The sequence below is a fragment of the Erpetoichthys calabaricus genome, chromosome 18, assembly GCF_900747795.2.
Source record: "Erpetoichthys calabaricus chromosome 18, fErpCal1.3, whole genome shotgun sequence".
NCBI lineage: Eukaryota > Metazoa > Chordata > Cladistia > Polypteriformes > Polypteridae > Erpetoichthys > Erpetoichthys calabaricus.
Window position 1 is genome coordinate 70,527,919 of NC_041411.2, and position 60,948 is coordinate 70,588,866.

The 60,948-nt window shown below is 39.9% G+C and overlaps 1 protein-coding gene across 2 annotated transcripts; it reads left to right on the plus strand.

Moving 5' to 3' along the window:
* Positions 1–15,389: 15,389 nt before the first annotated feature.
* On the plus strand, positions 15,390–57,469 carry nicn1 (nicolin 1). Of its 2 annotated transcripts, XM_028824432.2 has the most exons (7): positions 15,390–15,597; positions 26,598–26,739; positions 31,651–31,830; positions 39,799–39,912; positions 47,603–47,674; positions 54,731–54,835; positions 57,058–57,469. In XM_028824432.2, the coding sequence occupies exons 1-7, from the start codon at positions 15,581–15,583 to the stop codon at positions 57,097–57,099; spliced, it is 672 nt and encodes a 223-aa protein (XP_028680265.2). In that variant the 5' UTR covers positions 15,390–15,580; the 3' UTR covers positions 57,100–57,469. The 2 variants fall into 2 exon arrangements, with proteins under 2 accessions (XP_028680265.2, XP_051777493.1); XM_051921533.1 differs by lacking the exon at positions 39,799–39,912.
* Positions 57,470–60,948: the final 3,479 nt, after the last annotated feature.

Below are 60,948 nucleotides of genomic sequence, written 5' to 3' on the forward strand. Positions count from 1 at the left end.
GGGCGGAGCCACTGGGGACGACTATTCTATATATATTTAGATTGAAGAGTTTAGATTGAAGGTTTATTCTATACCCCAGAATAACAGTGAAAACAGGATTTTAGAAATTATTGCACATCTATTAAAAATAAAAAAACAGAAATATCACAATGGCACCAGTATTCAGAATCTTCACTCAAGTGTATCCCATTCTATAGATCATCGTTGAAATGTTTCTGCACCTTCATAAAACAACCATGATTCTTCCTAGAGTTGACCACCAACCAAACAAAGCAATCATGGAAGAATCAAGATAGGTGACCAAAAACCCGATAGTCACTGTTGAGGAGTTCCATGTGTGGAGAAAGAAGAAACTTCCAGAAGTTTGTGTATAATTCTATATAAATTCACTTTAGAAATGCTTATTCTTATTAATTTATCCACTTTAATAAAAGAAAAATTGTGAGTGGTCTTCCCTAGACTTTCTCGTATACTCAGATATGGGGATATATATTTGAGGAGTAAACTGCAAGACAATGATTATATTTTTTTTATTATGTACATTAAAGAACCATCAACAACAAATCAAATCAAATTAATAATATATTGAACAATTATTATGAAAGTAAAGTTGAATAAATTGGACTCTGCAGCTGCATAAATAAAAAAGAACCACTTTCAGTTAGCGGAAAAAGTCCAAAAGTCGATAGAAATCTACGTTTTGTACCTAATACTTGTATGCAAAATTTGGTTGACCAAAGTGAAAACGTACCCAGGTTATCGTGTGGTTCTATTCAATAAGGGCGCGCACAAAAAGGCGAGCTTCAAAAGGGCAACCTCAATTGGGCGTGGTGAATAAAGGCGCGCGTAAATAAAGGTGAGCTTCAAAAGGGCAACCTCTATTGGGCGCAGCGAATAAAGGCAAACGCAACAAAATTATTACAGAAAATTTATTAGATAAAGGCAATGATTGAATGTATAAAGGCGAAAGCAAGAATATTAAAACATTCGCCCAATAGAGGTTGCCCTTTTGAAGCTCGCCTTTATTTACGCGCGCCTTTATTCGCCGCGCCCAATTGAGGTCGCCCTTTCGAAGCTCACCTTTTTGTGCGCGCCCTTATTGAAGGATACCTATTGTGTTTACACACACACACACACGCAGACACACAGGCATAATTCCAAAAATGGTATTTTCAGACTCCGGGAGGTAAAAAACATCGAGATTCAGCAAAATCTCAAAATCTAATTTTTGGACGATTGCAATACTTTTCCAACGAGAAAGTAAATCGGACTCAGGGAGGTCTAAAACCTTGAGATTCATCAAAATCTCGAGGTTGAATTTTTGGACAATTACGATACTTTCCCTATACTTCGTAAACAAGAAAGAAATAAGTGTCTGTCTGTGTGTCCATCCCGTTGCTTTGTCTCTGTCATTCAAAACCTGCTTTGCATTTGTCATTCCAACAGATGGCATATCACAAATATTAACACTGCGTTTATGAATCTCATACCAAATGGCATATTATAGAGACATGTGCCCTTTATGGTGCACTGTGAGTGTTAATGCTAAGGTCTCTGTTGATTACTTATATTTCAGTCCATCTTAGATGGGTAGTATATCTAATATTGATTTAATTCAGCCAATAACAGCCTTTATTATTTTCCATTTTAACTAGGTGTGCTAGTGTACCATCCATTGATTCGTGCTTTGAATAGGAAAGTGTTTCCTTGAATGTTTGTGAATTGGAAAAAATAGGTTACAAATGGAGAGATGGATTTAACAGAAGGCTCAAAAATGAAGAATATATTTAATCTGTCCAACAGTACACTCACATTTTTAGCAAAAATAATCTTAATAGGCTGTTTTCTATGGACACATTTTAGAACAATCTACTGTGAGATCTGCAGTTTTATCTGTTCAGAAAGTGAAGGCACATACTGTAGCTGCAGCCTCTTTGGTCGAATAAAGAAGACAACTGCTGAGTTTTAAACCCCAGTCAGTTATGAGTTCAAGATTGCCAGGTGTGAATGCTTCTACTGTATCTTGTGCTAAATATAATAGTAAAGATGGCTCAATGCGTCATCACTAATAAGACAGTTATCAGCCTTGTATTAATTATATGTAATCTTCTCCTCTTGAGAAGCCCAATTTGGCAGCCTAGGGCTTTTTTTTTTTAAGAAACCTACAGCTTGAAAGGTCCCCTACTGCGAAAAAAAGGAAATTTCAAGTCTAAAATAAATGTCTCATTTCATCTGTGTTTAATGTCTTTGCAAGATTATATTGCACAATATGACAATGGTGTTTGCACCAGGATGTGTAAACAGAGTCAGGTGGATTCTGTTATGGACGATTACCACATAGAGCTAATTTAAGCCTTTAGAATGTTAAAAGATGGTGCTGCTCCTGGTATGACAGTATTTATAGAGTGTATTGTAGCTACTGCCAACCTCACAGTCGTTTGATTTAATATATAGAAGGAAGGTGCAGCCATTTGATGGGACAGAAAGCTCATCATACACACTATGTAGCCAAAAGTATGTGGTTACCCCTCCAAATGACTGAATTCAGGTGTTTTAGCTGTACCCTTGGCTAACAGGCACGTAAAATCAAGCACATACCCATCCGATCCTCATTGACAGTGACTGGCAGTAGAATGAGCCATACGGAGGAGCTCAATGACCAAACGTGCAAACTGTCGCATAAGAAACTGGACAAACTAGAGGAGCCCATTCAGTCCATGAGGCCCATTTGTTTGGCTGATAGCTAAGCTGTCCCCATATCTCATCCAGATTCTTCTTTAAGGTGGTCAGGGTATCTGCTTCAACTCCTTGACTCGGTAGTTTGTTCCAGAGTCCCACAACTCTTTGCGTTAAGAAGAGCTTCCTGGCTTCATTCTTAAACGCACTTCCCCTTAATTTCCACTGATGTCCTTGAGTTTGTGATTCACCCTTAAGGTGAAAGAATGTCGCTGGATCTACTTTATCAATGACATTGAGGATTTTAAATACTTGGATTAGGTCCCCACATAGACTAGGATGTCATAGGATGCCATCTTTGCCATAAGTCAGTATGTGAAATTTCTGCCCTGGTCAACTGAAAGTGCAGTTATTGTGAAGAGGAAGTGTTGAGGAGCAACAACAACTCAACCATGAAGTGGTAGGCCACGAAAACTCACAAAGTGAGACCCCAGAGGGCTCAAGTGCATAGTGTGTACAAGAAATGACCCATTTTGTGTTGCATTGCTCACAACAAACTGCTTCTGGAAGGAACATCAGTATAAGAACTGTGGGTCAGGAGCTTCAGGAAATGGGCCTCCATAGCCAAGCAGCAGCATACAAGTTTGAGATTATTATGTGCAATGCCAAGCGTTGGCTGGAGTGGTATGAGGCATACCACCATCGGACTCAGGAGCATTCTGGAGCAGTGGAAAGGTATTCCCTGGAGTGAAGAATCACGCTTCATTATCTGGTAGTATGATGGGTAAATCTGGTTTTGGTGGATGCCAGGAGAAATGCTGCTACCGTCTTCTTCTTTAGTGTCTACTGTATAAAGTTTTTCAGGAATAGGGATGGCGGTCTGAGGGTGTTTTTCAGGGTTTGGATTGGGCTTTTTAGCTCCAGTGATGTGTCCTGTTAATGATACACCATAAAAGACATTTTTAGAAAACTGTGTGCTTCCAACTTTGTGACCACAGTTTGGAGAATGCCTTTTTCTGTCCCAGTATGACTGTACCCCTGTGTACAAAGCAAGGCTCATAAAGACATGGAGGACATGGTGGTCTTCAAAGAGCCCTGATCTCAACCCTACCAAACACCTTTAGGATGAACTGGAATACACAATGTCAGTACCTGACCTCACAAAGAATCTTTTGGATGGATGGGCATAAATTCCCACAGACTATCACAATAAGACACAGTAAACATCAAAGGTTTGGGGCAGCCACCCATATAATATCCCTGGCTGCAAAATGGATATTTTTTCCCATGAGTTGTGCATGGTACAATGTCCAAAACAGAACTGCCTTAGAATGAGTAAAATGGCAGTTTTAAAGGTCGTGACAGGAAATTTCATTATCTGGACCGGAATTGGAAGTGATGTCGCCGGGTCCTGAAGTGACATCATCCAGAGCCCTGGAACCGGAAGGGGCATCTTCAGGGAACAGAAGTGACATCATTGAGGGTGCTGGTACTGGAAGTGACGTTATTAATGATGCCGGTGATGGAAATTATGTCATCAAAAGCGCTGGCACCTAGTGGGATTTCCCGAGGATAGTCTGCAGAGGACAGAGAGAGAGAGTTAGTGCAGCTCGCCACCCCCTGGTCTGGCGTGGTATTACTATTATTTAAGCCCTTTAGCTGCCTCCCATGCGCACGTGTGTGACAAGGCACATTCCAAAATCTTGTGGAAAGAAGCGTGGAAGCTTATATTGATGCAAAGGAGGGTAACAACTCCATATTAATGCTCAACGTTACGGAACAGGTTGCCCAACAAGCTCATATTCGTGCGATGATCAGGTGTGCACAAACTTTTGCCCATGTAGTGTATTTGAGAGCCTGGCCCTGTAAATGTGTTATGATGGAAACAGATGCTATGCAGTGGTCCTTAGCCTAAATCTTACAGTAGCTGCTCAGCTCAGTCCATGGCGGGCGGTAGTGAGTGAAGGTTTACATTCCAAACATTTCTTGGTAACTGGACTATATTTTTATTAAATACACCATTATTGACAGTTTTTGTGTTAATCCAGAAATGCACAGCAGCACTAGTTAAATTCCTCCCTAAAGTAAATAAGTACTGGTGGAACCGACTGTGGAGGTGATCCCAGTCCATCGCAGCCTCCACTCACACACACCCACATGGGCACAACATTTAGAATCTTCAATGAACCAAACCTTCTTTCAGATGTGGAAGGGAACTGGGAATACCCAGAGAAAAAACCCACACAGTCGTAGGGGGAGGCAAACGGGGTTGCTGGAGGAAGTTCATAGGAACAGGGGGAGAACATGAAAGCTCCTCACAGACAGAATCCACCTGGGAAGAGAAGCAGGATCTGATGGGGCTTAGTCAGCATTGCAACTAATAGTATAACCCATATATATTTTTTTACCATCCTACGTCTAAAGATCAAATATGTTTGAATTCAGAGTATGCCAGAATCAGATATTTTTCTATTTTTGAAACCATCACTTTTATGAAAGCATTTCCTCATTAGCATATTTCATAAATTTTGTCAAATTTCAAGTAAAAATGACAAAGTTACAGCATGTTAAATTACTTTAATACCAGTAGCTCTGGCCATTATTGCTATATAAATGTGACAATTATTCATGTTTACTAAACTGTAAAGTCATATGTTTTATATCAGTCATAAAAGCTGTCCACACCACAATAATTTCAATTTTAACAAGTCTATTAAAATCCCTTCCTCCTGCATAAACATCAGCACTGAAATAAATGATGGAGAGCCCACATTTAAATTATTCAGTGTTCTAACAACTATCAAACCATCTTAATCTTGTGTCACAGGAGCTGGAGGGTATCAAAGCAGCACTGAGGCAAGGCAGGAGCCAAACCTGAATGGGGTGCCAGTGTAAAGCTGGGCACAATCATGCACACTGCCACACTCGCGTATAGAGTCAGAAATAAACTAAACCTGCGCATATTTGTGTAGTGCCTGGGGAAATGAACTGACTGGGATTTGAGGCAGAAGTGGGACCCCCTTGCGCTACCATGGTGCACCATTCAAATTTTGTGTTTTTTATTTGCTTTTTGAATGACGATTAACTTTTATTATTATTTTTAATATAGATCTGTCATGAATAACAATGCCAAGGTGTTATGTTACAGCCACGGTTAATTCCTTGGCTCATGTTTAGTTTAAGTTCCATGATTATTTTTATTGTTTTTGAATGATTATTTTTTCATGTGTTTTTGGTTAATATGTAAATATTATTCATAGTGTTAGGTTTATTTATTATTTATGTATTGTGTACTTTCTTATGTTCCTTGTGTTTTGTGGGTGGTGAGTCCACTCTGACGTCACTGCGGCTGGGATCACCCTCCGTGTTTCGGGTGGAACAGTATTTTGGATTGCAGTTTTTCTAAGCACATCTCTTGATTTTTTTTTTGGTTATAGTGGACTTTGCTGCTTTGTCTTTGCATTCAGAGTATTGGAAAATGATTTGGATTTGTTAGGTTACCCTCTTCAGGCAAACCTTTCTGTCTCATTTTTGTTTATATAAATAAATTCCTTATTTATAACAATAAATTGCTTGTTTTTTTAAAAATTTGCCCTCTCCTTTGAAAGGGCATTTTCATGCATACTGAACTTTTAAAATAGCAGCCAGAAGTGTTTGGAATCAGGCTGCCTGGGGTGAGGTGTATTTCCAGGTAGGCCAGTGAAGATGCTTATCTAGTCTGTGGGTCTTTTTTGAGTCCTTTCACTCTTTTATTGCCATGTCTGTATCACATTTTTACAACAGGATGAACTCATTAAAAAAAAATAATAATTTGAAGAAAATACTTCAATAAGGAATAAACACCAGGAGTACAAAATAAACAGATACTAGCAGACCTTGCTGCCTGACTGGGTCTTATACAAAGGAGGTCATGACCGCACACCTCAGTGCCACACTCCCTCCATTCACCTCCCATGCCCTGGACTTCAGTCGTTGACCTCTTTTCTTTCTCCATTGGTAAGTAAGCTCAAGCCTCAAGTCACCTCTCTGAACCTAAAGGGCTGCTAGAGGAAGCTGTCCTCCTAGTGCTCCAGCTGTTCTGGCAACCATGAACCCCCCCTTTATTCTTTTTTTATTCAAAACAACCTGTCCACCATAGCCTAGAAAAGGATCCTTTACTGTTACCTAACAAGCTAGTGGATATTTTCAGTGATCCCCATTGCTCTTCCCTCACCTCTGTACCCCTAGAGCAAGGGTGTCAAACTCAGCTGCAGGGTCTCGTTCCAGACTTTTTGTTAATTACTAGCCAATTATTACTGAAAATGAAACACACTTATTTACCTTAATTTTAAATGATTTGCTTTTTATAACCCAGAACTCTTAATTGTTATATCGTTAATCTGTAATCAAATAAAACTGTTTGGGATAGGTTATAAACTTTTTAAGCTGATGGAGGAAAAAAAACATCCACTGGTGGTCTTTTTTGATAAAACCAGTCACAATTTCAATCCCTGGTCAGATTGCGAGGGTTAGTCGTGCCAAGAAGTTGAAATGATTCTACTCCGCTAACAGTGACATCATTTAGGACTAGGGGAGCAGGAGGTGAGGATTGCCTCCTAAAATCCACAATAATTTTTACTGTATTTATTGGAATTCAAGTTAGATAGCTGAGGCTGCACCAAATGGACAGCTGATCCACCTCCCTCCGATATGACACCTTGTTCCAGTCTGAATTCTGGCCAATCAAGGTGGTGTCAGGAAACTTCAGAAGTTTAAACAGATTGGTCATTGGAGGTGAAGTCATTGATGTACAGAGAAGAAAGGGAGAAATAACAGAACACCACCCCGAGGGGTCCCCATGGTCAGGGTCAGGAGCCCTGACTGATAGTTGCCCATCTTCACTGTCTGACGTCTGTTATTTTGTAGCACTGCTACATACATTTCTTTTCTGGATTATCGGAGTGGTGGCTGGGGCGGAGTGGTGGCTCTGAGGCTAGGGATCTGCACTGGTAATCAGAAGGTTGCCAGTTCAAATCCCGTAAATGCCAGAAGTGACTCTACTTCTTGAGCAATGCCCTTAACCTGCAATTACTCCATCCTAGGTATGACGTTAACCTGCATCCAGAGAAAAATCTGGGAGCTGGTGGCAGAATTGGCACTCCAGCCACCATAAAAAATCTCACACTGTTCCATTCCATCTGAACTGGTGTAGTGCTGCACTCAGGTCCTAATCTGGGATCTTGAGGTGGTTTGTCATGTGGTGGGTGCAGCAATGTACTGTATCAGCACCTGCTCCTAACCTCTCTCTATCTTATCTTTTGTCACTCTATTGCATTAATATCAATATGCACCCTGTCCTTCGTCTGAGTACATATAGAATATAGTGTAAGACGTAAGATGGGCGGATTGGATATATGTCAATAGGGAGGACCTTTGTGAGGTATCTACTGCAGCGATTTCCGGGAGGGTGCCATGGAAATGATCACAGATGTACTGTTAAAAAAGAATGTGAAAAGGCAGGAAGAGAAGAGGAAAAAACAGAGCCTGAGCTTTATGGTGGAGGGGACAAATGTGAGCTATTCAAAGCCAGGAAAGAGACTGTCTCACGTGGAGTACTGAAGTACTACACAGTTTGGAGGTGGCCACCTTGAAGAGATCCCGGTACACCGAATGAAGTGGACAGGACAGTTAAGATGATCGAGATTGAGTGACAACAACAACAACAACATTTATTTATATAGCACATTTTCATACAAAAAGTAGCTCAAAGTGCTTTACATAATGAAGAGAAGAAAAATAAAAGACAAAATAAGAAATTAAAATAAGACAACATTAATTAACATAGAAAGGAGTAAGGTCCGATGGCCAGGGTGGACAGAAAAAACAAAAAAAAACTCCAGAAGGCTGGAGAAAAAAATAAAATCTGTAGGGGTTCCAGGCCACGAGACCGCCCAGTCCCCTCTGGGCATTCTACCTAACATAAATGAAATAGTCCTCTTGGTAGTTTGGGTTTTTAACGGAGTCACTTGATGCTGATGGTCATACAGACTTCTGGCTTTTAATCCATCCATCATTGTTGGAACATCATGGTGCTTTGGGTAGATGGTGGTGGCGCACGCCACCACCAACAGGACACCGGAAAAGGAAACAGAAGAGAGAGTAGGGGTTAGTACAGATTTTGAATGAATAGTTATTATAATGAATTAGATATACAGAGTATCAGGATTAAATTACAGTGAAGTTATGAGAAGGCCATGTTAAAATAATGTGTTTTCAGCAGTTTTTTAAAGTGCTCCACTGTATTAGCCTGGCGAATTCCTACTGGCAGGCTATTCCAGATTTTAGGTGCATAACAGCAGAAGGCCGCCTCACCACTTCTTTTAAGTTTTGCTCTTGGAATTCTAAGGAGACACTCACTTGAGGATCTGAGGTTACGATTTGGAATATAAGGTGTCAGTCATTCCGATATATAAGACGGGGCGAGATTATTTAAAGCTTTATAAACCATAAGCAGAATTTTAAAGTCAATTCTGAATGATATAGGTAACCAGTGTAGTGACATCAAAACTGGAGAAATGTGTTCGGATTTTCTTTTCCTGGTAAGGATTCTAGCAGCTGCATTCTGCACTAGTTGCAAACGATTAATGTCTTTTTTGGGTATTCCTGAGAGGAGTGCGTTACAGTAATCTAGCCGACTGAAAACAAATGCATGAACTAATTTCTCTGCATCTTTCGATGAAATAAGAGGTCTAACTTTTGCTATGTTTCTTAGGTGAAAAAATGCTGTCCTAGTGATCTGATTAATATGCGATTTAAAATTCAGATTACAATCAACGGTTACCCCTAAGCTTTTTACCTCCGATTTGACTTTTAATCCTAATGCATCCAGTTTATTTCTAATAGCCTCATTGTATCCATTATTGCCAATCACTAAGATTTCGGTTTTTTCTTTATTTAATTTGAGAAAGTTACTATTCATCCATTCTGAGATACAAGTTAGACATTGTGTTAGCAAATCAAAAGATTTGGGGTCATCAGGTGCTATTGATAAATACAGCTGTGTGTCATCAGCATAGCTGTGGTAGCTCACGTTGTGCCCTGAGATAATCTGACCTAATGGAAGCATGTAGATTGAGAAGAGCAGCGGACCCAGGATAGAGCCTTGTGGAACACCATATAGAATATCATGTGTCTTTGAGTTATAATTACCACAACTAACAAAGAATTTTCTCCCTGCCAAGTAGGATTCAAACCAATTTAAGACACTGCCAGAGAGGCCCACCTATTGACTAAGGCGATTCTTAAGAATATTATGATCAATGGTGTCAAATGCGGCACTCAGATCTAAGAGGATGAGAACAGATAAATGGCCTCTGTCTGCATTTACCCGCAAGTCATTTACTACTTTAACGAGTGCAGTTTCTGTGCTGTGATTTGTTCTAAAACCTGACTGAAATTTATCAAGAATAGCATGTTTATTGAGGTACTCATTTAACTGTATAAAGACTGCCTTCTCTAGAGCAAGTAATAATCTTTTATTCTGGGATAGCAAGTCTGAAGACTTGGAAATACTGGGGGATATTTCATTTTACAAAGAGACAATACTGAGTGGACATCGTGGGATATTTTGGGTTCGTGATTTTTCATGTTATTTGTATACTGTCTTCTTCGCCTTCTTTCGGCTGCTCCTGTTAGGGATTGCCACAGTGGATCATCTTCTTCCATATCTTTCTGTCCTCTGCATCTTGTTCTGTTACACCCATCACCTGCATGTCCACTCTCACCACATCCATAAACATTCTCTTAGGCCTTCCTCTTTTTCTCACGCCTGGCAGCTCTATCCTTATCATCCTTCTCCCAATATACTCAGCATCTCACCTCTGCACATGTCCAAACCAACGCAATCTCGCCTCACTGACTTTGTCTCCCAACCGTCCAACCTGAGCTGACCCTCTAATGTCCTCATTTCTAATCCTATCCATCCTCGTCACACCCAATGCAAATCTTAGCATCTTTAACTTTGCCACCTCCAGCTCTGTCTCCTGTGCCACTGTCTCCAACCCATATAACATAGCTGGTCTCACTACCGTCCTGTAGACCTTTCCTTTCACTCTTGCGGATACCCGTCTGTCACAAATTACTCCTGACACTCTCCTCCACCCATTCCACCCTGCCTGCACTCTCTTCTTCATCTTCTCTTCCACAATCCCCATTACTCTGTACTGTTGGTCCCAAGTATTTAAACTCATCCACCTTCGCCAGCTTTACTCCTTGCATCCTCACCATTCCACTGACCTCTCTCTTATTTACACACATGTATTCTGTCTTGGTGGTCCTACTGACCTTCATTCCTCTCCTCTCTAGAGCATATCTCCACCTCTCCAGGGTCTCCTGAACCTGCTCCCTGCTATCGCTACAGATCACATGTTATTTGTATACTGTATGTGTTAGAAAAGGGGGTGGGCGGTTTCCAGAATCGGAACATGTTTGCTCAGTTTGTGTGAATGATTTATTACATTTTGATTCTCTGCACATTTTGATTCTCTGCGGTTAATGACCACTACAACTTAGAAAGTGAGAGATCCAGAGATATGTGGTATCCTCTATATTCATATGGAGAAGTTTGCTGTGGAGAAGCTCTGGTATGATTGTATTTAATGCAGAACTGAAATCCACAAATAAGATCCTAACATAGCTGGAGGGTCTAAATGCTGCAAGATGTAGTGGAGAGCCATGTTCACTGCATCCTCACCTAACCTGATCTTATAAAAGAACTCATGCATTTGGGTTATGTTTCTTATTATTACTAAGTCGTTTTTGATATACTGCCACTAATACCTCTATAACTATAATTTTCACATAACATTTAATTAAATATACCAACATTGAGACACAATGGTTAGTGATAGTGACAGATACCATTGATATTATAATATCTGTTGTTGCGTTAATTGCTACTGTCATTCTCTTCTGAATATAATGCACTTTTCTTAGCTGGTTTACCTTCTACTTGTTATACATTTTCAATACATGCCAAATTCTAATGATTATCTCCCTTTTTCCTGACTGCCCATACAATACGTTAGCACCCAGTACAAGTGCAAACTATTTTCTTAAACTCTATTGTTCAGTTAATGTAGGACCATCTTAATGCCATCATAGGCCTTTCCCCAGGTAAAGTAGTGCACTTGGTCTCCTGTTTTGATAGCAAAACAGAAACATACGAGGGGGTACCCAAAAATTGAAAAAACAAACTGTTTTAATAATTTTTACTTACTGAAACTTTAGTCTCCTTCAAAGTACACTCCATGTGAATGAATGTACTTGTCCCAATGGTGGTGGAAACATTTTTGGAATTGCTGAAGAGGAACATTGTCCAATGCCAGCAGCGATTTTTCTTTTGACTTCCTCCGCGGTACAAAAACGCTTTCCTTTAAGCTCTTCCCTTTCTATGTAGGAACAAGAAAAAGTTGCATGGAGCAAAGATCAGGCGAGTAGGGAAGGTGGCAAGAACTCCAAGACACACAAGTCCGACGACGATCTTCGTAAATTGCATTGCGAACTTTTTCAAGATTTTGATCATTCCTAATTGTGGAAGGTCGGTCAGATCATGGTTGGTCTTCAAGGGACTTTTCCCCTCGTTTGAAATGTGAAAACCTCTCGTAGACCTGTGTTTTTTTAAAGGTTCCACTTTTAAAGCAGTTTCAAGCAGCTGTTTTTGCTAAGAGAAAACAAAATTTAATGCAGACTCGCTGTTCTTTATGATCACCCATCACAAAAATCACAGAACACGTTTAATAAGCACCAAGAAAAAACGAAATTGAATGCCGTACGAACAATACAGTACTTGACAGACTTCCACAGTTTGCTACAGCTTGCGGTGAAATTTGCAACTAAGTTGAGATTGCATGCCAGGCACAGATCCCGGTTATTTTTGGGTCCCCTCTCGAACATAGGCATCAGAAACATTGTGGGCCCCTATGTTTCTGGGGCCTCCAGCCAGTGCCCATTGTACCCTGGGTTAATGCAGAGCCAATTAATGTTAATGTTATATAATTATAATTATATAACTATATAATTATATAATTATAATATTATTATAATATTAATTATAATTATTATTAATTAATTAATTATAATTATAATTGTTATAATTTAATGTTAATGTTAGAGCCATTGGTGTCAGATAGGATGGGGTATGCTGCCGCACGCTTGTTACTCTCTATAAAACTTTGTATAATTTTTCATTGTTTCTTCAGCTTTTTTCTAAGACTATAACAATCTACTTTTCCATCCTGGATTTGAATTTTACTTCACACTGTGATTCAACTAAGATCAATAACTTATGGAGCTGCAATTGAAGCTCCACTACTGAGTCAAGTCTCTCTATCCTCGCCACTTCCCAGAGCTGGTCAATCCATCAGGTGTCACTTTTCCATGTATCTTACATTATTATTGCACATATGTTGCTGGATCAAAAACTCCAAGAGCATCAATTTGTATTTCCTCCGGAGACCCTCTGGATCACTGTCAAAGTCCACTGGTGCTTGACCTTTTTTTTCTGCCCTATTTACCTGGTGCTCTGTATCTTTGTCACTTTTGCTATTTCCTGAATAAGTTAAATGCTGTTAAATGCTTCATTATTAGCAAGCAGTCAGACCGGAATAATCTTAATACACTTTGAATACTGCAGTATGCTAACGTTTTGTAACAGAGGCTTATGGGTCACCAGGCTGTGCTTCAGAGCTCATCAGCCCTTTTAATTCTGAAGTACGCCATCCTGCTAAGGGTTTGTCATCACAACAGGAATGTACCAATTCTGGTCTACACTGATGGTTCTTAGTGCAACAATCTTTCTTCATTTAACATTGCTGCGTGGCTTATTAATCATAAAGCAATAGGCTAATTTGATTAAATGCAATCCTAATGTGTCACACAAAATTGAAATAAGAACTTGAGGAGTTTGCATCTGTAGATGAGGCTGAACTGAACATCAAACAGCCAATGTCCATCCAGAGGTTGACTCTCAAACCGATAACAAAATCCGGTCTTGTAAGTTCTACATTTATATTGCTGCATGTAAACGTACACAAATTATGTTATTTATTCACGGCTGTTGTACTGGATGGCACATATGGGCTGGCATCCCAGCCAATGTTGAGCTGGGACCCTTAACCGACTGGGAGGCCACTGTAATGGAAAGAATGGGGGGATGTCTAGTGAATATTTTCTTCCCCAATACACTAGATGGTAGTATCCGTGGGCTTTGGTACCCATTCGGATACCCAGAGGGCATGGTGGGAATTGGAGTCCCAGAGTACATTTCTGTTGTGTTCTGTGGAAGCTGCCGGGGGGTACTGCAGGGGTTTACAATCCTGAATTCCAGCATATCATGTCCTGTGCTTCCAGCGGATCGTGTCCTAGCACCGGAAGTACTCCCAGGTCTGAGATAAAAGGAGCCATTCCACCTTGCCTCAAGGAGTCAGTCAGGAGGTAGAAGGAAGCAATCATCAGGAGAATGGAAGGAGGAAGAGAATATTTAATACTACTTTTGTGCTTTGGCTGGGTCTTATTTGGTTATAAGTGACGGTTATAAATAAATGCCTTTTATTTGTATTGTTTTAGGTTACAGTGTGTCTGTGGTTTGGGGCTAAGAGAGCCTCCTTTTGGTCACAGTGTATTAAGTCAGTCAGTCAGTCATTTTCCTACCCACTATATCATAACACAACATAACATTGCTGGAGCCAATCCCATCTATTTGAAAAAGAGTTTTTCATATATATATGAATTATTTGTTGTTTAATGTGGGTAGTGCAGCGATACCACTGCTGCTTCTCAGTAAGAAGACCAGGGTTTGTGTGTTGGGTTCTCCATGCACGGAGCTTGCATGTCCTCTCCGTGTCTGTTTGAGTTTCCTCCCACTCACCAAAAATATGCATGTTAGGTGAACTGGTGAAGCTAAATTGGCCCTGATATATGTGTTGGATTTGTTCCTTCCTTACACCCTATGCTAACCGAGATACGCTGCAGCCAACACCACTGGGACCCTGTTCTGTATTAAAAAGGATAGAAAATGACACAATATGGTGTTTAATGTTTGATATTAGGTTTGTATCAAGTTATTATCTTTATTTAATTTCTATTGCACTCCTTTGAATATCTATAAAGCACTTTGAGCATGGGAAAAGCACTATATAAATAAAATGTATTATTATTATTATTATTATTATCCTGGTGCCACTAAAGTCCTACACCTTCGATTTAAATCACAGCCTATACACTACTGTGTCAGTCTCAGGTAATGTGGCACAAAGTACACCTCCTTTTATATATATATATATATATATATATATATATATATATATATATATGCGCTGGAGAAAGCGGATTTAAAAAATGTACTGATGGATGGAACTGCAATGCAGTTTTCCCAGTGTGCTCTGCCACAGCCTACACTAAAGATGAGCTCCAGAATTTCAAGCGCTCATCTACTTCACACCTTTCGCGCGAACTGCTTACCGCAGTTGGGAAATTCAGGTTTTAGGAATTCGCACCCTACTGGGACAGCTTTTATCACTGTGCTTCCGAAAAGACGTTCTAACTGAAAAATATACGGAGCGGACTGGGACAGCCTAAGTCAACACAGCGCATGTGTAACTTCGACTCTTCTAGCGGTCGGCCTTTAGTTACGTCAGGCATTGTGACCACGCCCTGAATGCGGTAACGGCGTATAGGCAACGCTTTTGGTTACTATAGAGACAAGCAGGAAGTGCTAGGCAGAAAAGGGTCGATGATATTTGTAGTACGGCAAACCTTATTTCAGAGGTTTTGACAGCTTGTGTTTAAGTCGGGGGTTCGGAGATCGTGCCAGTATGCATTGTTGAGAGTAACAGTTGCACCATCGTCTCAAAGTACGGACTTTCATATGGACCTCATACCCGGGTAAGTTTTTTTGCAGAATGATCGCTTAGAAATGTGTGTATGTGTGCGTGCGCGTGAGCGTATATATATGTATGTACATATATATATATATATATATATATATATATATATATATATACACATATAGTGTGTGTGCGAGTTTAGCTCGGGGAATATAAATAATTAAAGCTGCATCAATACTAATAATAAATTGCACGAATGACATTAGTAAAATTAGCAGAGCAAAAGCAGGTCCTGTCAGATTGATTTTTTTAGCATTGCCGTTTTATCTGCCTTCATTCTCCGTGTAGATTTTGCAGGTTCTCCTCATGTTTACGTGTGTTTCATCTGCTATTGCAAAGACGTCTACGGGAAATTGTTTGGGCGACTATGTATTAGTCCGCAATGATGAGTGAATGTAGGATTTTGAATGAGTGGACTAACGTCTGGTCCAGGGTTATACTAAAAATAACACAGATAATAACCCATAAAAATTGTTTTAATTGTGAAATACTTATTTGTATTTTCATTCATGAACAAAATAAAGACATATAATTAGAACGTTTCCATCTCCTCACATTTAAGTATAAAATTGAAAAGAAATGGAGTTACAGTTTAACAAATTACACAATTTGTTCATGTATGCAATATTGTTCTAAACTAATTTAACATGAAAACATTTAGTCAGTCTCAAATTTTTAAACATATATTGTATGTAAAGAAAGCAAGAACACATATTCATCCATCCATCCAGTTTCCAACCCGCTGAATCCTAACACAGGGTCACGGGGGTCTGCTGGAGCCAATCCCAGCCAACACAGGGCACAAGGCAAGAACCAATCCTGGGCAGGGTGCCAACCCACTGCAGGACACACACAAACACACCCACACAGGGCCAATTTAGAATCGCCAATCCACCTAACCTGCATGTCTTTGGACTGTGGGAGGAAACCGGAGCGCCCGGAGGAAACCCACGCAGACACGGGGAGAACATGCAAACTCCACGCAGGGAGGACCCGGGAAGCGAACCCAGGTCCCCAGATCTCCCAACTGCGAGGCAGCAGCGCTACCCACTGCGCCACTGTGCCGCCCCACATATTCATTGACATTTTATATATATATATATAAACGAACCACACGCCGTGGCGCAACGTTAGGGGCATCGCCTCTGACGCTGACGTCCGAGGTTCGATTCCCGAGAGGGAGTGCAGTGGAGTGTGTACACCTGATGAGCCCAGAATGAGGGCGAAACACGTGTCGTGTACTCTTTGCATTTATTTGACAGTAAAACTATTTTCAAACCATATATATATATATATATATATATATATATATATATATATATATATATATAAAATATAAACTTCTTTACTTTTTTCACTTAGAATTTTTTTTTTATCCAAAGCTTTGTTTGGTGGCCTGTCGTTTGTACACTTTTTGTGATGTGTTCCTTTGAATCATCCAGCAGTTGTCCACCATTATACCAGACATGCCAACACCCTTGCTTACTTCTTTCCATTTTCCTTGATATCCTGATGGAATATTTCACCCCAAGGTTTTCAAAGAAAAATCCCAAATACAAATCTGAAAAGTGAAATAATTAATTAAACTTAATACACTTTTTATATATTTTTTAATAATTTGGATATTTATTGTTACTTACACATTTAGAAATTACTTCTTTGAATGATACCCAAGCCTCTTATTCAAGGTCGTGCAATGCACCATTAAATTCCGCACCAGAAATCAGTTTTCTTATATCAGGTCCAGAAGACTGTCCTCTTTCAATTTAACCTCAGACAAACCTGTAATTGTTCTGTGCAAATATATAAAACAGGCTCCATCTTTTGGTATGGCTTTGACAAACTGCTTCATTAAACCAAGCTTAATATGAAGTGGTGGTAAGCAGCGCTTTATCAGATTCCACCAAGCTGGGTCTGATGAAGTTTTTGGCACCAAGCTGTAGCTTTTCTCTAGCTGGCCATTCATTCTGAACCCAATGGAAATCCTTGAGTCTGGTGATCCACTCACAGAGAAAACATGGGGATTGTATATGACATGATTACTGACCGCGCAAGATACGTTCAGGCCCCCACATGTGAACCAATGCTGCGTTTTTGTAGTTCGTTTTCTCATTGTTTTGCTTTAAACATAGATTTTAATATTAGTAAATATTAAATTCAAACAAATTATCATTAATAATATATATTAACACAAAAACAATAAAATTGTGTAAAATTGACAGCTAAAATTGTTTTTTGTGAAATAGATAGATAGATAGATAGATAATGTTACATGTGGAGAAAAATAGTTTTAATTTTTCATCAGCACACAGAAATTTATAAAAATCACTTGAAGAACTGCATGAAATAATCAAAACCATTTTTTTCAGTGTATATATTTTATTTATGTACCACCGTTTCTATACTCAAAGTGCTTTACAAGAATTCAAAGGAATATATTTTGATTAAAAGCAAAGATGACATTGGTAACACAGGATGCAAAATAATATCACGTATTAAATACCAAATCTCTCTCTCGCTCTCTCTCTCTCTCATTCTCATATATATATATATATATATATATATATATAATATAGAGAGAGAGAGAGAGAGATACTTATATATACATATATAAAGTCCAAGGCCTTCTCTGTATGTGTGTCTGCTTTTCACGAGAGAACTACTTAATAAATTTAGATCGGGTTTTTTTGTATAATTTGCTTGAACATTCTGGTTGATTTTGCAACTTCTCTCATTGAGCTAAGTATCATAGTTTGCTTACGGCACCAATTTATTCATGCTAATCTGAGAGAGAGGCTGCGGGCCAAGGGGAGGGGGAGGTGGGACCTCAGGAGTTGGGAGCCGGGCGGAGGCCCTCCTCACTCATGTGCCAGCCTCCGTTCGAGTCGCTCTGCCTGTCACCACGTGTTGGAGCTTAGCTAGTGATTCCTGTTTGTTCAGCAGACATTATCATCTACAGATTGTTAAGGAGTAACGTTTGACATTTTTGAGAGTGAGATCAGAGCTACGTGTGTTTTAGAGGGTAGCTGCTCATTGGCAAAGATATCACAGCCATGTGCTTTTCTCTCCACGCGTGGTACGCTCGCCCGTCAGAGCTGAATACGATTAGATACGGTGCCGACGCTTGACGTCGGAGTGTACCTACCTTCCACTTGGCCAGAGATACCTTGCCAACTTTTTACATTTTTGGCAAAGAGATCACAGCTACATTCTCGCTCCTGATAGCAAAACCAACAATACTGTATATCAAGAGGCCCTCAGATACAAAAGCTATCAATTTAAATTCTTCTCAATACAAATTCTTACATTTTTAAAAAATTTTTGTATTGATTTTTAAAGTTTGTCCTGTTTCACTACTACACGGGCAGAACCGCAGGGTACAGCTAGTAACAGATAAATATAAGAATGTTAAAGTTCTGGACAGGAATAAGAAACAATAAACAAGAAAAATAGAAGAAAACTGAACAGGTAACACAATTTGTGTATGTTTACATGTGGGAATATTCAGCACATTCGTAAAGTATCCAGCCCCAGCATGGGTCCCCCATTTTCACATTCTGCCATGTTGCGGCCCTGCGCCAAAATCAACCAAATTCAGTCTTTTCACCGAAGCGGCACTCAACACTCCGGAATGACAAAGTAAAAACAGGATTGCAGAAACGTTTGCAAATTTATTAAGCCTAAAACAACCTAAAATACTCCATTGACACAAGTAGAGCCTTTACTCTGACACTTTGACAGGCCTGTTGCTGGTTAAATGGGTGATTTGTTTATTCAGTTGGATAAATCTGATTTCAGTCGGACATCAAGCAGTGTAGGCAAATGTATTCTGATTACACTGAATCTGAATGCTTAAAAACAATGACATTTCTACCTGGCGCTTTAGAGGGCATCAATTACAGAAATATCATAGCCTCAAATGGGAAACGTCTCATCTGTGACTTGGAAGACTGCAGTGTCTGCAAATGTGATTTTTATTGCTTATAGCTGGAGCTTAATTTCTTTTTTCTATTCTCTCTTGTTCCTTTTAACTGCATTCATGCTTTGTAATCTCAGCCACATTTTTGTGTATGCATAATGGCCCTCTAAAGTGTGTTTTCATAGGTTTTTTAATAAGAAAACAGAGAATAATCAGGCATATCACAATAGAAAGCTCATTATATGCTTTCTATTGGGTCCACTTTAAATAGTCTTAATTCACTGCAAAATATGCTGAAAAAAATTGTCCTCAATAAAGACAAGGATTGAAAGGTATGCTGCAGCGGACATGGAACTGCACCTACCAAGAAATAACACAGGTCATAGGCTTTTTCCTTTTAAGAACTGGACACCCCCACCCCAGTTGTCAGCCTTTAGTTGCTGACCCCACACTCCATCAAAATTTAAAACAGACCCATTAGCCATAACACCTCCACCAGTGCTTTCTGTTTTCTGGCCAAATCTCATTCGCCCTGGCATCTTTGTCAGTTGTGGACACTAGGTGGCAGTGTTTCCTCTTGAACCCAACAGACGGACGCTCATTACACAGGTTTAAAGCACCAAGAAGTGTTTTTAATTATTTTCTTCTTGTATCGTGCCCCTAAGCATCACAGCCACCACTAATACAAGTAAATGAAGGAGTGGCTGCTGCTTCACCACCTGAAGCCATAGATCCACCATGCCCTTCACCCTCTGCAGTTCGCATACCAGGAGAAGGTGGGAGCGGAGGATGCTATCATCTATATGCAACACCGACCCCTCTCCCACTTGGACAGAGGCAGTGGTGCTGTAAGAATTATGTTTCTGGACTTCTCTAGCGCCTTCAACACAATCCAACCTCTGCTCCTTAGGGTCATGCTGACAAAGATGGGAGTAGATTCATACCTGGTGCCATGGATCGTGGACTATCTTAAAGATAGACCTCAGTATGTGCGTCTCGGAAACTGCAGATCTGACATTGTGGTCAGCAGCACAGGAGCGCCGCAAGGGACTGTACTTTCTCCGGTCCTGTTCAGCCTATATACATTGGACTTCCAATATAACTCGGAGTCCTGCCACGTGCAAAAGTTTGCTGACGACACTGCTATCGTGGGCTGCATCAGGAGTGGGCAGGAGGAGTAGTACAGGAACCTAATCAAGGACTTTGTCAAATGGTGCGACTCAAACCACCTACAACTGAACACCAGTTAAACCAAGGAGCTGGTGGTGGATTTTAGGAGGACCAGGCCTCTCATGGACCCCGTGATTATCAGAGGTGACTGTGTGCAGAGTGTACAGACCTATAAATACCTGGGAGTGCAGCTGGATGATAAATTAGACTGGACTGCCAATACTGATGCTCTGCGTAAGAAAGGACAGAGCCGACTATACTTCCTTAGAAGGCTGGCGTCCTTCAACACCTGCAATAAGATGCTGCAGATGTTCTACCAGACAGTTGTGGCGAGCGCCCTCTTCTACGCGGTAGTGTGCTGGGGAGGCAGCATAAAGAAGAGGGATGCCTCACGCCTGGACAAACCGGTGAGGAAGGCAGGCTCTATGGTAGGCATGGAGCTGGACAGTTTGACATCTGTGGCGGAGCGACGGGCACTGAGCAGACTCCTGTCAATCATGGAGAATCCACTGCATCCACTGAACAGGATCATCTCCAGACAGAGGAGCAGCTTCAGCCACAGACTGCTGTCACCGTCCTGCTCCACTGACAGACTGAGGAGATCGTTCCTCCCTCACACTATGCGACTCTTCAAATTCAATTAAACGTTAACATTATTCAAAGTTATTGTCTGTTTTTACCTGCATTGTTATCACTCTTTAATTTAATATTGTTTTTATCAGTATGCTGCTGCTGGAGTATGTGAATTTCCCCTTGGGATTAATAAAGTATCTATCTATCTATCTATCTATCTATCTATCTATCTATCTATCTATCTATCTATCTATCTATCTATCTATCTATCTATCTATCTATCTATCTATCTATCTATCTATCTATCTATCTATCTATCTATCTATCTATCTATCTATCTATCTATCTATACACAATAATAATCACAGTTCTCTTCTCCTCCACACCTCCCAGCAAGCTTCAGCAGTCCTTTATATAGTTCTTGACCAGGAAGTGCTTCTGTTCTTCTTCCAACGTGATTTGCCAGCACTTCCGGGTCAGACAGAGAATTCAAGTTTATCGTCGGCCTGGAAGTGCTTCTGGATTTCCGTTTTCATGACTTGACAGTACTTCTGGGCTACAAGGGAAGCACGACTCCCCCGGTCCTTCCATAGCACCCCCTGGCGGCACCCAGGGCACCCAACAGGGCTTAGATAGCAAACTGCAAGTCCCAGGATGCTCTGTGGGAATCTGGGGAGCTGCCATTTAGTGTCTTGGGAGAGGCAGTGCCCAAAAGTAGCTGCCTTCCCCATCCTTCCATTCTCTGGGTGTCCCAGCCGGATTGAGCTGCTCTGGGGGTTTATGATGCTGTTAAGATGGCCCTGACAGTTGAATCACACTTGTTGAGGTCAGCCTGGACAGTGTCCTGCTAACCCTTCCCGAGTTGTTAAATGGTTTACGGAACCGCTTTGAGGTGGTCTGAAAGTCGTTCTCCGTGGTGTCACTAAACAGATGTTTGACATGCCAGTATTTCTCAGTCAAATCCATTTTCACAGCTTCCTTTACCACTGGTGGGCTGTAGCTTTCATGACAGGTGCCAACAACTTTCTAGTCACAGATTCTTGTACAGAATTTGTTGTAAACATACTGTAGATCCAGCCTGCCTTGTGTTAAATGTAATCGCTCTTAGTGATAGTCAAATGGTGTAGGGAATATTTTCTTGGCACACATTAGACCTCGTAATACCCAATGTCATCTGAAAACCAAAGTGGAATTGTTCCTGACCCTGTGCCTTTGTGCATGGTGACAGTCTATCCTTCTTCAAATGCATACTTCCAGCAGGGTAGTATACCATATCACAAAAGCACACATCATCTCAAGCTGGTACCACAAACATGACAGTGACTTCAGTTTGCGCCTAATGGCCTTCATAGTCCCCAGATCTTAGTCCAACATAGCACCTTTGGGATGAGATTGAGCAATACGTGAACTACTTGACAGAAAACCTGAGGAATGCTTCTAGAACCTTAATAAATCTATCTCAATCTCAAAGAATTCTCCTGCCTAGTACTAGATGGGTGTATCCAATAATGTAGCCATAGAATGTCCCTATGTGTATATATAGACATGAAAGACTAAGTGTATGGCAGAGGCGAAACCAACATATAGCGCATAATCGGCAGTTCTAAACAGTAGCTGCATGTAAATGATGAAAATGTATGCATTTTGTAAACATTCAGGTGCATTAGTTAACTTAGTTGAAAGGTATAGTACAGGGCTATTCAAAATGAAAGCGCAGATTTCAAAAATGTGTTTCAAACTAACTGTATAAGACAGAAGAAGCACATTCCACACATCAATGGATAGAGGAAAGTTCAAAGTTTGGTCCTATGGTGCTTGAGGTTGCATGTACTCAACATGAGCTGAATTCAAAGCTTCCTCAATTCGATGTTGATAATCTTGAAGATTAGCGGGCATAGGTGGAACAAACACTCTTTCTTTAATGGACCCCCATAGATAAAAATCGCAAGCTGGTAAGGTCTGGAGACCTGGAAGGCCATAGACGATGAGCAAGATCTTGTTGTCCACCTCTTCTAATCCATCGTCCTGGAATGGTGTTGTTCAGGTAATGCCGGACCTCCAAGTGGAAATGAGGCGGAGCACCATCTTGCATGGAAATGAAGTCGGTGGCATTCACTGGTACTTTTAGGGGGGCTTTTAAACTTTGAACTTTCCTCTTTCCAGTGATTTGTGGAATGTGTTTCTGTCTTATACAGTTTGTTTGAAATACATTTTTGAAATCTGCTCTTTCATTTTGAATAGCCCTTTAGTTAAAAGAGTTATCACTTTTTTGTTTATTAAATTTGTTTTGTACCATTAACTTATATTCATATAATATACAGTATGTAGTTGTATGAATTAGTAGACTACATAAAATATACTCCTTTTAACAGCACTTTGCAATATCAGGTGATTAAAATGGAACCCACATATGTTTGTGGTGGCTCAATAGCTTTCATAGACAGTAGAGAGCAATTCAAGTGATGTAAAAATGTCATCGATAGATATGTCACTGTAAGATGTGGAGGGTCTGTGACTAACTGCTGTTCACATTTCTTAAACTTAGCACTCTTTTAAAAGACGTACCCAATGTAGACTTAAAGTCTCAAAGTAAAATTGTCGACTGTTTCAGACCAGGATAGACAGCAGTTCTGGAGCTTTGCTGAAAAATTTTACTGTAAGAGAAATATTACATTTTCGTATTATTTATTTATTTATTAATTTTAATAAAAAGGGATCCCAAAAGATAAAAAAAATCCAATAACTACCCCATCAAATATTTGATGCAGTAAATACTTGGCGGAGTGGTGGCCCTGAGGCTAAGGGTCTGTGCTGGTATCCAGAAGGTTGCTGGTTCGAATTCCCGTCACTGCCAAAAGAGATCCTACTGTGCTGGGCCCTTGAGCAAGACCCTTAACCTGTAATTGCTCCAGGGGCGCTGTACAATGGCTGATCCTGCGCTCTGACCCCAAGGGGTATGCGAAAACTAACAAATTCCTAATACGAGAAATTGTATAAGGCGAAATAAAGAACAAAATAAATAAATACAACCCCCTCCTTCCCAACTATAGTAACAATACTCCGTTACACCCATTAAATGCCAAAATATCAGCAATAAAGTAAAATTACCAAAAGAAAGAAAAGTATAAATGTGAAATGATCTATACTAGCAAAACATAACAAGCAATTTTATTCCATTCAAGAAGAAAAGCAACTGCACTAAGCTGCCCATGTAGCTATTAATATTAGTAAAAACTGAATTGTTTATTAAAATTGTCCAAAAAAAACTATGAAATCAGAAAATAAACTGATTTATTGTATAATAGGAATTTCAAAGATGACAGTAATCTTTAAGATACACAGAACCAGAGCAGCTCTTCAGGCACAGATAAACCGTAAACCCAGTGCAGTCTTTCTGATGTGTTTTACTTCTAAGCTACTCTATCAGTAAGGTGGAGTTTTGCTCTGTCCTTGCTATTTGTGGCATAGTCAGCCTCTTTGTGCGCCATACACTCTGTACACCCAGGTGCAGTCCATGTTGCATGCCCCACAGCTGCTATCTTCTCCCTGAATATCAACCGCAGTTCCCTTTCTAATCCCATTCTATTTTTATGTCAATTATGGGAGTTTCCTATATAATTAACTAGCCGTGCACCGCGGCTCCGCCCGCGTAGTAGTGAAGCAGGACAGCGAGGAGGGCCCTGCCCGGCTCCCTACTCCTGACGTCATGCTTCCCCCTCCCCTCGGCCCACAGCCTCTGTCTCGGATTAGCGCGAATATATCACTCCTGCAAGCAAACTATTATACTTCGCGTGATGAGAGAAGTCACAGAATCAACCGGAATGTTCAAGAAAATTATAGGGGAAAAAAAAGCCGCTCTAAATCCGTGAAGTAGTTCTCTCGTTCGCTAGCTAAGAAACAACCCGAGGCTGGTGCGTGAGTGTAGAGGGCCCAGCACCCTCCCCTTGGCCCGCTGCATGCCTCTCGGATTAGTGCGACTATATCGCTCCTGCAAGTGAACTATGATACTTTGCATGATGAGAGAAGTTTCAAAATCAACTGCAATGTTCAAGCAAATTATAGAAAAAAAAAAAAAAACCCGATCTAAATCCGTTATGTAGTTCTCTCGTTTGCTTGCTAAGCGGAGATAAGGAACGCCCTGAGGCTGATGTGTGAGTGAGAAGGGCCTCGTCCCCCTCCCCTTGGCCCGCTGTGTGTCTGTCAAATTTTCGCAAATAAATTGGTACCACAAGTGAACTATGATACTTAGCACAATGAGAGAAGTTGCAGAAATCAACCGGAATGTTCAAGCAAATTATAGAAAAAAACCTGATCTAAATCCGTTATGTAGGTCTCTCGTGAAAAGTGGACAGACAGATAGACAGACGTTTAATTTTATATATGTAGAGATTAGTTCAAACACCTTACACTGCAATTTGATAACAACCCTTCTTACCAATAATAATGTTCAGATAATGAAGCTGCAAGGTTGTTTTAAGTGTAGTGTAAATACTGAGTACGTATTTGTTCACTTCATGTTTACAAAGCAATCCTTACATAATTAATTTTCTCTTCTATTCAGTTCCAGTTAAGGCTTACATTTAAGCAGCAGGAGACGTGAGCTGGCGTATGAGTGGCTTGCACATGTGTGCGAGTGCCTTCCCTGGAGTTTTAACTGGGGATCCAAATGGCCATCAGACTAGTAAAAAAGGAAAATATACAAAATATTAAAGTGGAAGTAGCCTCTCTCAAAGTAAATTTGAAACAGTAAACTAATCCAAAATCGAAGTTGCACAAAATGTTATTCTGTTTTAAGATGTACACAAGTTTGCAAATTCACTGATACTTTCAGAACTTTGTACAGCTTGTTTTATTCAAGACATCTCAATGAAAACTGAACTGTCCTGTTTAATTAAATTAAATTAAATTTTGCCTTGGAAAAATGAAGTGAGCCGAGTTTCAACAAAATCAGTCCACTGGGTGTCAAGTTGTTTCATGCGGACGGACTGACAAGGCTGTCGCAGTAGGTGCTTTTCGCATTATATGTGAATGCATCTAACAAAAAAGAAACAAATATCGTTTTTATTCTCATCTTTCAAATGGAGTCTACTGTTGTTTACTGTGGGGAAAAGGGTCAGAAATCATGTTTAGTTCCGTTCGCCGTTAGCTTTGAAAAATGTAAACAGATTGAGAAGATGAGTAATGACCTTTTAAGGTAAGCCTTCTCTTCTTCTGAAAGAATAAGACTTGGCCAGCAGCAACAATACCGCTTACACCTTGAACACATGTAAGGTTTTTTAAGTTTAAATGTATCCAAATGTAATTTGTTTTTCTTTTCTGTTGATATTATTTTTCAGATCTTCAAGCATGTGTGATAACATGGTAGCTTGTTCAATTAAGGCTCCAGTAAGTTTACAGATTGGCAATATGTTTACAGATGCAGCAAACCCGGGGGTCTTGGTAATTGATGCTGTCTCCCCAGAATGCACATCATTTAATGTAAGTCATTTAATTTTCTTTATGGGTTGCTAGTAAAGCAAGTTCATTCATTGATCCATAGTACAGATTCAGAGAGAACAGAGTAAATTAGTCATAAGTATGCAACTGGCATTAGTTTTTCTGCAGAACCAGGTTAAAAAGGTCAGGGTGTAATTTATAATCATTATGTTAAGGTATATACAGTGCCTATGACTTTGACATTAAATAATCTTTTTCTGTTGATCACTGTTAATTACTTTTATTACTATTCGGTTTGTTAATTATTTTCTCTCTTCTCGACTTTTTAACTCTTATGCCTCACACTGAGTCGACTGCACCTTCAATTTCTTTGTTCCTTTGTAAAAGTGACAATGACAATAAATATCTATCTATCTATCTATCTATCTATCTATCTATCTATCTATCTATCTATCTATCTATCTATCTATCTATCTATCTATCTATCTATCTATCTATCTATCTATCTATCTATCTATCTATCTATCTATCTAGGAGAATGGGAGTAGGAGTCACTTGGGAAAGGTGCTATATAAATGAAATGTATTATTATTGTTATTTAGTGGTAAGATAGGCCCACAAAAGCTAACCCTATGATTTACATGTGTATGTTCTCTCAATTATTCCTGGCTGTACTACCCTAAATTCTCTTATACATGATTTTGGTCAACCTGTGGACTTGTCTTGATATTGATCTAAGCATAATGTTCTTAATCATCAAACATCATAAACATTTAGCCTTGGGTATTTAAACTGATCTGCAATGATAAAAGGGAAGGTGTGAATACTTTTTATAGGCACTGGAGACCCTTTATTGGCCCATTGTGTTCTGTATGTTTGTGTTAGTGAAGTCCAGATGATTTTATGTAATAATAATAATAATAATAATACATTTTATTTATATAGCGCCTTTCCCATGCTCAAGGCACTTACAGAATAAATAAAGAACGGCAGAATATACAGTATATAGCATTGTACAAACCAGATAAATAAACAAAGAAGATTAAGACAGTAAATTCTGAAAAAAAAAAAAAAAAAAAAAAAAAAAAACAGACAACATAATTAATGGTAATGTAAAGTCGTTACTTCCTGGGCTGTGGCATCCTGATACTGTATATATACTCTGTGAGGTTTGCCACCCTAGTTAGGAGTGGTTCTTAACTTGTGCCCGATTCTACCAGAGGCATGTAGAGAAAATCGAGTAATATGTGTGGATCCTTTCTTACATCCTAGTAAGCTACCAGACATCTGAAACGTCATGTCTAGTTGATAGGATTGATGAAACAGAACAATGGCAGCACTTGGATGGAGACAGATTCTGAGCACAGGGAAAGTACCCAGCAATATTAAGTAAGTAGCAGCTCCACAAAAGGTCCAAGTCACTAGTGTATGGTGAAGATAAACTAATCAGACCTTGTATTATCATGGAAAATGCTTTCTTTTTTCACACTGACCGTAAACTTTAGGTTCTTTGTTATGTGGGAGCATATACTCCAAACTGTACTGTTACATAACAATTTCACTTGGAGAAACCACATTCAGTAGAAGTCAAACTATACATTGTAATCTAAATGTGATATCATAAACAGAAACACAGGCAGAATGAAGTACTACATGAAATATACAACCTAGACTCTCATAGCTTCAGTCATTTTAAGATGGTCTTTCACTCCCAGTGGCCAATTCTTCATTACAGAGCCTCTCTAGTGGAACACAGCAGCTTATGTTATTTTCAGATATAATGAAGAAAAACATTTTTTTACCTGCCTGTGTGTCTGATTTTTATATCTTCTATTAGGCCTGCCCATCCAGAGAGGGCTGGGCTATGTCTCCTTGTTAATCCTTTAAAAACCCTCAGTAAATAATTATAATACCGAATTTGCCAGACATAAAATTAATTCTTAAACTTTAACCCAATCAAATAAGAAAGCTAAACAATGACAAACCTGTAAAACTAAAAGTCAAGCAATCCCAGTAATCTCAATGTAGTATTTTAGTCTGTACAACAGAGTCCATGTAATTCCTCCTGCGTGTGCCTCCAACATCAGAATGGCACATTTCAGTCAAAAGTTATGAAAGTTCCAAAATTTTCATCTACATATTAGCCTAGAAGAGTTTGATCTAGTAATATTTCATCTTCATCTTAAAATTCTTCCATTTTTTTGTCCTTTGTTATCTTTTGCTATCCAAAAAAACAAAATGGCTATTTAATAAATTACATTTTCTCAATATGTATAAAACAGTGGACTCAGAAAGTAATGAGCCCACTTCACTTTCTGCACACTTTATTTTGTTGGATGTTTAAATTTGTTTTTCCCATCAGACTAATGATAAAGTAAAAACATGTTTTTACAAAGGTTTTCAAGTCTCTTAAAAAATCCCAAACTGAAATCTCTCATTCATATAAGAATTTAAACCCTTAACTCAGTACTTTGTAGAAGCTCCTTTGGCAGCAGTTACAGCTTTGAGTCGTCTTAGCTAAGTCTCTACAAGCTATGGACATCTGGATTTGAGGCAGTTTATCAAATTCTTGTTGTCAACCATGTTCGATTGGATGGGAAATGTTTGCAAACTGCCATCTCCAGGCCTCTCCACAGATGTTCTATGGGACTTACATCTGGGTTTTGGTTGGACTACTCAAGGGCAGTAAGAGGCTTGTCCCAGAGTAACTACAGAATGGTCTTGGCTGTATGTTTTGGGTCATTATTGTGGTGAAAGGAGAACTGCACAAAGAGTTAGATTCTCTAATCTGATGAGACGAAAATGTTTTTTTATCTTGGTTTCAGAATCCAAGAAGGCCGCCATATATCTTTTAGTGAAGACTGGGTACTGTCTATCCACTTTACCATAAACGCCTGATTGGTGGAGTGCTGCTGAGATGGTCATCTTTCAGACTAGTTCTCCCATCTCAGCAGAGGATTTCTGAAGCTCTGTTACTATTGGACTCTTAGTCACTTTTCTTTCTTGCCCAGTTACTGTAGAAAGAGTCTTGGTGATTCCAAACTTCTTCCATTTCACAATTATTACAGTCACTGTACTCTTTGGAACCCCCTAAGCTTTAAAAATTATTTTATCCCTTTATTTTGATCTACTCCTCACCACATTTTGCTTGCAGATGACTAATGGGAGTTCCATGTACTCCAAAGCTTGTTTTTTTTGACCTGACACGCAGTGTGAATTAGAAGATTAGAACACTCTAGATGAGAACAGGCCATGCAGCCCAACAAAGCTTGCCAGTCCTATCCACTTATTTCTTCCAACTAAACATCAAGTCGAGTTTTGAAAGTCCCTAACGTCTTACTGTCTACCACACTACTTGGTAGCTTATTCCAAGTATCTATCGTTCTTTGTGTAAAGAAAAACTTCCTAATGTTTGTGCGAAATTTACCCTTAACAAGTTTCCAACTGTGTCCCTGTGTTTCTGATGAACTCATTTTAAAATAACAGTCTCGATCCACTGGACTAATTCCCTTCATAATTTTAAATACTTCACAATCATGTTACCTCTTAATCTTTTAAAACTGTAAAGGCTCAGCTCTTTTAATCTTTCCTCATAACTCATCCCCTGTAGCCCTGAATCAGCCTAGTCGCTCTTCTCTGGACCTTTTCTATTGCTGTGATGCATGTTAAGCTTACTGACCTATAGTTGCTTGGATCATCCCTGTCACCCTTTTTATATAATGGCATGATATTTGCCATTTTCTAGTCCTTCAGAATCTCTCTAGTGCACAATGACTTCTGAAAAATATTTGTCAAGGGTTTATATATGTACTCACTTGCCTCCTTAAGAATTTGAGGATAAATATTAATAATTGAGGAACCTTCTACACACGGGTGTGTAGGTAGTGTGGTGTACTGGTTAAGGTTTTGGATTTCAAACCCTGAGGTTGTGGATTCAAATCCCGCTACTGACATCATGTGACCATTAGCAAGTCACCTGACATGCCTGTGCTCCTATTAGAAAACCAAACAGAATTGTAACCAATTGTATCATTAATGCTGTTGAATAAAGTCATCAGCCAAATAAGTAAATGTAAATGTGTGTGCCTTTCTAAACGATGTTCAATCATTTCAGTTTGTCAGGGGTGGACTTCAGTCAAGGTTTGGACTCGTGTCAAGGATAATGAAAGCAAACAGGAGGCACCTGAGCACAACTTGGAGTGCCATAGCCAAGACCCCAATTACTATAAATGAAACGTTTCCTATTCTGATTTTTAATACTTTTTCAAGCCTTTCTGCAAATATGGTTTTACTTTGTCATAATGGGATATTGAGTATCGATTGATGGGTAAAAATGGCGAATTTCCATCCATCCATCCATTTTCCAGCCCGCTGAATCCGAACACAGGGTCACGGGGGTCTGCTGGAGCCAATCCCAGCCAACACAGGGCACAAGGCAGGAAACAATCCCGGGCAGGGTGCCAACCCACCGCAGGACACACACACACACACCCACACACCAAGCACACAATTTAGAATCGCCAATCCACCTAACCTGCATGTCTTTGGACTGTGGGAGGAAACCGGAGCGCCCGGAGGAAACCCACGCAGACACGGGGAGAACATGCAAACTCCACGCAGGGAGGACCCGGGAATCGAACCCAGGTCCCCAGATCTCCCAACTGCGAGGCAGCAGCGCTACCCACTGTGCCACCGTGCTGCCCAATGGCGAATTTATCAATTTAAAATTAAAACTACAACACAATGAAGTGTGCAGAAAGTGAATGTGTTGGAATCCCCTTTTTGGATCTTTCTGTTTCCACACTATGGATCCACTTTCCAGATTCACTATATGTTGATACCAATACCTTAAGTGACCTCAAATAGAAACGCTATAAACCATTCATTATTAGAATCGTGTACTTAGATTATTTGTTAGTTTTGTAATATTAAGTGCTTCTTTCTTTCTTACAGTTGCAAGAAATATCATTCAAGAACAATTACACAGCTTTTCTAATGGTACGACTTCATAAACAAGATCCCAACTCTCCAGGCAATGTAAAGTGGGTGACTTGTCTGCGCAATTACCAGTTAATGCCCTGTCCTCATACTGAAGAAGGGGCTCAGGATTATTTCTCAATCAGTAGACAACAGGTTGGTCATGTTGTAATTGGAGGAACTAAAAAGAAAAAAATGTAAAGTGTCTTATAAGATGTACTAGATTGTTCTTAATTTATTCCTAAACAAAACTGAGGTAATATTCCAAAAATGAGACAATGAATTGTGTGGTGCACTGACAAAAGTCAAAGGAAAGTCAAGTATACCTGGACATAGGGGTCTGAATACCGCTGAAAGCATCAGGCTTCCATTTTTGAGTTTAAGACACCTGTGACAAATAATACAGGTTAGTATTATTTATAATCCATTGACATTTAAAAACATTTCCAGGGTCTGAAATACTAAGCAAAGGGAAAATGGGAATTATTTGTCCTCTTCCATGAGAACCCTGAATATAATGAGGACTGATTGAGGTCGTTTATGTTAGGTAGAATGCTTAGAGGGGGCTGGGTGGTCTCGTGGCCTCAGAACCCCTGCAGATTTTTTTTTTTTTTCTCCAGCCGTCTGGAGTTTTTTTTGCTTTTACTGTCCTCCCTGGCCATCTGACCTTACTTTTATTCTATGTTAATTAGTGTTCCCTAATTTTAATTCTTATTTATTTTCTCTTTTTTCTCTTTCTTCATCATGTAAAGCACTTTGAGCTACATTGTTTGTATGAAAATGTGCTATAGAGCTAAATGTTGTTGTTGTTGACACCCCACAGACTTGTACAGTGGGGGAAATAAGTATTTGATCCCCTGCTGAATTTGTAAGTTTGTTCACTTACAAAGAAATTAACAACCTCTAATTTTAATGGAGAGAGACAGAATATCAACCAAAAATCCAGAAAAAACACATTACATACAAGTTATAAATTGATTTGCATGTCATTGAGAGAAATAAGGATTTGATCCCCAACAACCCAGCCAGAATTCTGGCTCCCATAGATTGACAATCAATCAGTCAATTACAGATACTCCTGATCTCAACTTGTGATGTGTATAAAGCACACCTGTCCACAGAATCAATTTCTTCCATTCCAGCTTCTCCACCACTATGGACAACACCAAAGAGCTTTCAAAGGACGTCAAGGACAAGACCTGCACAAGGCTGGAATGGGCTACAAGATCATCAGCAAGAAACTTGGTGAGAAGGTAACAACTGTTGGTGCAATTATTCAGAAATGGAAGAAATATAAAATGACCATCAATACTCGTGATGTGTATAAAGCACACCTGTCCACAGAATCAATTTCTTCCATTCCAGCTTCTCCAGCACTATGGGTAACACCAAAGAGCTTTCAAAGGACGTCAGCGACAAGACCTGCACAAGGCTGGAATGGGCTACAAGATCATCAGCAAGAAGCTTGGTGAGAAGGTAACAACTGTTGGTGCAATTATTCAGAAATGGAAGAAATATAAAATGACCATCAATCGCCCTCGGTCTGGAGCGCCATGCAAGATCTTGCCTCATGGGGTGGTGAGGATGATCATGAGAAAGGTGAGGGATCAGCCCAAAACTACATGGGAGGAGCTTGTTAAGGATCTGAAGGCAGTTGGGACCACAGTCACCAAGACCAACATTGATAACACACTACACTGTAATGGATTGAAATTTTGTAGCACCCGCAAGGTCCCTCTGCTTAAGAAGGCACATGTACAGTACAGGCCCATCTTAAGTTTGCCTGTGAGCGTCCAGGCCTGTACATGTGCAAATAATCACGCTAACAGTTATCACCTTCTCACCAAGCTTCTTACTGAAGGTCTTGTAGCCCATTTCAGCCTTGTCCCTTATGTCTTCTGACAGCTCTTTGGTGTTGCCCATGATGGTGGAGAAGTTGGAATGGAAGAAATGGATTCTGTAGACAGGTGTGCTTTATACCCATAATGAATTGATATCAGGAGTATCTGTAATTGATTGATTGATTGATTGTAATCTGTGTGCCACATGGGCACAAGGCCAATTTGTGAGAGCCAGAATTCTGGCTGGATTGTAGGGGATCAAATCCTTATTTCACTCAGTGACATGCAAATCAATTTATAACTTGTATGTAATGTGTTTTTTCTGTATTTTTGGTTGATATTCTGTCTCTCTCCATTAAAATGAAACTACCATAACAATTAGAGACCGTTCATTTCTTTGTAAGTGAGCAAACATACAAATTCAGCAGGGGATCAAATACCTATTTCCCCCCATTATATGTTAGTTTTAAGCGAGCACTCTGAAGTAGCCCCAGGCGTGTAGGGACTGTCAGGGTATGTGTTTGAGTGTGCTATGCAGTAAAAGTGGGCTCCGTCCACATTTGGGTCTTACCTTGCACTTGATTCTGCTTGAATAGGCTGTAGCTTCCTGCAGTCCCAATATGAAGTAAGTCGGTTGAGAAATGAGTGCGTGGTACGCAGAGAAAGGAGAAGAAAGCCAGCTACAAGGCAGCAGAATTCTTGGACTGACAAAATGATTTAGTTAAGAAAAGCATTACGTTACTGTGGGTAATTTAAAAACCTGTCTCCCTGTGAGATTTAAGCAAATTATCATAACTGTCAAGTTTTCAGTCCTCCTGATCCGTTAGGAATAATAATGATTGCATATCCACATTGTGATGCATGTTTGACACTGCTATTTCCAGATTTTTATTAGAAGCTTAAACCTATACTGTGATCGAGGAGAAATTTGTATTAGCCTTGTTAACTGCTAGAGATCTTCAAAATGGCAGAACAAACAAAGCAAAGAGTTACAGAAGCATTAGCTAAACTTATCCATCCATCCATTTTCCAACCCGCTGAATCCGAACACAGGGTCACGGGGGTCTGCTGGAGCCAATCCCAGCCAACACAGGGCACAAGGCAGGAACCAATCCTGGGCAGGGTGCCAACCCACCGCAGGACACACACAAACACACCCACACACTAAGGCCAATTTAGAATCGCCAATCCACCTAACCTGCATGTCTTTGGACTGTGGGAGGAAACCGGAGCACCTGGAGGAAACCCACGCAGACACGGGGAGAACATGCAAACTCCAGGCAGCGAGGGCCCGGGAAGCGAACCCGGGTCCCCAGGTCTCCCAACTGCGAGGCAGCAGCGCTACCCACTGCGCCACCGTGCCATCCTAGCTGACCTTATATTCTATGGAAAATATTTTTTGTATCCAATTGACTACCCACTTTTTCCAGCTACCTTAAGTTAATATGCATTTCATGAAAGTGCTTGATTCAGTTCACTTACGCTACTATGGCTGCATTTGCAGAATCACAGGTTAACTTCTTTAAACACCATTAATGGAGACATTTCACGTGTATATTTATTAATATTTGAAACAAAACAACAGGAAGTTCTAAAATCTTTTCAGCCACAATACAAATTGATGAAAAGCCTAAATATGGAAGTCATTAATATAACTGAAAGGTTGAAAATACAGTTGTCGCCAAAAGTTTTGAGAATGACACAAATATTAATTTTAACAAAGTTTGCTGCCTCAGTGTTTAGGATGGCAATTTGCATCTACTCCAGAATGTTCTGAAGAGTGATCAGATGAATTGTAATTCATTGCAATCCCTCTTTGCCATGAAAATGAACTTAATCCCAAAAAAAACATTTGCACTGCATTTCAGCCCTGCTACAAAAGGATCTGCTGATGTCATTTCAGTGATCCTCTCATTAACAGGTGAGACTGTTGACGAGGACAAGGCTGGAGAGCACTCTGTCATGCTGATCGAGCTCGAATAGAGAGGATCAATTGTTGTGAAGAAGGATTCAGGCGCCCAACAAAGTTCAGCAAGCGCCAGGACCGTCTCCTACAGTTGATTCGGGATCGGGGACACCACCAGTGCAGAACTTGCTTAAGAATAGCAGCAGGCAGGTGTAAGTGCATCTGTATGCATGGTGATTTTTGGAGGATGGCCTGGTGGGTATCAAGAAGGGCAGCAAAGAAGCCAAAAAAAATATCAGGGACAGACTGATATTCTGCAAAAGGTCCAGGGACTGGACTGCTGGGAGAAAGTAATTTTCTCAGATGAATCCCCTTTCCGTTTATTTGGGGCCTCCGGAAAAAAGAAAAGGTGAGTGCTACCATCATCAGTCCTGTGTCATACCAACAGTAAAGCATCCTGAGACCATTCATGTCACATGGTGTGGCTTCTCAGCCAAGGCAGTGGGCTCACTCACAATTTGGCCTAAGAACGTAAACATGAATAAAGAGTGGGACCAAAACATCCTCCGAGAGCAACTTCTCCCAACCATCCAAGAACTGACCCACAATGCCTTTTCCAGCATGATGGAGCACCATGACATAAGGCAAAAGTGATAACTAATTGGCTCGAAGAACAAAACATCAAAATTTTGGGGTCCATGGTCAGGAAACTCTCCAGACCTTAATCCCATTGAGAACTTGTGGTCAGTCCTCAAGAGGCAGGTTGACAAACTCCAAGCATTGATTATGCATGAATGGGCTGCCATCAGTCAGGAATTGGCCCAGAAGTTGATTGATAGACAGCCTGCCAGGGCAAATTGCAGAGGTCTTGAAAAATAAAGAAGGGCCAACACTGCAAATATTGACTCTGCGCATAAACGTAATTTAATTGTCAATGAAAGCCTTTGAAACTTCTGAAATGCTTGTAATTCTACTTCAGTATACTATAGAAATATCTGACAAAAAGATCTAAAACACTGAAGCAGCAAACTTTGTGAAAACCAACACTTGGGTCATTCTCAACACTTTTGGCCACGACTGGACATGGAAAAGGCAGGTTAAACAATTCAAATGATAGATATGTGAGTGAACTTATAATTAAATGTTATAACTATAGTAGAACACATTCTATAAAAAGTATTTGTAACACATTTTTTTGATAATTTATAAAGTAAAACTAATCCATCATATATTTTATCTTGGCATTGTTTTATATTGTTTATCTTGGCAGCACAGTAGTGTAGTGGGTAGTGCTACCACCTCACAGAACCAGCGTTATGGGTTTGAATCTCATGCCTTCATGTGGAATTCATATGTCTGTGTTTGGTTTTCCTTTCTTATCCCATAGTGGTTTGGTTAGGTAAAAGGTGTGTGTCCTGTGATGGAATGGTGCTCCACTTGGGTAGATTTCTGCCTTGTGCCCAATGCTTCTAGGATAGGTGTTGAAGGCATTAGCACCTGTGACTTTGAACTGGATAGGTGAGTTTTATAGTGGACAAATGAATAGCTGAATGTGTTTTCAATAAGTGTGTGGACCAAGCTTTTAAGTAGTGAGCAGACCAGCATCGAGATATTTCAAATGTCTGTCAGGTTACTATGAGCTAAGCAGGAATGACAGTTGAAAGCAACAATTTTGTGAGGCAGTAGGATGGCTTCGAATGAAACGTAATATCATACAGCAGTTGAGAGATGATGTGATCATTATATCCGGTCCATGTTCAGAGTCTTGAATTAGCATTTTGAGATTGTATTCAGTCAATCATGAAGACTACTGAAAATGGAGCTGTAGCAATTCAGTTGAGAAGTGGTGAAGGCAGAACTTTCACATCAGTAGATGAGAGGAAGGGGTGGACTGAAGTAATTTTGTGAAGCTTTAGAAAGATGTCCTAAATGTTGCAGAGGGGTGTTTTTTTTAATTCAGATGGCTAAAATTGACAACTTCAAGGAGCAATTCTATTTTATTAGTATGTAAAATTGTAGTAAGATAAATGCAAACAGCCATTGTGATGTGTGAGTCATTGTCCTGCACCCCAAAACACGAGACTGAGTCTCACAGTACTTTAGCAAAACCAGCTTCATTCAGCTTGAAACAGGAACAGCATGGTTATTTATTGTAGTGGGACCTACCACTCTCCTATACACAGCAGTTTGGCAGGGTCATGGCCAGGTTAGTGGCCAAGTAATATTGTTCCCTGCATTTATAATGTTCTTTGCATCACCCATTGATGACAGCCACTTATAGCGAGACTGCAATTGACTTGGATTTGCTTTGGCAGCGAGCTGCTGCAGCGCTGTGAGCCTGCGGTTGTCCCAGCAATGGATAAACAGTCTTCCACATACGTGGTGATCGGGGCACTCTTCTGTGTGTTGTCCCATTGTGGGGAATCATTTATAAATATTTAGCTAGACAGTGAGCTTGACTTTATCTCATATGCAACCAAGAAAGATCTTTATATAGCAGTGGAATATGAGAGTTCATGTTGTAGTCCCATGGCAGCATATGCTGTAGCTACTGAAGGGCAGAGAACCGAGCTCTGATTCTTAAGATAGACAGATACTTTATTAATCCCAAGGGGAAATTCACATACTCCAGCAGCAGCATACTGATAAAAAAAAATATTAAAAAACAATGTTAAATTAAAGAGTGATAAAAATGCAGGTATAACAGACAATAACTTTGTATAATGTTAACGTTTACCCCCTCCAGGAACGATCTCCTCAGTCTGTCAGTGGAGCAGGACGGTGACAGCAGTCTGTCGCTGAAGCTGCTCCTCTGTCTGGAGATGATCCTGTTCAGTGGATGCTGTGGATTCTCCATGATTGACAGGAGCCTGCTCAGCTCCCATCGCTCTGCCACAGATGTCAAACTGTCCAGCTCCGTGCCTACAATAGAGCCTGCCTTCCTCACCAGTTTGTCCAGGCGTGAGGCGTCCCTCATCTTTATGCTGCCTCCCCAGCACACCACCGCGTAGAAGAGGGAGCTCACCACAAACGTCTGATAGAACATCTGCAGCATCTTATTGCAGAAATTGAAAGACGCCAGCCTCCTAAGGAAGTATAGTCAGCTCTGTCCTTTCTTACACAGAGTATCAGTATTGGCAGTCCAGTCCAGTTTATCATCCAGCTGCACTCCCAGGTATTTATAGGTCTGCACCCTCTGCACACAGTCACCTCTGATGATCACGGGGTCCATGAGGGGCCTGGGCCTCCTAAAATCCACCACCAGCTCTTTGGTTTTCCTGGTGTTTAGTTGTAGGTGGTTTGAGTCGCACCATTTAACAAAGTCCTTGATTAGGTTCCAATACTCCTCCTCCTGCCCACTCCTGATGCAGCCCACAATAGCTGATAAGGAACAGCGCAGGAGAGAGAGGCCATAAACAGATCAATTCATTATAAAACACACCAGGCTGTACACATCCAGAGACGTAGGAGCACATCTAACGATATTTTTTAAGGAACTGCATTAGAGTGTTATGGTCAATGATACTGAAGAAAGAAGGTAGAGCATAGAGGGAGAGCCAGTGTGAGTAGTAAAGAAAAGGTTATTCACAATGCAACAAGTGCCATCTGAATGCAGCGCTAAGACTGAAATCCTGACTGAAAAGACTGAAGTAATTGCAACGCAAACATGGACTTAATCAGTTTTAACGCGAAAAGATGCCGACGAAAGAAGAGAAGAAATGGGCCGCTAGGGTGGAAAAAAGAAGACCTGCTCAGGAAGCAGCAAGCACATCAACCTCTGAGCAAATGAATGCTAAACGTACAGAGAAAGAGGATGAAAACTAGGAATGCTCAAGTCAAGTGTATTCACTGCACATTATCATGCAGTGCGCCGTTACTGGTTTATAATAATAAGCTGAAATAGTTGTCTTGATCATCTATCTATCTATCTATCTATCTATCTATCTATCTATCTATCTATCTATCTATCTATCTATCTATCTATCTATCTATCTATCTATCTATCTATCTATCTATCTATCTATACCCATCCATCCATCCATCCATTATTGAATCCATTTAAGCTACAAGATAGAGGATACAGGACAGGAGTCATCCCTGGACTGGTTGCCAGTCCATCACGTGTCACTCATATGGGGCTAAGTTAGCACTGGCAGTCAACATAACATGCACATCTTGGTGTTGTGGGAGAAAAACTAGAAAAAGTTAGATACGGGGAGAGCATGGAAACTCCACTCAGTAACATGTAGGCCATAATGTAGTTACTGCATGTTGTGCCAATTACCATTTTTATTATTTTCACAGTAAATTACATTTTCAATAGCTGTAACACCATAAATTGACACACTCTTATATTGTTTATTTTTTATGTTATAGATGCTCATCGAGCCTGATAATATCACTGCAGTACGCCTGATTCTGCGACAGCCTTCTTCAGTCTGGTTAAATTTTGGCCTGGAAGATATAAGGATTTCAGAAACTGGCAAAGAAGTAAGCAGTTTATAAACATTCATTTTAATTCATAATGCTATATCTTAATGATCTGAAGTAAAAGGTTTTCTGATGGGTGTTGTTAATTAGCATTTTATTCCAACTGAGTGGCAAGAGTGCATTAATGTGTTTTGAGAGGAGGAGGAGATGATCATCCAGCAAAACTGCTTCATAGGATCACGTTCAAATTACGTTTTCATGTCGTTGATTTTGGAAGCAAATTATAATTTTAATAAATATTTTTTCATTGGTTGTGTTGGTCGACACCATAACATAAATGGAACTTCTAATTTTGAATTGAAAAGCTGAGGTAAAATTCCACAAAACTTCGGAGCCTAGGAAGATGAAAATTTTGTTAATTTTTTAAGATATGCTATATTATATATAAGATAGTATAGTTATGTTGTAATATTTATTTAACTTGACATAGCACATCATTTTTTATTACATATCTATGTGACAGATAGGGGGTGCTCTCGCTCCCTTAAACCCTCGGATCAAATGCCAGATACCAGGTAAAAGTCCAAATATTGACTTTATTATAATAAATACGTGCACAAAGCTCCCTCCTCTCCACAATACTCATATAAATACACAATACTAATCAATAATCAACACTCTCCCAGATGCATTGCCACCCATTCACCCAGCTCAGCTCAATGTCTGGGATCTCCCACAGTCCTTTTATAGTCCTTGACCCGGAAGTGTTTCGCTCTTTCTGTCCATGTGACTAGGAACACTTCCTGGTCAGATAAAAACTCTTCTTCTTCATCCCGGAAGTACGTCATTCCTCCTGTCGCTGTGACTAAGACGTACTTCCCGGTTATAGGACACGTAAGAGTCTCTGGGCCTCCCTGCAGCGTCCTCTGTTGGCCTCCAAGGTATCCAGCAGGGCTGTAAAGGAAAACTCCACTGTCCATGATTCCCTGCTGGTATTCGGGGCACCTCCATGCTGAGGGAGAGCTCCACCTGGCGGCCTGGGGGTATTGACCGGGATGAACGGCCAGCCATATATCACATCTATAAGAATTAAGTGACTTATTCATGCTAATTTGTTAAACTATATTTGTAGTGCCTGGAACAGTATAGTATGTGCGGCAATTTGAAAATATACACATAATTTAGATTTTAGATTTTAAATAAATATTTACAGTATGCAATGAACCCATTTGTTTAATGTAATGTAAACCCACTGTAGGTGTGTTCCATTGGAAAGGTGATATAGACAGAGTTTGATACAGCGCATTTCCACACCCACCACACGACGGACCACCTCAGGATCCCAATCAAATCCCAAATGCAGCCGTGCAATGGGTGACACTTCAGCACCCCACTAGTTTGAATGGAATGGAACAGAACAGGGTGAGGGTTTTTACAGTTGCTAGAGTGCCAATCCTGCCACCAAACTCTAAATTATCCCTTGCAAGTTGGAGGACCTCTCTAATCAGATCTCTAATTAGTTATGGGAGCACATTCTCTGCTTTATTTATATATTTTTATCATTATTATTTTTCTCCTCATGACATTCTTTCTTAGGCATTTTTTTCTCATTTAGGGAGATGATATTTTGCTTCTTCTCCCAAATCAAGTTCATTTAAGCACAGAATGGGTTGACGTTACCTTCTTAAGGTCACATCTTTAATCACGTACTGTATATGGACCTTAATTACGGAAGGGTCCACTCCACACTTAGACAGCTAACAGTCCAGTCTTGTGTTGTTTTCCCTTTTCGGTAACAACAACAGTAACATTTATTTCTACAGCACATGTTCATACAACAATACTGCTCAAAGTTCTTTACAAGATAACAAAGGGAAAGTTACAAGAAAAGAAAACAATTAAGATTAGGCAATGATATTAAAGAATAAGTAACAATAAAACAAGGTAAAGCCAGATGGCCGGGACGACTGAAAAAAAAAAAAAAAAATCAAAACAAAACTCCCAATTAGGTTGAAGAAAAAAAAAAAAAAAACAAAATCTGCAGGTGTTCCAAGGTCAAAAGACCACCCAGCCCCCATTGGGCATTCTACCTAACATATAAAATTTGCAACTCAGTCCTCTTTGTTTTCATTCTTCATATGGTGAAGTTGGTCTCATGGGCAGCTGAGACCCCCACCTTCATTCCATCATTTCAGGGGGCTTCCTGGTGCCTTGATCAGGTGGTGGTGGCTTAGATTGCCACCAAGAAGAACCGGAAAATCCAGCAGAGAATAGTAGAGATTAGTACAGATATATGTGAATCTGTCTTTAGGACCCATTTGCTTATAATGGCAATGGTTGGATAATGGAGTATATTTTAATCAAATTAAATAATCTACATTTTAGAAATATTTATAAGTTTATAGTAGTATAAATGAAATAAAAGTATGATTATTTAATATAGCTAGCTGTGTCTTTTTAAGTGTATTGTAAATGCGATAGAATGTTTTTTACACTTTTGTGGCTAGTGTTAGTATTAGGGTTACTGTGTGTGTATTTATGTGTGTGTGTGTGTGTGGGGCCTGGAATAAACTGACACTTTGTGCTGAGGTTGGACCCACCTTGCTCCTGTGCCTCCTAAATCTGTTCTGCGACCTTCAACTTTAAGTTCAAATTTGTTCCCCTAAACTACAATGAAATTCTTACTCGCAGTCCCACAGGATAGTCAAGTGACGACAGTACCAACAATAGACTGAAAAGAAGACAATGACTACAACATCATATATTGAGTACAAAATATATGCATAGACTCCCCCTCCCTTTGTGAAGATTCTTGGAAACCCTTTCATAAGAAAAAATTATTTAATGTGAATACATACAGTTAGGTCCATAAATATTTGGACAGAGATAGCTTTTTTCTATTTTTGGCTTTAATTCAGTGGGGTGAACAAAACGATTGCATAAAAATGTGAGGCAACTAAAGCATTTTTTAAACACAATCCCTTCATTTCAGGGGCTCAAAAGTAATTGGACAATTGACTCAAAGGCTATTTCATGGGCAGGTGTGGTCAAGTCCGTCATTATGTCATTATCAATTAAGCAGATAAAAGGCCTGGAGTTGATTTGAGGAGTGGTGCTTGCATGTGGAAGATTTTGCTGTGAACAGACAACATGCCGTCAAAGGAGCTCTCCATGCAGGTGAAAGAAGCCATCCTTAAGCTGCGAAAACAGAAAAAACCCATTGGAGAAATTGCTACAATATTACGAGTGGCAAAATCTACAGTTTGGTACATCCTGAGAAAGAAAGAAAGCACTGGTGAACTCGGCAACGCAAAAAGACCTGGACGTCCACGGAAGACAACAGTGGTGGATGATCGCAGAATCATTTCCATGGTGAAGACAAACCCCTTCACAACAGCCAACCAAGTAAACAACACTCTCCAGGGGGTACGCGTATCGATATCCAAGTCTACCATAAAGAGAAGACTGCATGAAAGTAAATACAGAGGGTGCACTGCAAGGTGCAAGCCACTCATAAACCTCAAGAATAGAAAGGCTAGATTGGACTTTGCTAAAGAACATCTAAAAAAGCCAGTTCAGTTCTGGAAAAACATTCTTTGGACGGATGAAACCAAGATCAACCTCTACCAGAATGATGGCAAGAAAAAAGTATGGAGAAGGTGTGGAACAGCTCATTATCCAAAGCAGACCACATCATTTGTAAAACACGGTGGAGGGATGCAGTGTGATGGCTTGGGCGTGCATGGCTGCTAGTGGCATTGGGACACTAGTGTTTATTGATGATGTGACACAGGACAGAAGCAGCCGAATGAATTCTGAGGTGTTCAGAGACATCCTGTCTGCTCAAATCCAGCTAAATACAGCAGTCAAATTGATTGGGCGGCGTTTCATGATACAGATGGACAATGACCCAAAACATACAGCCAAAGCAACCCAGGAGTTTTTATTAAAGCAAAGAAGTGGAAAATTCTTGAATGGCCAAGTCAGTCACCTGATCTTAACCCAATTGAGCAGGCATTTCAGTTGTTGAAGACTAAACTTCAGACAGAAAGGCCCACAAACAAACCGCAACTGAAAGCCGCTGCAGTAAAGGCCTGGCAGAGCATTAAAAAGGAGGAAACCCAACATCTGGTGATGTCCAGGAGTTCAAGACTTCAGGCTGTCATTGCCAGCAAAGGGTTTTCAACCAAGTATTAGAAATGATTATTTTATTTACAGTTATTTAATTTGTCCAATTACTTTTGAGCCCCTGAAATAAAGGGATTGTGTTAAAAAGATGCTTTAGTTGCCTCACATTTTTATGCAATCGTTTTGTTCACCCCACTGAATTAAAGCTGAAACTCTGCACTTCAACTGCATCAGAGTTGTTTCATTTAAAATGCATTGTGGTAATGTACAGAACCAAAATTAGAAAAAAAGTTGTCTCTGTCCAAATATTTATGGATCTAACTGTAATTTTCCATTCATTACAAAACAAATAAAAATAAAATAGGTGTTACTTGGGCCCCATTTTTGCTCAGCTATCACCAAAATATATGCACTTTGAATGAGTCAGTTTATCAATAAAATTGGACCTCCAATCCAGAGGTGGGTAGAGTAGCCAAAAATTGTTCTCAAGTAAGAGTAGCGTTACTTCAAAATAATATTACTCAAGTAGAAGTAAAAAGTAGTCATCCAAAAAATGAGTCAAGTAAGAGTAAAAAAGTATTTGGTGAAAAGACAACTCAAGTACCGAGTAACTGTTTGATTATAATAAATGATTTATTTTTTAGAAATGTTGTAATAAGACAGACAAAAATATAAAATAATGTGCAAATTCTGCTATTTCCAAATAATAAAATAAAAATTGAGTAAAAATAAATAACATTACAAAATAAAGATGCACAAATAACACAAATTTCCAAATCTCAGTTTTTCACAACAAAGCTTTTGAAGCCAATACCTACAGTTGGTAACATGTATGTTTAAACAGTGCAAACTACTTACAGTGACAAGATACACTGACAGTATAATACTGCATATTCACTTACCCTCCAAATAGCACAGCTGATAGAAAATAACATTAAATAACATTAGAACAAGGCAGCTTGTGCATGTACAAGAAGTCTCACTTTACCTTGACTTTCTGTGTCTGTGCATGTTTGGTTAAAACCTGCTTGTTCTTCGCTCAGTGTAGTGATGGTTAAGCTTCAGCAGGAGTTGGCCCTCAGGGTTCCTGCAGTGAAGCTGTGACTGTTTAGCAGTGAACAGGAGCCCTGAATGATTAAAAAGTCTCTCACAGACTACAGATGCAGGAAGTTTGTGTGTGGTCATGTGACTGCATGGCTATGTCTGATTGGTGAAACGGAGTCATGTGATTATTGTTGCTACGTTTGATTGGTGAAACGGAGTCATGTGATTATTGTTGCTACGTTTGATTGGTGAAATGGAGTCATGTGATTATTGTTGTTACGTCTCATTGGTGAAACAGCCATGCAGTAGATCCACTGGCGGCTTCTCTCTGGCAAAAATATAGCGTATCTAATGTGTAAATGGAAAAAAGTAACGAGTCGATTGTTGCCCAATGTAGCGGAGTAAGAGTAGCTTTTCTTCTTCACAGATGTACTCAAGTAAAAGTAAAAAGTATGGTGCAGTAAAACTAGTCTTAGAAGTACAAGTACAAAAAGTTACTCAAGTAAATGTAACGGAGTAAATGTAACTCGTTACTATCCACCTCTTCTCTAAGCAAACCCTAAGAAGATTTTTTCACTTCCTTAAATTAAAACTCTTTAAAAAGCTGCTTACATATGCTTTGTTACATTCAACAGAATGGCTTTTCCATGTTTTCTGTGGTTTTCCAGCAATGTCATGATTATTTTTGGATCTGTGGTTCCCAAGATAGCATAAACAGGCATGTGAAAAACACAAATGATGTGGTAACCGAACTATAGCACATGAACGCAACCTCATCTGTAAGAAAGACGGAGACTGTGATTGCGTGTAATCAACATCCAGCCCGACTCCGTGGTGCACTTGGGACGACAGCAGAGATTATCAAGCATTAGTGCTAGTGACACACATTTGATAATTATATTAGACATAGTTGTCATGTGTACAGTTGACAGTGAAATTCTTCGTTCAGGGGCAACTGGGCGACAGACAACTCGGCGAAAAGACAACTCGGCGACATCCTTTACCACTTAGGTAATAGTTAGGTTCAAAGAGATTTTTTAATGATATTTAAATGACAATGTAGGGCGCCGGAAAATCCACTGAATCGCCTGCTTTATGAGAGTCCCAATATGTTGAGAGTAAAGATATTCGTTAGGCTGTACTCATAGGTCACCTTTTGTATTCTAAATAACGTTATCATACAATTACAATCAATACAATTCATATAAAGGATTAGCAATTTTGGTTGCAGAACTTAATGTAAGATAGAGTTTGTTCCATCTGCAGAGTAAAGTTCGTTCATCAATTATATAAATTTATTTTCAACATTTTAAATTACATTGTCATTTAAATATAAGTAAAAAATCTCTTTGAACCTATTACATAATTGGTAAAGGATGTCGCCGAGTTGTATTTCGCCAAGTTATTTCTTCGCCGAGATGTCTTTTGCCGACTTGTCTTTTCACTAGGTTGTCTTTCTCTGAGTTGCCTTTTCGCCGAATTGTCTGTCGCCCAATTGCCACCAAACCGAAATTCTTACTTGCATGTCTGACCAGCATTGCCACTCTCTGGCACCATAATAAACAAGAATGTATTAAAAGGCTGTGGTGAGTTGGCACCCTGCCCTGGATTGGTTCCTGCCTTGTGCCCTGTGTTGGCTGGGATTGGATCCAGCAGACCCCCCGTGACCCTGTGTTCGGATTCAGCGGGTTGGAAGATGGTTGGTTGTATTAAAAGGTCTTCCATAATACAGTTTGGTTCTATTAAGCAGATTAGATTAGATTATTTATTTATAAAAGCACATTTAAAACAACAGAGGTTGCGCCAAAGTGCTGTACAAAGAAGCATTAACATAAACACAATACAAACAATCATGCAAAAGCATATTAATAAAACAACCAATTATAACATCCACCACAATCCCATTATACACAGTGAAAGGTGGAAGAAAACAAGTAGGTCTTAAGCCGACTTTTAAAAACCTCGATAGAGGATGGAGACCTGATGTGAAAATGCAAGTCATTCCAAAGCTGTGGAGCAACCACTGAGAACGCTCTGTCTCCCCTCGACTTCATCCGAGATCTTGGCACTACAAGGAGCAGTCGCCCAGATGACCTCAGTGCTCTTGGTGGCACATAGGGGTGAAGGAGATCACAGATATATTTTGGAGAGAGACCATACAAGGCTTTAAAAACAAGATTTTAAAATCAATGTGGCACCTCACCGGTAGCCAGTGGAGAGAACTTAAAATGAGGGAGATGTGATCCCTTTTTCTCGACCCAATCAAAAATCTAGCTGCAGCGTTCTGAACCAGCTGGAAGGCGCGACAGAGCAGCATGTGTAGTATGTTGTGGTCCTTGAAAAAGGATCTTTTTTATCCCGTAATATTACGAGACCCCTTTAATACCCTCTGCAGTGCTTTGTAGACCTGAGCTACGCAGGAAATGTACCAGGATGTAAAGTAACTAGTGAATACTATCCACAACTGTGCAAATATTGAAGTAAAAATAACTGAAGCTGTTCAGAAAATAGATGAATGAATGGATGGTTTTTAAATACTTGGTAATTCTTAATGTTTTTTTTTTTTTTTTTTTCCCAGGATTCAGAAAAGACTCTTCCATCATGGCTTTCCAGTTTGACTCCTGTAGGGCAGGCTCCAAAATGTCAAAATGTAAGCAGTAAGAAGTTTGGTACTTTTATGATGTGTGGTAATTTGCCCAAGGATCTTCTTTTTTGATTCTGCTTTAATACAGTTTCACCATGATCCACTCTTATAAATCATACTTATATTCTGCATACTTTCAACTTGTTCCATATCTTCCTGTCCTTTACATCTTGCTCTGTTACCCCCATCACCTGCATGTCCTCTCTCACCACATCCATAAGCCTTCTCTTAGGCCTTCCTGTTTTTCTCTTGCCAGGCAGCTATGTCCTTAACATCCTTCTCCCAATATACCCAGCATCTCTCCTCTGCACATGTCCAGACCATCGTAATCTCACCTCTCTGACTTTGTCTCCCAACCGTCCAACCTGAGCTGACCCCTAATGTACTCATTTCTAATCCTGTCCATCCTCGTCACACCCAATGCAAATCTTAACATCTTTAACTCTGCCACCTCCAGCTCTGTCTCCTGTGCCACCGTCTCCAACCCATATAACATAGCTGGTCTCACTACCGTCCTGCAGACCTTCCCTTTCACTCTTGCTGATATCCATTAACATACACTGCCTGGCCAAAAAAAAAGTCGCCACCTGGATTTAACTAAGCAAATAGGTACGAGCCTCCTATTGGATAATTACTGCATGGGCGATTATCTTTCAGCTGGCAACAAGTTATTTAACCCCAACTGGTGCAATGAGTTGCTTCTCATTTCTTAAACAACCATGTCGAAAGACACATCTCGTGGTCGTGGAAAAGATGTCAGTCTGTTTGAGAAGGGTCAAATCATTGGCATGCATCAAGCAGAGAAAACATCTAAGGAGATTGCAGAAACTACTAAAATTGGGTTAAGAACTGTCCAACGCATTATTAAAAACTGGAAGGATAGTGGGGACCCATCGTCTTCGAGGAAGAAATGTGGCCGGAAAAAAATCCTGAACTTAAACGTTTGGTGAAATCAAATCGAAGAAAAACAACAGTAGAACTCAGGTCTCTATGTTTAATAGTGAAAGTAAGAACATTTCCACACGCACAATGCGACGGGAACTCAAGGGATTGGGACTGAACAGCTGTGTAGCCGTAAGAAAACCACTAATCAGTGAGGCAAACCGGAAAAAAGGCTTCAATTTGCTAGGGAGCATAACGATTGGACTCTGGAGCAATGGAAGAAGGTCATGTGGTCTGATGAGTCCAGATTTACCCTGTTCCAGAGTGATGGGCGCATCAGGGTAAGAAGAGAGGCAGATGGAGTGATGCACCCATCATGCCTAGTGCCTACTGTACAAGCCTGTGGGGGCAGTGCTATGATCTGGGGTTGCTGCAGTTGGTCAGGTCTAGGTTCAGCAACAGTATGTGCTCCAAGAATGAGGTCAGCTGACTACCTGAATATACTGAATGACCAGGTTATTCCATCAATGGATTTTTTTCTTCCCTGATGGCACGGGCATATTCCAAGATGACAATGCCAGGATTCATCGGGCTCAAATTGTGAAAGAGTGGTTCAGGGAGCATGAGACATCATTTTCACACATGGATTGGCCACCACAGAGTCCAGACCTTAACCCCATTGAGAATCTTTGGGATGTGCAGGAGAAGGCTTTGCGCAGCGGTCAGACTCTACCATCATCAATGCAAGATCTTAGTGAAAAATTAATGCAGCACTGGATGGATCTAAATCTTGTGACATTGCAGACGCTTATCGAAACAATGCCACAGCGAATGTGTGCCGTAATCAAAGCTAAAGGCGGTCCAACGAAATATTAAGAGTGTGTGACCTTTTTTTTTGGTGGCGACTTTTTTTTTTGGCCAGGCAGTGTATATTAACACTCACTCACACCGAGCCAATACTGTATGAAGTCATCAAATAACATAACATACACATCTGTGGGATTTGGGAGAAAAACTTGTGAAGACGAGGAAAAAATGATCAAGCTCCACACACTCACAGTCCTTAGTGCTGGGATTTGAACCCGGTCTTCATGAGGTTTGAGGCAGCAGCAGCACTCACAATTGCACCATCATGTTATTTTCCTTGTTCTCTATGTGTGAAATGTTATTCTTTTTAAGACGTTGTTTTGTTTCAGTTCTTTAATTATAAAGTTAGTGTGCATTTTAGTGAGTACAAACCCTATCCTTTTTTCCATAAATACCGCTTTGGGAAATAACACTTCCAAGTGTTGGTTGCTTTTCAAAAAAAGCATTACGATAGTTGCAGGCTGTTTAAAACCAATTTAAATTACACATGAAAGACATGATGGTGTTTCTTAATTAAAAACCCTTCTGTGTAAACTTATATCTCCATACTTTCATGTTTCCTTCTATTTTTCCATTAAATCAAACTGTATTATGATATGTAGGAAGTCAACATTCTTTCTGAAAAGTATCAAGCTATGCAGAACAAATCACAACTGCCTCTGGTGTTTGTACTGCTGTGCGCTCAGTAAATCCCATCTGCATTGCTTGCTTAGGACAACATTTGGAAGGCCAGTAGTCGATTAAAAGTATTCACGGATGTAGAGGAGGGGAGGTTGAGATTATTCACTGATGACGCGTTGCTTCACCCACCACATGACAGACCACGTGGATTGGGACCCGAGTACAACGGGTGACACCACAGCACCACACTAGATCTTACGGAATGGAACAGTGTGAGGTTTTTTACAGAGGCTGAAGTGCCAACCCTGCCACCAACCCCTAAGTTTTCCCTGTAAGATAGAGGACCTGCTTGCAAAATTTATTTATAAAGCACAATTTTAAAACACCATAAGTGTAAACCAATGTGCTGTACAATAAAATAAAAAAATATCAATAATAAATCAGTAAACAAAGGACAAAAGTTTCATAAATACTAAAACAAATAAGTTAAAGGAACCAATTAGAAGAAAAACAATTTCCAGAAAAACAATGGATATGAAAAAAATAATAAATTATTAATAAAATTGATACCAGAGTTACTCATATACAGTTATAAGCAATCAAAAACAAGCGTGTTTTAAGTCTTGATTTAAACATTTGAGTTGATGAAGCTAACCTATTTTCAATTGGCAGAGCATTCCATAACTTTGGTGCTAGAACTACAAAGGCACGATCACCCCGTCTTCATCTTAGACTTTGGCACGACCAACAATTGCTGTTGAGAGGAACATAAAGAGCGGACTGGTGTATACGGGACCAGCAACTCGGCCAGATAGAATGGGGCAGCACCATTTAGCGACTTATTAACCAAAAGTAAAATTTTAAAATGAATCCTAAATTCAACTGGGAGCCAATGAAGCGAGGCCAGAATTGGAGTAATGGACACAACTTTCTGAGACCCAGTAATAAAACGAGCAGCAGCATTCTGAACCATCTGTAGCCAAGAAAGATGAAATTTACAGATTCCAGAATAAAGTGAATTTCAATAATCGAGGCGTGATATAATAAAAGCATGGCCTACCTTCTCCAAATCAGAGTGCCCCAGAAACGATTTGACTCTAGCAAGCAGTCTAAACTGAAAAAAGCAGCTCTTGACAATGGACGAAATCTGTTGGGACCCGAGTACAACGGGTGACACCACAGCACCACACTAGATCTTACGGAATGGAACAGTGTGAGGTTTTTTACAGTGGCTGGAGTGCCAATCCTGACACCAACCCCCAAGTTTTTCCTGTAAGATTGAGGACCTGCTTGCAGGGCTGGATGCAGGTTCATGTCATAGCCAGGACGAAAATAACAGTGCAGTGTGTCTCAAACGTTTTAATCTTTTTCTGATCCCATTTTCGATTTGGTGATTTGTTACAACAAGAACTTTGCCTGTTTCTCATCTGCATCAAAATAATTGTATTGTTTCTTATTGAGACTTTCAGGTTATTTGTAAAGGCATATTTGAATTTCTCTGATGTACAATTAAGTGAAAAGCATTTGTTTTAGCTTCATTAGTTATTCCCTGATTTAAACCATCCTATTTTCTTCATTGTTAGTATTTCTGTAGAGCGGTGTCTTTGATGCTCATGTTTTGTTTCACCTACCCTAGTAGACATTTTCTCTGAAAGACTGCAAGTTACTGTATCACCCCCTTGCATCCCCTGCTCAATGTAAATTGCACTACTTAACATTACCATGCAGTTTCAGGATGACAGTTTGGGAAAGCTTTTCTGTATGAGAGATTCTAAAAGTAGAACGCATGAAGACAACTTTAAATATTGTGGGGTAAAGCTTTTAGTGTGAGAACTAAACATTGTCCTATTAGACTAGAAGAAATATAAAACTACCAGTAACTGCGCTCTGCAGTAACTACATTATGGCCTACATGTTACTTGAGTGGAATTTCTATGCTCTCCCCATATCTAACTTTATTTTTTCTCCTGGTATTCTAGTTTTTCTCCCACAACACCAAGATGTGCATGTTATGTTGACTGCCAGTGCTAACTTAGCCCCACATGAGTAACACGTGATTAACTGGCAACCAGTCCAGGGATGACTCCTGTCCTGTATCCTCTATCTTGTAGCTTAAACGGATTCAAAAATTGATGGATGGATGATCAAGACAACTATTTCAGCTTATTATTATAAACCAGTAACGGCGCACTGCATGATAACATGCAGTGAATACACTTGACTTGACCATTCCTAGTTTCCTCCTCTTTCTCTGTACGTTTAGCATTCGTTTCCTCAGAGGTTGATATGCTTGCTGCTTCCTGAGAAGTTCTTCTTTTCTCCACCCTAGCGGCCCACTTCTTCTCTTCTGTCGTCGGCATCTTTTCGCGTTAAAAAACTGATTAATTCCGTGTTTGTGTTGCAATTACTTAGTACGTTTTCTTAATTTTTCACTTAAGCTGGCACTTAAGTGTTCAGTCATTTAAGATATGAAGAGGTAGGGGAAGTGACAGAGAAGGTGGTAGGGAATTAGAATGGCTCCCGTACACATGCGCTGCACGGCTGCCCTGCTGGCCGCTGCCAAGAGTTGATTCTACAATAAAATAAAAATAAAAATAACCTTGGAGGTAAATCATCACCCCGAAAGCGGATAGTAGAGGTCACGTAGTGTATGTGTACCAAATTTCAGGTCAATAGTTCAAATGGTTTGAGAGCTACAGGTGACTTAAAATCCTGGACAGACAAACAGACAGCCACGGTAGTGTATTATAAATAAAGATGAGAGTTATTACATATGTGGTGCATGAATTGTATGAGCCTTAGAATAATAAAAATATTGGTGTGATCTTCTGGCAGAAATATGCTTAAATCATTTTAAAAATATAATTTTTTAAGTTAAGATTTCAGTTCTATTGCTTTTTCTAAGTGATAAATACAAGTCACTTGATATTGTATTGTCAGTCAGTCATTTTCCAACCCGCTATATCCTAACAACAGGGTCTTATGTTATTTTATTAGCATATTCTGATGACGTAGCCTGAGGATTCTTATTTCCAAATCTAATTCTGTAACTGCATTTCAAGTACAAGGAGATTGACTTGAAAGAGGCCCTGAATATTCTGTAATAACTCTCACTAGGACGAGGCAATCTGAATGAAACAAAGTGCAATGTGCTCCTTAATATATGGAGCTTTGAACAAGCTGGGATGCCCCTGCATCGGCCGTCGCAACCTTTAACCTCTATTTGCAGTTTCTGGGTGCATACCGCCCATACCGCTTCACTCAGTCACTCAACTTCTCATCAGGATGATGGTGTACAGTATTGAGCAGTGTGTCTTCATGGTGTGAACCTATTAGGTCACCGATTCGTTTAAGCGATGTCAGAATCAACTGGATGATCGTTTAGTTAACGGAAGATTACTACCAGCAAGATGGAGCAACGTGTCACACATCGCAAGGAGCATGGCAGAAATTGATTCCTTCTTCGGCAACAGGGTAATTTCAAAGGGGCTTTGGCCACCACGGTCACCAGATCTGACACCACCAGACTTCTTCCTTTGGGGTCTGCTCAAATGAAAAGTCTATCAGGACAAACCTTGCACTGTGGAAGATTTGAAGGAAAACATCCAATGTGAAATTGCTGCAATTCCCCGAGACATTTGCTGATACATTCAGGAACATGGAGTGCCGTGTCGAAATGTGTCTGGCAGAAAACTGAAACCACTTCCAGCATTGCATGTAATGCAATCGATTACACATATAGAGCATATTTCTTTGGTTCAGATTGCGTCATCGTAACGGGAGGTACAACAGAATATTCGGGGCCTCTTTCGAGTGAATCTCCCTGTATTTTCTGGAGTGCGTTGCTGTATACAATGAAATCTAAACCTGGCGTATTCAAATATCGGCCCACGGGGCATATGTGGCCCAGAAGCAACCTCAGAGTGGCTCAGCCCATGGTCCCGCCAGAAACGCAGAGAAAAACCGAGAAAAACACATTTTGTGAGTCTTCAGAAATTCCTACATAAATTCCTACAGTAGTACAGACCATGATTGCAACACTCCAGCAAACACTGAACCCACAATGCAGCATTGTTCATAATGGCACTCAGTTTTGTCTTCTTTATCTTCTCCTCTGCTACCTCAAAGGGGCCCAAAGTGTGTCCCAGACCTAGGCCTGCCCTTTTAAAAAGTTTCTTGAATCCAGGAATATACATTAAAACACTCTAGTAAGTAACTAAACCATTTCACTGGAAGGAGTGAAGATTGCAAACCACTTTCAGGGAAACTGAGATCCAGACATCCCCTTGAACTATTGTCTCAGTCTCATCTTGTTATTGTTTATTGTATCACTCACTGCAATACTTTTCACTACCCACATATTTAAAAATAAAATATAACTTTATACAGTTCTTGTTAAAAATATGCACTTCATTAGCCACATAAAATCCATCCATCCATATTCAAGCCTGTTTCAAGTATAAGGCAAAAGCCAGAACTGGTTAGGGTGCCAGTCCATCTCAGGACACACTCAAACACACACATTCAAGACACCACTTAATCAAACCTGTGAAACTAGGAAATACCAGAGGAAAAGACACATGCAGACAAAGCAAGGATGTGTACATTTTAAACAAAGGCTGATCAAGATTTGAATCTTATGAACTTGTTGAAATATCAATTTCTCAAATACGATTTCTTTCCTTGATATAGGCAATTCCTGATCCTGATAAAATATCATCCAGCATTCAGCAGATGTGGGCCTTAACAGAAGTCATGCAGTCTAGTAAGACAACAGCAAGAGTTGGACGGTTTGATGTGAGTGTTCAACCATCATCTCCTGTATTTCTCTCATTGCTGACATGTATTATTGTCTATATTGTTTCTGTGCATTTTCTTCTGCTGTAAATTTAGTTTTCTTATATGAAGATATCATGTTTGTATCAGTGCATATGTAGTCAGTCTATAAGCATCTGCTGTAACAGTGAGAAAAAAATAACTAGACCAGTCGGAGCGCTGCAAATAGCTGTGTAAAATTATGCCCCAAAAAGCATTTTTTTAAACACTAGAATCCCTGAAACCTATGAAACAACTCATAATCCCGGCCCACCTTAAATTCCTTTGCACCTCTCCATCAGCAGAACAAGCAGTAAGCAGCTTGCTATCCCATTCCCCACCTCGACAGAGCTCAGCATAAAGTTCTCCCTGCTCAAGTCTTGTTTATCTGCGTGTGAGGTGCCTGGAGTTGTAGCGGGTAAATAATATATCGTCATTTGGAATACATACATTTCTTGTGTGTTCTGTGTCTACAGCGATCTGTGTAAATGTAGGATGAAATGCGAGGCAGGAACTGTTGAACACATAACTAAAAAAGAAACATTTTTCATATTTTAGTAATAATAGACAAAATGTAGACATGAAGTGTATAATGTGGGAGAACGAGGTCCAAATATCAAATTAAAACTTTCACAAAAGGTACAAATATAACAGAACAAGTGCACTTTTATTCAAGAATATAACCATAGAAAAAGAAATCGGGTTAGTGTACCACGCTGTGTTTAGATCTGACGGTGCCATGCTGACACTTCAGTATGTGAGCAACGATACGAGAATGCAGTCAGACTTCTTTTTTTGGGCACATACACCGTCCTGATCACTTCATGTCAACACTTCATGTCTATGTTTTGTCAATTATTACTAAAATTTGAAAAACATTTCTTTTTTTAGTTATGTGTTCAACAATTCGTGCCTCGCATTTCATCAACACATTTACAAAACAAAAGACGCTGATGGAGAGGTGCGAAGGAATTGAATGTGGGCCAGGATTATAAATTTTTAGTGTTAAATAGGCAAGTCTTGAATGGAAGTAGAGTTAAAGAAATCACTCATTTACCTCCTTGGCATTGACCCTGAGCGACTTTCATGCTTGGGATTCTATGTAAATATGGTCATTCCCGAGTCCTACTCGGGCTAATTTGTTTTGATGAGATATGGAGCATTAAAGTTGAGTTACTCTCGGGAAATAACATCATACTGCAAAAAAGTCATGAATTTTTCAACACCTTCTGACACTCTGTGGTAATTCATTAATTTTTATGAGTGGTCGGAGCTTTCAAGATAAAACTCATTGCATATAAATGAAAAGCTGTAAAGCCAGTTTTAGAACAAACTAAAAATGAACCATTAGCTGAATCAAGCGATAGTGATGACAAAGTGAATTGGACTACAGAAGTTGACACGGATAGTAAAACTGATGCATACGGTACTATACAGCTGAACTGCCATGATATGCCTGATGAATTTGGTCACCAGAAGGCTTACCATGGTGCAAGAAGCTTTGAGGCAAAAAGGTGAAATGATTGCGATCAAGTAGAAGAACAAGAAAGAGCACAATTCACAGTATATTACCTGTCGATGTTCATGTCAGGGGAAATGCGGAAGTCCCTAAGCTTTGCTTTGTGGTAGCTTACAGTAACACAAGGGGCGTGTTGAACGTGTGGATCAGGCACTAACATTCTACTCTCTCATGTACAAGCAACAGAAAAAATAGAAGAAAAGTATACAAATAATCCCACTTCTACTGTGCCAATTGCATTGTTGAGCTGTGCGTTGCTGACTGTTTCAAAACATATCACATGAAGGACGTGTACTAAATCTCCATCAGTACAGAAGTGGACGCTAGGCATACATTTTGTAGTGTATTTATGTTGAAATTTTGGTATGTACATGTTTATAATACATAATAGCATCTTTCTTATTGTTGAAAATTATTCAGCGTTTCCATGTGAAAACATAGCTGTAAGGAGGTTAAGACTCAAGGGCAAACAATAGAAGTAACAATTTTTTCAAATAAGATTTTTTTTTTACTTAAAAATGAATTAATTAAATGAATTAGCTTTGAGCTAGTACCTTCAGGCCCTCTGCATGGTGGGTGAAACAATTCTGACCTGTATGCATTATGAATTTATTTACCTTTCTCTTTCTCACTCTCAAAAAAATAAAAAAAAAATAAGAATATATTTGCTTTAATTGTTTTTTAGGTTGATGGCTGCTATGACATCAACTTGCTCTCCTACACATGAATGTGAGTGGCATCTTTATCATACATGGTATTTTAATCCACCTAAGAAAACAATGGACGACATGAATTTGAAGTCTCTTCTTTTTAACCCTATAATACCATTTCAATGGAGTATAGCATGTATTTTCTCCTGATTTGTGTCCATACTGCCTTTGAGGTGATCTTAAACCAAAGCAAAATTCATTATTGTATTTATAAATATTACCTTCCGGCTAGAAAATATTTCTCTGTTTTTTTTTTTGTCTAACTGTTTGTTTGTTTGAGTATGTACGTATGTGATTCAATTTATTGTTACACTCCCAATGTGCTAAATGATTATGACAATGTTCTTCTTTGTATTTGCTCTCTGTGAAATAAAAAATTGTACCCAACTTGTTGGCCCTTGCACTAGCATGACTCAAACATGGCTGGGAAGTTAGCAAAGTAATATCTTATCACGACTTCATAATGTCTGGTGGAATTATTGATTTCTTCCATCTTTGTTCTGTATCAGTTTATAGGTGCCCCCTAGTTTGAAAGATTACTAATATGGCAATCTGGTTTAGCAGCAAAGATATCAAGGGAAGTGAATGAGTATTTATAAGTATTTTGACAATGTCCCCGGTAATAGTTGGGGAGCCAACTGGGCCACCCTGTTTAACGAATACATTTTAACAAGTGCAAAATGGCACTGCCTAAACACAAATTCCTCTTCTAGACTCTTTCCAGGTGTCAATGTAAAAAACATTTTTTTTTCATAGTAGTGTGTCAAAGATTGTTTTAAACATCTTAAGAAAATCCTCTGTATTAGAGCAATTAGGATGACTAGCATTATAAAAAGGAGATGCTAAGGCTAAGTTCAAAGATTTACCAATTGTAAAAGATAGACTCAGACAGTATAAAGGTTTGGGGTTTTCCGGCCCCGTATACTGTAACAATCAATATTTTCCACAAAAAACAAAAATTATTTCGATCAGTATTGGCATTCATAACACAGCCGCCAAGATGGCGGAGTGGGGAACATTTATGATGAGGGACCGGAAATAGGTGAGTGGAATGCAGGGAAGGAACCGTGATGGATGCTGGGATTGTTGATGTCATCGGGGAGCGACAGAGGGAAGGCGGAAGTGCTGGTTTGTTTTCATGTATTCTTGGCCGACTCATGGCAGCGGTGCATCTTTCTTTCTGCAGAGATAAAGAGAGAGAGGTTAGTACCCTGCAATTCCCTTCTGGCATGCGGTTTCACGTTACATTTTGGGTCGTTACGCGGCTCCCTAAGCGCGCGTGCGTGACACAATCAATAATGGAATTATAAAAGCTATCTAGCCTTCTTATATTGTAGCGCTGCCACATAAAGATAATATGTTTTCTGCTGGCGATCGGGTGCTGTGGGGAACATTCTAACCCCCAGAGGTGGAACTTCCGGTATTACTGTTTTTTCGGGGAGTGATTTGCATAAAGCACGCCGTTTTAAAGAGAGAAGGAAGGAGGAGGAAAAAAGAAAAAAAAAAGAGCATCGGATAATTAAAAAACAGATCAGCTACTGCACTGGCCATGTAAGAAGTCTAGGAGCTCCCACAGTCCTCTCAGAAGGTGGAAGGTCTTCTTTTGATCGGGGAATCGAACATTCCGCTAATTCCTATGGACTCGGGTGAGCTATTTCAAAGGACTTACTATATTTTATCATGGCGCAAGACTGACTGTATGTCTTTTATGACGAAGAGGTGATTGTGCTTGTAGTCCGCAATTTTCAGGACTCCTCGTTTACCTGCCGGCAGTTGCGGGGCAGAACGGTGGACAAATGTGGATATATTTATCATCTCTGGAAGGGGAACTGGGGGAATGAATATTGTTATTGTGTATATATATATATGTATATATTTGTGGCGCTGCAATATAAGGGTTATTTCAGGGTGGCGGGGTGCATGTGTAAGGGATTGTATTTCTTTTTGTTGTTTATTTGATGTAATGTGAGGATAGATATTGACTATCGTTTTTGTGGGCTATAAATGCATTGGTATTAAAGGACTGTTTTGAGTAGAATAAAGGGTATACGGGAAATTTATTGGGGGTGTGATATTGGCCTATCCTTTTATCATCTGCCGTCACCTAGGACAGATTAGTGGTAGCAATCGTCTCAGGTTAGTGCTCGAGACGAATTGTTACAACATATAAACGTGTGTGTGTCTGTCCGGCCTGGAAGTGAGAGGTGGAGTCGGGGTAAGAGCTCCGCCTCCGAGGAAACAGAAAACTGACTTAGCCGCCAATAACACAAGTGAGGCGAACACGTCAGCAAAACGAAACCTCAGAAGAAAGACAGAGTCGCTTAGCTGCTAACATCGGCAAAACAGTATCCATTTTACTTTTCCTCCCGTCGCGAATGCACAGGCGAGGCGAGCACATAGGCAAAATGAAACCTCTGAGGAAATAGAAACTCGCTTAGCCGCTTATACAGAAGTGAGGCGAACACATCGGCAAAACCGTATCCCTTTTACTTTTCCTCCCGCCGCTAATGCACAAGCGATGCGAGCACGTCAGCAAAATACATCCTCCTAGGAGGGAGATGCCCAGAGTTGTTCCTTTAAATTACCTGACATCTCTACATTTCATTTTTTTTTCTGACGATTTCGATAGTTTCTAGGACCCTGCGGTTTTTACAGTACAGGTTACACAGCTAGTATCTAATAATTCTTTACATTTATATAGCACTTTTCTTACTACTTAATGCTCTTCAACCGCCACTAATGTGTAGCACCCACCTGGATGATGAGATGGCAGCCATTTTTGTGCCAGTGCACTCACCACACGTTAGTTATCAGGAGGAGAAGTGGTGAGGGAGAGAGAAACAGGGGAAGTTTAGGGGGCCAGAATAACTAAGCCTTGGTGGGTAGTTTCGCCTGGACATTAGAAATAAACCATACTCCTTATGAAGGATGCCCAGCGATCTTTTTTGACCACAGAGAGTTGGTTTTACATTTTATGTGAACGGCGGCACCATTTTTACAGCACAGCGTCCCCATCACTGCACCGGGGCACTGGGATCCAGCTCCCCATGCTGGCCTTGCCAAGAGCTCTTCCAACAACAACCCAATCCTTTTCTAGATGGTTTCCTATCCAAGTACTAGCCGGGCCCAAACATGTTTAGCTTTAGGTGGATGACCTCTTCTGAAGTGCATGTGGTACTGTATATGGTAAATGTATTCAGTTACTAATAAAACTTCAGCCTACTTTGATTGATAAGCCACCTAAAATGACTATGGACCCCTGAGAATATTTTGTGGCTTGCTAGCTGCAGCCCACCGGAGTTTCTCTAATCTCTGCTGCAGCACACTGATCCCAGTTGCTGGATGGTTACTGTGAGGTCATTCAACTAATTCTGCTGTGCCTTTTGATCTTTTTTGCAGTTGCTCAGTTTCTGAATGCACTCTTCATTTTGAGATTGCTCGTTTTGTTAAGATTCAGGCCGTTGTTGTAGTGAAGATGAAAAAAAGGCAATCTGTAGGATTTAAAATTAGTAGACCAAGGGATAAAGTGGGCGTCACGGTGGAGCAGTGGGTAGTGCTGCTGCCTTGCAGTTAGGAGACCTGGGTTCGTTTCCCGGGTCCTCCCTGCATGGAGTTTGCGTTCTCCCACAGTCCAAAGACATGCACATTAGGTGCATTGGCGATTCCCTATTGTGTGCTTAATGTGTGCTGGCACCCTGCCTGGGGTTTGTTTCCTGCCTTGCACCCTGTGTTGGCCTGGATTGGCTCCAGTAGACCCCCATGACCCTGTAGTTAGGATATAGCAGGTTAGATAATTCATCAGCAGGTTGGATAATGGATGAATGGATGAAGTGACGAAGTAGTTTGTGTAGAGGCAGAACAGAAAG

Coding starts and splice junctions, on each gene's coding strand:
- nicn1 (XM_028824432.2), top strand. Junction 31,831..39,798: donor TCTCAATCAGTAGACAACAG/GTTGGTCATGTT, acceptor TTTATGTTATAG/ATGCTCATCGAGCCTGATAA. Junction 54,836..57,057: donor CAAGAGTTGGACGGTTTGAT/GTGAGTGTTCAA, acceptor ATTGTTTTTTAG/GTTGATGGCTGCTATGACAT.